The 65,888-nt window shown below is 44.3% G+C and overlaps 1 protein-coding gene across 1 annotated transcript; it reads right to left on the reverse strand.

Annotated features, from left to right (window-relative positions):
* Positions 1 to 28,498: 28,498 nt before the first annotated feature.
* KCNK9 (potassium two pore domain channel subfamily K member 9) lies at positions 28,499 to 60,533 on the reverse strand (the record flags this gene model as incomplete). Its single annotated transcript, XM_080938899.1, has 2 exons — positions 60,245 to 60,533; positions 28,499 to 29,400 (listed from the first exon to the last, which is right to left on the reverse strand). Exons 1-2 carry the CDS (start codon positions 60,525 to 60,527, stop codon positions 28,499 to 28,501), a joined length of 1,185 nt encoding a protein of 394 aa, XP_080795025.1. The 5' UTR covers positions 60,528 to 60,533.
* Positions 60,534 to 65,888: the final 5,355 nt, after the last annotated feature.

The following is a 65,888-nucleotide window of genomic DNA, read 5'->3' on the forward strand; positions in this document are numbered from 1 at the left end:
AGTTTATGTAGGTCTAGGATTTTCCATCAGTTTGAGAGAGAAACCATCCCCGAAAACAATCTTGCATATGTTTTATAGAGCACAATATGGTGTGGTGCGAAGGGTGCCTCAGCAGGCCCATTCTGAGGCAACCCTTCTCCCTAAGGTACTAGCCATACTATGGGTCTAGTAAATAGAGTTTATTTAAGGACATGGGAAGGGAAGTTGAGAATGGAGTAGAGGCAGAGAAAGAAAGGAGACAGAGAAGGACAGAGAACCACTGTATGTGAGCATCAGTTATGAAGATTAGTAGTTGGGGAATTTGTAAATCTGAGAATATGTTGTAGGAGAATATCTTAGGGTTATGGTTATCATCGCTGTGATGAAACATCATTTCTAAAGCAGCCTGGAGAGAAAAGGGTTCATTTGGCTTATTCTTCCACATCACTGTTCATCACTGAAGGAAGTCAGAACAGAAACTCTAACAGGGCAGCAAACTGGAGGCAGGATCTGACACAGTGACCATGATTGAGTGTTGTTTATTGGCTTGCTCAGCCTACTTTTTTATATGACCAAGGACTACCATCTCAGGTATAACACCATGGATTGGACATTCCCTCATCAATCATTAATTAAGAAAATGTTCTACATACTTACCTAGAAACCATCTTCTCAACTGAGGCTTCCTCTCTTCTGACTCTAACTTATGTCAAATTGACATAGAAGTAGCCAGCACAGAAAGCTAAAGAATATCATCTGAAAGATGGCTTCTGTCTAGGGTTCTAGAGACATAAGAAACATTGGAGGCAGAAAAGGGAACTTTAATCCATTTGTTCTTAAAAGAGGGTACGAGATCTTCCAAAAGGACACAGGAATAGATGGAATTACCTATAGGGTAATTTTTTTCAGGGGTGACTCTGGGCTTTAGATCAAGAATTGAGTTGTTTCTGGTTCAACAAAAGGATTGTGCTGTCCTTGTAAACTCAAGGCCAATCTCAATCTAGAAAAATAAATCCAAGAACTGAGGCCTAATACTGTGATGACAGTAGGCATGATAATGGGAATCAAATGAGGTTGGAGTCATGAAGACAGGAAAAAAATGAACCCCAATGATTTTTAAAAATAGGCCTAGTGTACAGGATAATCTGGGCAGGATGGTGAATCAGGAGGCTTTTTCCTGATGCAGAAAGGCTGAGAAAGGCTTAGCTAGAGTAAGCTCCATCATGCAAAGAAATGTTATCTAAAAAGTAAGCAAGCCTTTATGCAGAGATCTAATATAATAAGGGGCACTCCAAGAAAAAGTATGACCCAGAACAGGGTGTGCCTCAGAATGTCCTGATGAGTCACCACTTGATGAATTACCGCTCATCTGTTGGAGTGTCTTCTGAAGAATTTTATATCTTTTACTGATTCGGAGAAGTATTTTGACTAAGAGAAGCTTCTAGACTCTTTCAGAGCAGAATTCTGTCATAAAATGCCAGATCACAAACAAATCAGGGGGGAGCAGAAACAACTGTTTAAAAAACTTTTATACCCGAGACAAATTAGCTTTGGGTCTGTAACATTTGGATACTCCACAGTCATGGCAATGTTTATCAACCTTGGCTATTAAATTCTGGTGTGGCTTTTATGGGGAACTTTCGGTTCACAGCACCTGTGTTGACCAAGCATCACATGTTATGTGGAAGCTGTAGACACTGACCTAATGGCATGACTATTCCATGAGGTGGTTAAAGGGGAAGAAGAACAAGTAGCTGTGAGGGGAGAAACCTGTGAGTGGGAGGAAGTTTAGGGTAGGATAGGGGGTGAGAAGAACTTTGAAATGTAGAACAGATACTTGTAATACTGAAGGAGCCTGGTATCACATGTAGCCATATGTCCCTTCTCTTCATGTAAACAACAGACCTCATAAGTTTTTGAGGAATTTTGGCTTTATCTAACTTTTAATTTAACCAGAAATCCTCTTATAGTTCAGTCTGAGCCATTTTGGGATATCTGCAGTGCTCTTTGGAGTATGGGAAATTGGGGTTACCTTTGTACCTGACAGAAGCCAAATATTCTATGTCATCTTTTGTTATAAACTCAATCTTTATAATCTGATAAAAAGAAATCTTCCTGAGAAAGAAGGCAATCTGAGGGGGGGAGAGAGAGAGAGACAAAGAAAGAGAGAGAGAGAGAGACAGAGACAGAGACAGAAACAGACAGAGAGAGACAGACAGAGACAGAGAGAGAGAGAAGGAGAAGGAGGAGGATGAGGAGGAGGAGGGAAGGAAGGAAAGAAGGAAGTAAGGAAGGAAAAAAGGAAGGAAGGAAGGAAGGAAGGAAGGAAGGAAGAAGGAAGAAGGAAGGAAGGAGAAGAAGTTAATAATACCACTGAGGAAGAAATTCTGGGGCAATATAAAATCTACTCTGTTTGCCATTATGACTCAGTTCTGACTTATTTTTACCTGTGCCTCTGTATTTGGCACACCACTTACATAATGAAATAATGTGAGTATTATATTTAAAGCTAAAATAAGGAAGATTACTATGTGGCTGAAGAAGTAAAGGCAACTTATACAACTGATTCTATGTTCACTCAAGCACTAGTCCTATATCAGGGTATTGACTTTTCACCTTGGGAATGTTAATAAGTCTTAATTAGAGTCAACTTTCTTATACCTAGATTATCTAAGTTTTAAATTCCATAATACTTTTACAAATAAATTTAATATTTTGGTGGTGTTCTTGTTTGTCTTTTCCCATGTTGTAGCAATCTTAGAGAAAAATCTTACCACATAAAAATTATTTGCTTTCTCTTTAATCTTTATCAAAAGCATATTTTATACCTATAAGTTTATATTCTAATTTAATGTCTCCCTCTGCTTTTAAATTTTTACACACACACACACACACACACACACACACACACACGTGTGTAACCGTATCCACCCACTATTTTTGCCTCTCCATCTCTTCCAAAATTTTTCTCCAACCCACCCTCTTCCAATCTTATGTCTTCCTTCCTTTCTTAATAACCCACTAAGTCTCAGTTACTGCTGAACACATGTGGATGGCTATGAGAACCATTTACTGTCTTATTTTTGTTTACAAGATCCCAAAAATACTTTTACTTTGAATAAAACAATTTTATTTAAACGAAAGTCTGTGAAGCTGGGACTGAAATTTGGAAGCATAGACATCATATTCCAAATAGCTAACATTCATAAACACAGGAAAAATAGATTATATCTGAAGGCACACACAGTTAAGTCAGTATAAAAGAGGAAATATATTGAGAACATAAAGAGGCCCATTAGCATCATCAGTAACCCTCCAGATAGTTTTATATGTCTTTAAGAGTGAAGTAGGTTTTTATATTTTGGGGGGCAGGCAGATGAAGTAGGGTCTATCTACATCAACCTGTCTGTCCTGAACCTCACCATGTAGGTCTGCCTCTGTTGCCAAAATGGGAAAACTAGGATATGTGTGCCACCATGCCCAGTGTGCTATTGGTTTTTGATGACCATTTTTCCAGATTTTAAAGTTGTATCATATCTTGACTTGATAAAGGTAATGATCCTGAAAAATCTGTTGTTAGCAGCTAAAAGTTACCTTAGAAGGCTAGACTGGTGGTTCCTTGGCTTAGAGAACTTTCTTTTCTTGCAAAGGAATCAGGTTTGATTTAAAGACCCACATGGGTTGCAAGCTAATACAACCACTCTGGAAATCTGTCTGGCGATACCTCAGAAAATTGGATATAGTACTACCTGAAGACCCAGCTATTCCACTTCTGGGCATATACCCCAGAGACACTTTAATACACAACAAAGATATATGCACCACAATGTTCATAGCGGCTCTATTTATAATAGCCAGAAGCTGGAAGGAACCCAGATGTCCTTCAGTAGATGAATAGATACAAAAATTGTGGTACATATACACAATGGAATACTACTCAGCCACCAGAAACAATGACTTAACCAAATTCTTAAGAAAATGGCTGCATCTAGAGAATATCATCCTGAGTGAGATAACCCAGTCACAAAAGAACAGACATAATATACAGTCACTGATAGTGGGATGCTAACCCCAGAGGCTTGCACTCCCCCAGAAACAACTCACAGACTATATGAAGTCCAAGAAATAAAGAAAACAAAACAAAACAAAAAAATATTTACAAAACAAGAAAACTTTAACTATTTCCATGTTACATTTTGTTTTACATGTACTTTAGCTCACTGTAACTATTAAGTTTTCAAGGCATACAATCAAACCTTGAAAAAAATCAAGTACTGACTAAAAAAATGTATTCATATAGTTTTATGTAAAAATTATGTTAAAATCTGAAAAAAAAGTACTGACAAAAAATGTATAATTTTAAGCAAAAAATGTTTAAAATCTGTACATTTATCTTTGTTTTGTAAAATAAAGTTGTTTTATAAAAAAATTACAATATAAAAACACAAGCTACTAATATAAAATTTAAAATTAAAGCAACAAATAGTACTTTGAGAGGAAAATGACACTGAGTTCAACTAGAAATGTTCAAAAATAATAATGTATGTGTTTGTATCTGTATGTTGTGGTTGTAATATGAAGCTCAAATAAGATTTAGCAACTATTATTCTGGTAAAATTTATGAGACTCTTCATCTAGAGTAAAATATATGTTCACATAATTCATTGACCTTATTGTAATAAAAGTATGGTGTATGATAAAAAAAAAAAAAGACCCACATGGTGGCTCACAACTCTCGGTAAGTCCAGTTTCAGGGGATTCAACACCTTGTTATTGTTCCATGGGCACCAGGCATGTACATGGATCACATATATACATGCTGACATATAATATAACATATAATATATAACATATTATATATTATATTTTATATATATTTAATTTTTAACTATTTATAAATGTATATAGAAGCATAAACCCATACATTCACATATCTTAAAATTAAGCATATACCAAGACTAGTGCTAAATAACTTTAAAAGATGTTTAAATGAAGTAGACACAAATTTTGTTATTCAGTTTTTGTTACGCTATAAAACAAAAAGTTACATGAAAACCATTATTACAAACACACCCGAGCCCACCAGCATGTGGATGAGCTTATAAACATTTGTGAGTAGTAAAATATGAAACTCAAAAAACCCCACCTAACAGCATCACATTTCATCACTGTTCCATTAATAAAAATAAGCTACAAGATATCTATCTAAAGGGCACAGAGCTTGACCCAGAATTTGAGAGGGGCCCAGTGAGAACAAGATATAGAAAGCAAAGTTTGCTGTGGAGCTTAGGTAAGAGGAGTGAGAAAAGTTCTCACTTTCACAAAGAGGGAGGCAGAAACAAGAAGGGGTTGCTTTTATATGTCTACAGGGGAACAGTCTTACTACTTCAGATGGCGTTTCTGTAGAGAGGTATGACATTGTTAAGCTGGAGGCATTTCTTTAAGTCATCGAGAAGCTATCTGGGACTTTTCAATTCATCTGAGGTCAGTTTTCAGGATGTTTGCCAGCACCATTAGGAAGCAGGGCTTGCAAACTGTAATCAGACATCAATAAGCTATGAGAGAGAATAGAACCTGCTACTCTGGAGAGTCCTAAAACGTGGGTCCATGAACTGATCAAGCAGGAAGTCTGACTGGAAAAATGATACGTATGAATGCTGCCAACCATACACCTCACCCTCTCCCTCCCACCACAAAAGAATTCTCGACACCAACTGATAAATGCCAAGCCAGAAAAGATAGGAGACCTGAGAGAGTGTTTCCATAAGGCAGAAACTGAGTCCTTTCTTCCTAAACAAGGGCCAAATAGAACTTGGTTTTACCCTCCTTTCTTAGGTAGCCAAGGAAACAAAAAAAGGAAGCTTGATAAGATGATCATTATCTACTGCATAATCAATTAAAAAGGGATACATCCTTAGACACACAAAGTTAGTATCCAGATAGTAGAGACTCCTAATAGTGGCTATCTACTAGGGTTAGACAAAATCCAGTAGACTGGAAAGAAAAAGAAGGGAGCAACCATCCTGATAACCTTAAGAGTTCTCCACTAAAAGTGTAGTCACAACACAGTGACCAAACTCACACTCCAAGCATCTCAGGTATCTTATGTTCTGGGCAAGGCTTACACAGGCCACTGACTCAGTGCTAGTTGTGAGCAGTGTTATGGAAAGAGGTGTTTTTGTGGGACTTAGGAGACTCATCAAGTCTCTGGACGTGTACTGGAGAGTACAACAGACTTAATAAATACATTAAAAGATGGATACTAAGGACCAGCCTTGGCTCGGAGAGGGAGTCCTGAGAAAGAGGTGTTTGGAAGTGGAAGAAGTTATTCAAAGTCAGTGATAGGTTCAAGCTGACAGCTATGTAGTCTGCTCAAGGTAGCTCCTTAGACAGCTCTATAGAGAGCTCTTTGGCTCTGTAGTCTTCTCAAGATAGCTCTCTGCTCCAGACAGCTCTCTCTACTACTTAGATAGCTCTTTAAATTTTTGGAATAAAAGTCTAAAAGATCTTTAATAGCTCTCTAGAATAGCTTTTGGTTTTTTTTTTTTTTTTTTACCAAAGTCAGAAAACCCACTGGAAAAATTCTAAAAGAACAAAGCTAACTCTCCAAACAGCTCTCTCTAGGTAGCTCTCTTTTGCAGACCAAAGCCTGGTCTTTTATTTCCGTATCAACTCAGGCATATACCACAGATTCCCTTTTGATTTCCCCACAAATCAACATTTTATGACCTTAGCCACTTGATTCATAGAAAAAGACAACAAGAACATTTTTAAAGACATAGCAAATGAACACAGAGTTCTGCCTGTCTTTGTAATCACAAACAGTAAGCTTAACTGGGTGGGTCCCTACTCTGAAATCATCACTCCCCCCATGCCTGGACCTAAACTCATTCTGTCCCAAGCTGACCTTTAACTCAGAAATCAGCCTGCCTTTGTAAACAACTCCTTCAGTTCCTGGTGCCCTTTTAATACTTGAACCATGAGCCTTTTGTTGTTGTTGTTGTTGTTGTTTTTAACTATCCATTTCCCTTTATTGATTTATTAGTGCAGCTGCCTCTGTTCTTTCAGATCCATGAAGCCCCTCATACAATTAATATTGTATTATTCTAATATTTTGCAAAGTTGAGAAATTCTTTTTATCTATTTTTGAACTCATGTTTTCAGAGTTCTTTCCAAAATCCTTAAGGGCTCTCCTGAAAGTCACAGTGTTTACCAACTTGCTGAGGAACACTGGACACACCCTTACCTCCCTGACACATGCTGTTTCTAATTATCATGGAGTCATTAACCTTGGCAGAAAGAACATACCCTGATAACATTTCCCAGAGAAGGAATATGAAGTAGAATATATGCCTTATTATACAAAGGAGACTTAAACCTAGCCACCATCAACACTCATGAATGTTCACACCCTTCTAGCTGTGCTCCAGGCATAGGAACTCTGTCATGATAACCCTTCCACAGTCCGATAGGACTAGGCAAAGGGATTATTTAATCAACCTATGCAATTTTTCTGAAAAAGTCCAGCAGGAGCTATCATGAGCCTAAAAAGCTAAGATTCAGTAATTGCTCAGTCTATGAGGCTAGGTACTGCAGAAGTTCTGATATAATACCAAAGACCTGTAGAGTTCCTGGATACTATTGGTCCTCAGTCCATGGTAGAATCCCAGAAAAGATTGTTCTACCATCATTAAAGGAATTAACAGTGGCAGCAACAGGTAAAGTGACTTGGTGGGTAGAAAATCAAGCAAGTGAAGGGCAATCTTAGTCCTTCTTCCACAAACTTTTTTTTAAATCTAGGCTGTTGCTACCCACAGGTACCACCTATATTTGGAGGTGTGTCTTTCCTCATTAATTAAGCCAACCAAGACGATTATTGACAGAAGCACTCATAGGCCAAGCTGGTGTATACAGTCCAATTTTAGTTCCCTGCTAAGTGACTCTTAATTGTGGCAAGATGAAATTAGAAATCAATATATAATATCTATCAATATATAATAATCATTTCACTAAATCCAACATACTACATGTTTTAAATGCAATCAATAAATTAAAAATACAATCCAAGACCAACAAGTGAAAAGGTGTTATATCTCAATGCATTAACAAACTATTCAGATGAAATTAAACACCTACAATACTACCCAAAAGAACAAAATTCTTAGTAACTTAACTAAGAGAAAGATCTGTACACTTAATATCTATGAAAGAAAATGAAGAACCAGACAAAGACCCTAAATGTTCAACTGATTGGTAGATACAGAAAATATTAAATAATAGTTGATTGTGCATTAGCATTTTAATATTCTGATGTAAGAGTCTATCCTGTTAAAATAATTCCAAGAGAATGAGTAACATGTATAATTGCTGTATAATATTCCCTTATTATAATACATTGAAGTGTCCTATTAATATAATTATTCATATGTATACATATACACACAAAAATGTTATTCATCCTTAATCACTCTACCCTTTGCAGCAGTGCAGAGAACTTAAAGAACATTGCACTTGGTGACATAAAATCTTAGAAGCATAAGCATGAATGTGGGTGTAAAGAAAGCATTTTAACTCATCAAATCAGAGTAGAATGGTAGGTACTGGAAGATGAGAGGTCAGATATACAGCTAAATAAGTTTCAGAGAACTAACCTTTGCCATGGAGATTCTAATTAACACTGTGTTGTATGCTTGAAATCAGTTAAGAGGTGGGCAGGTTTTAAGAATGATGAAGAAAGTGTGTGGAATGATGGGTATGTTAATCAGCTTCATTGTGGTAATGTATTTTTATAAAGCCATGTGGTTTTTGTGTGTGTTTTCTTTTGTCAAGTGTGCCTCAATAAAACTGGGCCCACGTTAGCATACAGGCATTATTGTGTTTTGAGCTACTTTTTGAAAACTTAACAAGAGTTTTATTTCTGGCCTTTTAGGATCTGTGATGCTTAGCAGATGTGTGCAGCAGAACCAGATAAACCATGGCTGGAGACCTGCTGGGTCTTAGAACCCCAGGCGTTTATCAGTTCACGTGGGTATATACAAAGCCATAAAAACTACTTTTAATGTCTATGCATACTAACTTTGAATTTGGCATTTGAGTTCAGTCTTTTGAGTTATTATTCTTGTTAGTGGCATCTATGCCTGAGATGCCAGCACTGGGGGTTGCTGCAAAAAGCTGAACTGACAGAGAATTCAGCTCCATAATCTTTCTGTGTGTCTGCTTTGGATTTTGTGAACAATTTTGTGCCAGCCAGGACAGTGAGTAGGGCTCTACTGTGTAGACTTCTGGATATTTCTGTTTGCCCTTGAATCATGGCTGACATTGTAAACTCAACCCTTTGCTTTTTCCCTACAAACAGCCAGATCTGTAATTCAGAATATCCTTTAACTCTGATTACATAAGCAAGCAAAGTTCTGTGTCCAGATGGGATTAATAAATTAGATTACAGTGCCTCTTGAAGTCAATGAGTTCTCTTCTAATTGGCTTATAGAGATAAAGAAGCACTCATATGAATAGACTATCCTTCAAAATATTCCAGGAAAACTAGAAAATTGAAATGTAATACTTTTAATGTACTCAGAACAAAAGGTATACCTACAGAGGCCAGCTCAAAGAAAGTAAAAAGACAACTGGAAGCTTTGGAGAAACCTGCAAACAACATGTCCAACAAGGGAGCATATGCCCCAAGTCTGTGAAGGCCTCTTACAACTCAGCAAAGAAGAAACAAGTCAATTTAAATATAGGCCAAGGACTTCCACATTTCTTCCAGCTGTTGTTTTTCATTGTTCACATAACCAATAAACACATTGAGAGATGATCAAAATCAGTCATCAGAGACACGCAGATTAATATCACAAGGAAGTAACTGGACATCCACCAGTAGCTGATACCAATAATAGGGAGAGAGTATGAAATGTCATGTGGGCCATATTAGAAGGAAAGTTAACCTGTTCTTCAAATCTTAATCTGTGTCACTTATGACTCAGCAATGTTCCTGGATGTTGCCTAAAAGAAATAGAATGGCATTTGTATGCACACTCTGCACTGGTGTTCATAGCAGCCTTGTTCATACAGCTACAAGGGGGAAATGGCTCAGGTGTTCATCCACTAATGAATACAGATGCCAAGTACGTATGCACAAGAATGCTTTTAAACAATAAGAAGGCTATAATACCAGCTTTAGTGCACAGAACCTTAAGGAATCTTGGACCTAGACAGATGGCTCAGCAGTTAAGAGCACTGGCTGCTCTCCCAAAAGTTGGTTTGTTTCGTTTGATTCCCAGCACTCATATGGTGGCTCATACCCACCTGAAAGTCCAGCTTCAGAGCATCAGACGGCCCTCTCTGGCTTCTGAAGGTACTACATGCATATGATACCTGGGTATGCATGAAAGCAAAATAACAATACACAGAAAATAAAAATAAAATCGGTATTAAAAGGGACAGACTCAGATGTGTATATATAAGAAACGTAAGTGTCAGTGAAATTAGAAATGAGTTTAGGGGTTGCTCAGAGTTGCAGGTGGGTATAGAGTTTCCTTAAGGTCGCAAGATGTTACAAAGTTACATTGTGGCCATTTGTATACCACTATATGAATATAACAAAACATTAATTACACACTTTATATCTAAACCAGTAACTCTTTGTGTTATATTTTAAAATACTAAAAATATTTTAAATTAATTTAAATAGGTTAACATTTCGGTAAATACTACCCATTGAAACTAATTTTATCTTAATAGGAATAAGTTTTATATTTTCATTTATCAATATTTGGTAAAATTAAAATATATTTTTATTCTACTTGGAATATGTTCTTCCTACACAAATATAGGTCTATTGACCAAAGAATTGACATTCCTGTCTATGACAACACCTAAATCAGTGTAGAGCTTGCCTGGATGGTTTAACATAGCTGGTTCTAAACTTATTTTATAGCCAAGGATGTCCCCAAACTTCTGATCTTCTTGTTCCTAACTTCCAAGTATTAGGGCTGCAAGTTATGCCACAACACCAGTCTCAAATCTGTGTTTGAATTAAGCCATTACAATTATGAAATTCTATTATTTGGCCTTATGTTATACTTTGCTGGTTTGATGGTAAGTTCTGAGCTCTTCAGTTTACTGAACTAAGCTGAGTAAACTAATGGATATTCATTGGGCTGTCTGCATTATTCCTAAATGAAATAGAAATATTCAAATGCAGCATGACTTAGCATTACTTTGAACTTGAAATTTTGTTCCTGTTCGTTTGTTTGTTTGATTTTCAAGACAGGGTTTCTCTATGTATCACTGACTGTCCTGGAATTCTTTATGTTGTCCAGGCTTTCCTGGAACTCACAGAGATCTGCTTGACTCTACCTCCCATAAGCTGGAGTTAAAAGCACATTCTACCACTGTACAGCAAGCTTTTGCTTCTTAAACTACTCAAAGAACCACTCTTTCCATAGTATATAAAATCATTTGGGGGCCTTAAATATGTAAGAGATGCATATGCTTCCTGTTCCAAACCCAGAGTTTAAGGGTAGATGTGGCTGGGTAGCAAGGTTGAATAGTGGACAATCCCAATGGTCCAGCACACAGACATGGTCGGCAAACATTCTTGTTCTCAGAAGAGTGATTCTTGTCCTGGAACAGTGTGTTCGGGTTATTTTTGTTCTCCAAACTTCTTTGTAACCTTCAGATTCTTCTTCTGTTTTCCTATGCCTATATGTGTTTTATACACATTTTGCACGTGTGCAGGGGTTAATGGGGGGTGTCAGGAGTCAACCTCAATCCCTTTCCCAACGTGTTCACCCAGCCAATGTCTCTCAATCAAACGCAGAGCTGGGATATCACCCACCTCGGTTTTACAAAACTGGACTTACAAATAAGCTGAGATACACATTCTTCCCCTGAACACACTGTGTAGCCAAGGATGACATGGATTCTAGGAATTCAAATCCAAGTTCTCAGACTTGCAGCAAGTGAGTCATATCCCTAGTATCTAGCCTGCTTAAACGGTTTCTAAAGAAGCATTTGTTTATTGTGTGTGTGTGTGCGTGTGTGTGTGTGTGTGTGTGTGTGTGTGTGTGCGTGCCTTGGTGTATGTGTGTGCACCATGTATGTGCAGGTGCCCACTGAGCACCAGAAGAGGGCATTAGATCACCTGGAACTGGAGTTATATAGCTAATTGTGAGCCTCCTGGTGTTGGTGCTGAGAACTGACCCTTGATCTTCTGCAGTAATAAGTATTCCTAACCCCTGAGTCTTTTCTCCAGCCCTGTTCTTCACATTCTCGATAATTGCCTTATTAAAAGTCTGATCTGTGAGTCTTTGGGAAATTATCTGACAAAACTTGTGGTTGATTAGGCAAATAAAATGTCTTTTTCTCCCTGTGGGTGTTGCCAAGTCAACAGGACCAGCCTTTTCCTGAAATTAGAGTAATATTTTGTTGGAGATAATTCATTGAAAGCAGAGTGTTGCTGGGATTCCAAACATTCCTCCAAAGGCTAGTATGCTAAAGAAACAGTCCCTCGTGTTACTGGAAGATAGTGGAAACTTTAGCAGGTGCATATATTTGGAAGAAACAAACCATTGGACATGTGCCTTTGAAGGGTCCCTGATTTGTTCCCCCACCCTTGTATGCTTTTTGGCCACCATGAGGAAACAGATATTCCACCTTTCATTCCTACCATGACATTCTACTCAGTTCTATCCTGAAAGATGGAAGTCAGTGGCCATAAGCTGAACCCTCCGAAACCATGAGTCATAATAAACTTTTCCTTCTTTAACTTGACTTTCTTGGAAAGCCTGTCACAATAATGAAAAGCTCACAGTGGGAGGTGGTCAGGAAAACTGCTTTGTAAGAAACCTGTAGGAAAGAGTCTTAGACACTCCCTTATGAGTTGCATTCTGATTTCATAAAACAACTTCAAAACTCTGTTGGTGCTGGCTAACTGGTCGCAAGGCTGGTGTGCAGAGGTGTAGGCCAACCTCCAGCACTTGGCTCTCCGGAATACAGAATTAACAACTGAAAATACTGAGAAACACCTTAGTGCAATGTGAAGAAAGTCACCCCAACACTCTGTAATCTTTGCTGTCCTGAAACTCACTCTGTAGACCAGGCTAGCCTCAAACTCCAAAATCTATCTACCTCTGCCTCCTGAGTGCTGGGATTAAGGTGGTGCATACCACCACTGCCAGCTTCCTTTTCCTTTTTCAATTCCTTCCCCCCACAGATCAACCACAGTAGAGTTTATTACTCCAGTGATTCGTACAGCCGGGTTGCAAGTCTAAGGCAGGCTGCCTGCCTTCCTAGAGGCACTTACCCCACTTCTCCCTCTGAGGAAACTCCACTTGGCCATGGACCCTATAAACCTCTGAATGCATTTATTTAGACTTTTGGACACCTGCGTGTTTCCCTCTAAAAATGTTAACAACCATGTCCTGCCCACCCCAGAGCCTGCCAGTCCAGCCTGCAGAGGGCGATTCCCACTGCTTTTTAAATTTCAAAATAAATAGAACTGGTAGCAACTGTGAGCACTAAGTGATGTCAGGGTGGCCCCAGCAGCCTCCAGAAGGGCACTGTGATGACAGTCTCAAGGTGTCTTCTAATGGGCTAGCACTGTGCAGCATGTGGAAGTACCCGGCTGCCTACAGTTTGTCCAGGAAGTTGTCCAGTGCTGGGATTCCCTCCTTCAGGTCTTTGCACTTGCGGGTCTCAGCTACCACTTGGCTGGAACAGCTGCTGTTATAAAGGGGTCCCTAGGCAGGATCTTCCAGTGTTCAAACACACACTGGGGGAAGGCCTGGCCACCAGTGTTGGATCAAAGATCAACAGTGAATCCAAAGGACTCACTGACAGGCAGGTAGGCCTTGACCATGAACTTGGGGGTGCTGGCCACCTAGGACTCCTGAAATATATAGTCACTCTTCCTGTTCAGGACAACATAGATGCCACCCACCACTTGCTCAAGACATTGGATCTCCACCAGATAGATAAGTTCCATGAGGCAGGCCTGTGCAGTCAGCACATTGACATAGAGGCAGTGATGCACTGTGGGGATGATCTGGCCACCTCCCTGATGAATTGCATCAGCATCCAGGGTCATATCATGGACATCACACACCATTCATGTTCTCCTCACAAAGAGCAACCTCCTTAGTGGCCAACTGGAAGCCAGCTACCAAGCTGGTGGAGAAGCTGAGGCAGCTGGCTAAGTCTGACCCTATGAATCATTGAGGAGTCTGGAGCGTGCATCATTGCTGGTACCAGTGAGCTACATCTGGAGATCTGCCTTGAGGACCTGGAGGAGGACCATGCCTGCATCCCAATCAAGAACCGATCACAGGGATCCCAATGGAGGAGTTAGAGGGAGGACTGAAGGAGCTAAAGGGGCCTTATCTGGAATCAATGGGAGGGGGGCCCTTGGACCTGTGAAGGCTTTATGCCCCGGTGTAGAGAGATGCTAGGGAGGTGAGATGGGAGTGAGTGGGTGTGTGGGGGAGCAGCCTCACAGAAGCAGGTAAACAGGGATAGAATAGAGGGTTTGCAGAGAGGAAACCAGGAAAGGGGATAACATTTGAAATGTAAATGAAAATATCCAATTTTTAAAAAGAAAAAAAAGAAATCTGACCCTGTTGTGTCATACTGGGAGACAGTCAGTGAGGAGTTCAATGTGCTGTGTCTGTCCAAGTCCCCAACAAGCACAACTAGATGTACAAGAAGGACAGGCCTGTCCCTGACTGCCTGACAAAGGATATCAATAAGGGGGTGGGGGGGGAGTATCTGTCTGCCAGGAGTTCAAGCGCATGCCTGCTACCTGGCGGGAAAGTGTGAGTAGAATGTTTCTGAAGCTCAAGATCTGGTGCTTTGAACCTGATGGCACCGGCCCCAACATTCTCACCGACATCGCCGAGGGTGTGCAGTACCTGAACGAGATCCTTTTTACTTTTCAAATTAGCAGAATGGGTCACATTTTAGTAATTGGGGTGGGGCAGGAGCACTCTCCCATCGGACAGTGAAGAAGCTAACTCCTACCTTCTCCTTGTGTCCTGTGTCTCAATGGTCTGAACTATTTGGAATTCAGCATTTGGTCAGCTCTGGGCTCACTTACTTGTTTCTGCTCTTAATGGCCCCCATATGGTATTTTACAATTGATCTACTCTGAAAACCAAGGGCTGTGGTATGCATCCAGACATGTTGTATCCTGAATGAGTAAGCTAGATCAAGGCAGTTGAAATGGGGTAGACATTTACCAAGCAATGTTCCTATGACCCAAGGCTATGCCTCTGGGGGAAAAAAGTCTTCATTTTCCATGGGTCCTATGTGCTCACCAGGAACTATACTTAGCAAGCACATTTTATCATACCTATGCAGAATTTCCTTATGCCATGGGCCACCCTGGGAACCAGTCGCACATGTACAAACACAAACTAACTCTGCCTAGTCAAGTTCTCCCTAGGATTCTGAAAATGAGACCTAATGGATATGCTCCCCATCTGAGAGCATCCCTGGCTTAATGTAAGAGGCTTCAGGTATGTGAATCTGAATTGTCCATATGTAGACTTGGCTTCTGGGCTACTGGATCATCCGATGGTAGTCAAGTCTAAATCATATATCACTTCCTGCTTTCTTTCCCCAAGATTCTGCCCAGCTGGAGGGGCATGTAGAATGAGCAGCTATGTATCTGGACATCAGGGGTTTGAAGGTGCTGTGATGTGAAAATGAGCAGCTATAGGAAATGAATCCTACATAATGTAGGCTGGGTTCTGGGTAACAACCAAGTATATTGATATTGATCCCCATAGAGTCTTGTCCCAATGGTGGAGTGATCTCATGGCTTTGTAACCCAAATACATGTCCCAGAATGCCCATCGCTGAACTCTTGACAAACGAAGAGAAAGGGTCCCTTAAGAAATAAAATAGGATCTGGGAGGATGACTCATTTGGCAAAGTGCTTGCTACACAACACAAGAACTTTGACATGGTATGCTGTCCTGCTGTTGGGGAAGCTTGCAGAAACCTGAAAGTAAGGGTCACATTTAAAATGGTAAGGGATGTACATGTCAAAGATTGTTCTAGAGAGGAGGCCTAAAATATGGTGGGCCACTCCAGGACAGTGTTCAATTGTGTTAAATAAACAGGTCTAGGATTTCATGTTGAGGTGACATCGCTGGGCAGACCCCTATTTCATCTACAGATGGCCCCAAGCTAGGCACTGACCTCCTGAGCAATCCACACGCTCAGGAACAAACATGGGTCACTTGTGTCCTTCCAAGACCCCAAAGGCCCAGTGGTTTGAAATTATCATATTCTCTTGCTGTGTATGTCCTTCAATGGCAAAGTCACCTTGCTTCGGGACCCGGGCTTAGGAACCCCTATCTTAAAGCCTTCTTGTCTGTGTAACAAAGAGAAGTTCTGGAAGACTCCATGCTGTTGATACTTAATACTCCATCGAGTACATAATCAGTCACTTCACTTACAACTCATTGGGCAGGGTGAGTCATGTGACTATCCCCACCCAGGGAAACAGGAACCTCTCCCTGGAGGACCTAGGGTTTGATCAATGCAAACCGATCTGTGAAAAATAGAACCGTTTGTCAAGCATAATTGAAGCTTTGAGCTGAGAAAGCTCAGTTTCTTCCAGACAGTGAACTCTGAGAAATCCTATAGTATGGTGGAAGGGGACCTGAAACACTCTCTCCTGTGTGGGTGGCCTTTGGGTTACATGTGCATCTTTCACTGCAGTTGGGGCTGAGATGGGCAGCTTAGAGGGACAGTCCATAGAAAACACTGTCAGAGATCCACATTTTCGCTTGGAAAACACCTATTCCACAACCTGGCATGAGGTCAGTGTCCATGTGCTCACTGAGAACTACTTCTGAGATTACTGACTTACCTAACATTCTTTCTCTTCCCTCCCTCTCCCTTGCCCTTTCCCTCTCAACCTCCCTCCATCCCTTCATCTCTCCCTCCATTCCTCCCTCCCCTCCTCCTTCTCCTCCTCCTCCTTCTCTCTCTCTCTCTCTCCCTCCCTCCCTCCCTCCCTCCCCCTCCCTCCCTCCCTCCCTCTCTCTCTCTCTCTCTCTCTCTCTCTCTCTCTCTCTCTCTCTCTCTCTCTCTCTCTCCCTCTCTCTCTCTCTCTCTGTGTGCATGCTTTCTCTCCCATGACACAACTGCTAAGACAATATGCTGTAACTTTGAGGCTCTCAGGGAGCTAACAGAAAGGAACTAAAAGGTGTCTCTTTTCCCTATAATGTTATGTATGATGGATATCACTTTTAATTGCCCAGAACCTGAAGGACAGATGGATCTAGCCCTTCCTTCAAAGCTACCTATGGTCATGAGCCTAATCACTCTGACAGCTCCTCTGCAGCTTCCCCTCAGCTTCCTGTCTATAAACCATTATATCATTCATTCATCCCCTCATATTTGAGCTTTATTCGATATGATTATCTTTGTGGTTGTATTTAACTCACCATCTTGTTGTAAGCCCCTTCCCTATATGCTGCTGTGAATCCTAGAGCCACCCTAATACCTTAGTCTCTCACTTTTTTAAGATGTATTTATTTATTATGTATAAGTACACTGAGGCTGTCTTCAGACACACCAGAAGAGGGCATCAGATCTCATTATATATGGTCATGAGCCACCATGTGGTTGCTAAGAACTGAACTCAGGACCTCTGAAAGAGTAGTCAGTACTCCTAACCACTGAGCCATTTTTCTAGCCCCACCTTAGTCTCTTATATCCCACAGTATATAAAACTGTTCTCCTCTTTTCAGAACCCCCACTCCCCACAAGGTGAGTAGTGACTATATCTGGGATTATCATCTGCTGGATGTGGTTCTCTAGTTTACTTCAGGCCATCACAACCCTGGTTAAAATATGAACCACAGTAGCCTTGAGAAGAGGCATTGCCTGGTAACCTAGAAACAATATGCTAGGTGATGGGGTGCAAGGATTTCTGTTGCTTATGTCACCTTTGGAGGGGTCAGATTTAGAATGGCAATGGTAAACCAAGAGTCCTCAAGTTCATCCACAGGAGCCACTGAAGAGGGAGTTGCCTTTGATGAGTGGGGAAGTGGGAAAGATTCATTTGTGTGCAAACGGGACTTAAAATGCTAGTTGGAAACCAGGTAGAAATGTGACAAACAGCAGTTAACTGTGTCAAGTGCAGTCCTTAGGAAGGTATGGATGAAAGGAGGAAGACAGAAGTGATCTGCCTGGGTTCACAGCCACCATAGCTCCAAGAAGCTGGGTGCTGAGCCCTCAGGTGGCTGCCATTGCGTGAAGTAAGGGAAGACTGCTTGGTCTCCAAAATATGAACAAAGGAATCTTTGCAGGTTCTGTGCAGTAGGAGAAGTGAGAGCACACATGACTTGTCACCAAGGTGCGCATCCCTGTTCAGCTGCTTAAGAAAGGAAGGAAGGCTAGAATGTAATGGGAACATGCCAGAGACTTTAATTTAAAAAAAATAAAATAAAAAAAGTGCAATAGTTTACAGCGTTACAACAGCAGATGATTTTCCTCTAAAGACATGTAAAATATATACAGCTCATTTATGACATTTTTTACAAAAAGAAAAATTTAAAAAAAGGATGTAGTCCCTGCATCAGGTACATATTTTACATGAGCTAGATGGCTAAGATGTGTAAACATTGGTGATACAGGTACATTGGTTCATTTTTCTCAGGAAAGCTACATGATAAATACATCTGATATTCACTTGATGGTTGTTGTGTTCTAAGGCCATTTGTGAAGGTGCTCTCTCCCGAAGGCTGAGCAGGCAGCGAGGATGAATACAGGACACACACAGGAGTGCAGATGACTCTGTAGTTGGGCAGGGGTCGCTGGTGTTACCTCTGCTGGTGCAGGACTCCGACAAAGGCCTGCTATCTGCGTTGAACCGGTCATGCAAGTGCACCCACCAACCCTAGGACAAAAAGGTAGATAGATACCCACCGGGGCCCAGGGTACACTATAGCATCCTCCTGGAATATGACACTGGCCAGGAAGTACTTTATCCCATTTCCTATGGAAACCCCCAGATCTTCATCGCCTTTTCCATGAAGGCGTTCTAGCCAGCCTTTGGCAGCTTCACGTTAATAAGCAAACCCAGGTACTACACTGTACCATACCACACAAAAACACCCAATAATGCCACTCCCCAAACAACAAAAGAAACAAAGCACATAGATCCAAGGATGCCAAGTGACGATATATATATATATATGCATTCTCTCTCTCTCTCTCTCTCTCTCTCTCTCTCTCTCTCTCTCTCTCTCTCTCTCTCTCTCTCTCTCTCTCTCTCTGCCTTTCTCTCTGTGTCTCTCTCTCCCTTAAACACACACACACACACATGATTACATGAAGGCCCACATTCCCATGTTCCCACCTCCCCACCCCAGACCCTTTAATGATTCCTGTGAATACATGCCAGTTATTTTGACAGAGATGTATTTGACACGAATTCAAATGTCACGTCTATGCCAGGGGTCACAAATGATAGGCATGTTGATTTTTTACTTTTGGCTGGTTTTTCTGTCATGAGGTACACAGATACACACTGGACTGAAGTTACAACTGTGCAGCTATGAGGGGACTGTTCAACCATTTCTTTACCTGCTGGGATAGGCTAATAAGCCACCTTCACCACTGATCAACTGTTTGGTAAAAATTCGGTTCTTCATCTTTGACAACCCTTGTTCCTTGTCTTCTGTGTGTAATTGTTAATCTTTTTATCAATGTATCAGATAACAAAGTAGCCCAGGTGTCTCCCTATAGGCCTGGTCTGACTTCTTACACAAACTCTGCCCAGCAGGATTCTCAGTATCTGCCCTCAGCACAGTGTTCATTTGGTGGAGGTTTCTGATAAGGCAGAAGATGGGGCAGAAATGACCTCAGAAGGGCCTTCCCAACCCAAAAACCAGCTGTCAAAATGCTATTTGTGGCCTGAATAAACAAATGTATAATTAGCCCTTTTCTGGAATATGTTCTTCTCTGAGGAGCCATCAAATTATAGAGAAATCTTGTTAATTGTGGGTTCTGCTTCACTGGGTTCCCGCTCACGACATTTTCCCTGTTACATTTGATTTTTCTACCCAACTTCTAAAGTCCCAGCTTGCAGAAATGAAACAATTGTCAAGGTACGCTATAGTTCCTGTCTCTGCTCCTTAAAGTTACAGCAACCGCTCATACATCTTAGACCTTATTCGGGCCACTGAACCATGGACCAGAGAGGGCATTCCTTGTGGAGTGCCTCTCAATGTAGCTAGAGCTTCTCCACCTGATCTGTGAGGGAGGTGGAACCAGTAGGTGAACATCATTCAGTACTGCACAGAAGTGCCCCCCAGAACTTCAGCTCACATCGGGAACTCTGTCATGCTCTCTAGGTGACTTACAGTAAGGACTCTTTAGGAGAAGATAGGCTTTGGTGACTGTGGTGACTGCTGTATCCACAGTCCTGCCATTGTTTGCAGGTCCAGGGGAAGCACACTGGATGGATTATAACTGGGTACAGACCAGTTTTTCAATAAAAAATTCACAACACAAGTCAACCTAGGAAAGGGTGAGTCCTAGGAAAGCATGATTAGCCTATTCTTAGGAACCTCATCTTGAAATGACTTGACTTTGTCTCTCCTCTGACCTCTACCATCAAAATGTCAGCAAAGAGTCTAGAGTGGGGTGGCATGGGTTTCATCTCTTCTATACCAGTGTGTATCTAAGAGATACCTGCTTCTAACCTGGTTGTTCCATCTTTTATAAAGGAAATGAGAAATTATTTGCCAAGGCCCTGTGACCCAACTGTATAAGGAAGAAGGGAAGGAAGGGCTGGCTCTCAGGAAGATGCCCAGAGGCCCTTCTTCCCACTGCCTAGCAAGCTGCAAAAGGCAAACCAACACTGTTTTCAGAGTCAAAGTTATGCCTGAAGTACATTTTTAGATACCCTCCCTTACCCCACCCCAAACCCCAAATCAAGCATGCTCTCATGATACCAAGTCTCCCCAGAACTAGATTGGAGCCTCCAAAGAGGTCAGGACTCAGGAGCAAATGGGAAGCTATAAAGTGAAATAAACCAAGTTTACTCATGGTCCTTCCTCTTCTCCCAGATCCCTCCAGACCATAAGCTATCCCCTTCTGGCAGAGATCTTCAACATATTAGTTGTCTCCATGTTGATGGTAGGGAAGATCAAACTCACCCCTCCCACTATCCACCTTTGGGTCCCCCCACACAATTTCAGACAAAACAAAGATATCCCTTGAAGTCAGATTCTCAGCCCCATGTTCTAGAAGATCAGTTTCAGCAGCATCTGCAGCATAGAGCTCTACCCCAATCCTTCCAAAGCCATCCTTGTCTGGGATGACAGAATTTAGCATTTCTATGCTCTAAGTCATTCTCAGGTCTACCTCTCAAGAAGGATCACCTGTCAGGGTTATACAGTGTTACTGGAGGGGTCCAGCAGAAACCCTTTGTCTTGTGCAGGTGGAAGCCACTCTGTGCCATATGCATGGGCCTCCTGGTCACCTTTCATGCCAGAGAACTCACTACCGTTGGTCCTGGGTGTGTCCTCTGGGATCCACAGGTACAAAGATGATGCCTGAAGATAAATGTCTACAAAGTTAATAATGACAATTGCAGGCTTAAACAGTATATGGTTTCCATCTTAGTGCTGATATCAATACAGGGAAAGGAGCTGGCGCATCCACCAGGTACATTCCTGGAAGTTTCTTCCCTTCATCAGGAATCCATGCAAAGCCTTCTCCCCAATGTGAGCCCCACCCATGTGGTTTCCTCTGCCTCTCCCAACCCCTCCCGCCTCTCCTGAAGGCATGCCCTTGTACCATTTTCTGTGTTTGAGACTTCCATCCCACCCCACCCATATGCTTCAGTACCAGCCCTCTGGGATCCTCGGACACCTGTGGCTTGGAGATCCAGTCTTGCAGCTTTTCTGAACCTTGTCAGCCACCTGCTGAACAGAAGTGCTCGGGCTACCCTCCTGCCCACCAGCAGCAGAGCTTGAACGTACAAGACTTGCTTGATGTTTCATCTGTACACTGCTGTACCAGAACAGCTCTGGAGTTACAGTTACAGATACAGTTTGGTTCCCCACAAAGCAACAACCAGTTTAGGTCAAGGGAGCCCTCACCCCCCTGTGCTGGGCCAAGTGGACATACTTTCCCTGGAGTAAAGCAGGTGCTCTGTAAACAGTCACATGTAGTTCTCAAAAGCACCGTGTGCAGTAAGAACTACTTAGAACCTCCAATGTAAGAGTGTGAAAACAGACGTGGAAATGGAGGGGTAAATCCACCACCCACTTGTCAAGGACAGAGTTTTGTCCCAAGTGTGTAAAATACCAGCCCCAAACATTTTGGGACACTCTCAGATGCTCTGGGCATGGGAGAGGAGCAAGAAGTAGGTGTTCTTGTCTCTCCCAGACTCCAGAGGTACACGGTCTTGTGTCATTGTGCATGATCCCCCCAGCCACCCTACCTCCCTCAAGAAAATGACACTGCCCCACCTGATTCTTCTGTGATTTTCCCATCACCAGACCCCACCTACTATAGGGAGAAATATCCCAGCATGCTTTTATCATCTGAAGATGTTCCCACCCTCCGACACTGAAGTGCCTTGCTGTGTGGATTGCTCGGGGGCCTATTGCTATTGCCCACTCCCCCCCAATTCCCAAGGCACGTGCAATTGAACAGCAAGCAATGCAATGCAAACCAGGATTTGGGTTGTTTCCAGGGATTTGCATTGGAATACTCCATGTCTACTTCAGCCAGATAACTCATGCTTGAACCTGCTTTATTCTGGGGCCTCCCTCCCCTCCGTGGGCACTTCCTAATTCTCTGCACATAAGGTTGGCCCATCAGGGGTTTGCTTCTCGGTATATTTACCCATGAGAAGCAAACACAAAGGAACACAGAGGAAATTGCTATGTCCACAGGGGGGTCAAAAGCTTTGAAGGAAAAACTAAGGTATTTCATCTCTACCTCCAAGAGGGCAAGCAAAGGTCACATAGCCATAGCAGGTATGGGTATGTGTCATGAGTTGGAAAGGAAAGGAATGTGCTCTAGAATATGCCAGAGCAAACATCTCAAAGACAGAGGTATCAAATGATAGTCCCTTGGTGGGCAGGGCAGGCCAGTGACATTACAGTGGGGCATGTCTTCTATTGTGGAAAATGAGGAGATTGTGTGGTGGTCATCGCCACTCATGAGGTTGCTGCTAGGTGGTAAGATGGCCCAACAGACTTGCAGGCAAGGGACTCTACAAGGAGCATGTCTCTGTGCCTTCTGTCTAGGTACTGCTGGACCATTCCCACAGGTATTTAGGGGAAAGGGTGCTGACACTCGCCCCTCGTGGAAGAGGTCCCCGGGAGAGGTCAGAAATCCAAAGCCTGCTTGGGCTTCACAGTGAGACCCAGCATCCATGGACGCTTCTCTTGAAGATGCAGTTAGGTCCCCTAACAGAGGAAAACAACATTTAATATGACTTATTTATTCACAACAAAAGCAGTAACCACAGAGGTCCCCAGAGAGACAAACATCAGGTGCATAAATCAGGGCTACACAACATCAACTACATCATTTTCTTGTCAACAGTTCCTCAAGCCAAGGGAACAAGCAGACGACAGCAGATCATAGGCATTCTACACGACTATAGGCCTGGGGTCCTCAAAAATATCAATTATCAAGAGACACAACACAGTGAGGGAGATGCCCTCAGTTGGGAGGTTGGGGAACAACAAGACAAGCAGGTGTGGGGTGTGATCTTGGATGTCATCTTAGGTTCACAGACAAGTTCAATAGGACTTTTTAGGGACACTTGGGGAATTCTTTATACAGATTACATTATTATATTAGATATTCTTATGCTAAGTTTCTTAGGTATGACAGTACCACTACTATATAAGAGAATGCACTTTTCATGGGAGATATACAATGTCATCTTTGGCTGAACCACCTAAAAGCTGTAGACACCATGATATCTTATCTTCCAACCATCTCCGTGTTGAAGGGGGTACTGAGGCTGGGGCTCTGGGTGAGTGGTCTAGGGAATTCCATGGTGCTAGTCTATCAACTTTTCTGTCACCCTCAGGTTTTTTTTTTCAAAGTTGGCATCAGAGGACTCATGATCATATACTTTTGCTATCCTGAAGCAGCAACCTCTACCAACATGTGGTCAAGATGGGACCACAGAAAGTCAGTCTAACCCTAGCACTTTAAGAAACCCATGGTCTAATGTGCTGTGCTAGCACTTGTATCTCTTCACCCTCCCAGCTCTGCTCATCTTGTGCAAAGTGCCCCAAAATCCCCATCCTTACAGTACCATCAGACTAAAGAGAAAGCTACAGAGGCTCAAGGAGTGAAATGACTTCCAAGAGCTCAGTGAGGCAAGGCAGAAGAACCAGTCCCTGCCCTACCACTTTTCCTCATCTAGGATGCTTTCTGGTTCTAAGAAGACCTTGACTCTGAAGGAAATGCATCTACCACTTTCAGAACTAAGTCACAATTCATAGATGCTAACAAGGTAGGAGCTGGTAGAATGGACATATTCCAGCATACATCTCAGATCTTGCAGCTCTGTAGACATCCTCAAGTGCCTGACTTGGGCTTCATTATTTTAGAAAGACTATATGAAGGTGAAGCTGGAAGCCACAATGATGGCTTTCTTATCACTTTCTGATCTTTCTTTCTTTCAAACCACATAGACAAGGAACATCTCGGAGGAGCCCTTATTCCTCTAGATTTCAGCTGAGATAGTTGGCACCAGGATTCAAGATCTACACAACTTTCCTATCTGGATGAAATTGGTAAAATTTACCTGTCTCAGCTTAACTACTCTCCAGATGTCTCCTTAATCAAGTACACAGAGAACATACTGGTGTGCCCATCTTACTATGGCCATGTTGAAGCCAACACTTCTGTCAGTTAATTACCCATCATGGGCTCAGATCTTAGAGACTACTGCCATGGCCTAAGACTGAGTGAGGGCAACCAGGAAGAACAGAGTTGGCTCCAGTTCGGGCACTAACAGAGAATCTCAAAACTCAGAGAGACAAGTTCTTTTGATGTTCAAGGTCTAACAGGCAAATGGGTGAGACAGCACCTTCGTCCTGGGATGAGTACCTTTAAAGGTCCAAATGAGATGAACACTAGAAATCAGCAAGCCCAGAGCTCTGGGTTACTCCGTATCATTGCCTACTTCTTACTGTCCTCAATGAAGTAAAGATGGAGATCACTTAGTGAAGAGTTCAAGTGAATCAGATATCTTATTAAGTATATATATATACAAGGCAAATTAACTTCCAGGAACTGGACAGCAAGCCAGCCTCCAGTTCCTGAGACTGAATCCCTTCTGCAAACAACCGGGCATGAGGTCTGTTGAAGGGGTTTGGTTAACTGGAGGGAAGGGTACAACAATCACTTGGCTGAAAGGAGCTGCCAAGTACATGAGAAAGGGAGAGAGGTCTGAACAAGAGACACAATAAAGTCCAGTAATAGGGAATCTTTGGAATGCTGTGCAAAACATCAACAAAGCAGCTAGGACAACAGCAAAAGGAGGTGTGAAGACCTATATATTCTTTACACATGACCTCACATATGTTGACCCTTCTGAATCTCACTCTCTTCCTCTGAAAATGAGGGAGCCAGAGGAGCCCCCCCCCCGCTTGGAACCCCTTCAACTCTACTGGTGGACTCTTCACAGAAATGGCTCACTCTCATCTTGTAAAAAGACATCCCTTAAAACTTTGACTCCTCCTTGCTCTCACCTCAAGAGAGCACATCACTCACTGGATGTGCCCAGAAAACAATCTCATCAGGTCCTATGCTAAGGAACCTACTGGCCATTGGAGAAGATCCACTTATAGGGAGATAAGCCAAGACTCACTCCCTCCCTCAATGCTCTTTCATTGAACGTTGAAGAGACAATTTGGTGCCCTACCTTCCAAAGCCGAACAGGCAATAAATAGCCGAAGATGTAGGAGAGTTACAAGGATGATAACCTAGTACAAGTTGCTTCATTACTTCCATCAGTGGCTATCACATGAAGAGGAAAGAGAATTCACTCTACAGCCCTTTGCCTTGCAGAAGGAGGGGGGTCAGCTCTGTGAGAATATAGGAGGTGGTATCTATATTTCTCTGGGAAGAAGGGATGTACCTGTCATTCAATCCTTTCCACACAATGGTCACTGTGTGACCACTTTACACAGATCCTTAAATAGGAAGCCAGCTCTAAAGACAGGCTGAACCTATGTCCCTCTGGCTTGACCCCTGGGCCTAATGCTTGGCCCTGTGAAGATACCGAGCAGGGATCCTTCCTCCATTGTAGGGCTGAGTCAGGACACCTTGGTGTCGGGAAGTCCACCTTCTGGACCCTTCCGGACCATTCTGGGTAGGACTGAGAGTGGATCCTTGGTTCTCTCAGTGCCATGTACAGATCAGAGGTGATCACACATACCTACCCACCATTTGAGAACAAATCTTACAACAGTTTCAGGGGAATTCCTACATATGTTCCAGGAAACCTCCTCCGAGGCATAAAGTACTCTGCATATAGGCATCAGGATTGTCACATTTGTGACCCGAAAGAGCCAACAATCTCTTTGCAGAGCAAAAAAACATTCAAGAAGAGTGATTGCTTCTATTCTCTGGACAGACTTGAGAGCCCTGTGCAGGGCATTCCACATAACAAAATCTCAAACAAGTAAACTGATAAAGACCTCGAAGTTGGAATATGTCAACTTTGGCCAAGAGAGTCTAAGGTTCACAGACTCCTTTTGAAGGTCCCGTGTCCTAGACGAAGGGAATATTTCAACACGGGGTGTAGCATAAAGTGCATGCATTGACTTTCCAGAGGAGTCTTGGATGCTCCTGGTTTCAGCCCAATGGCACACATGCTTGGGACTGGTGGCATTTGGATGCTGTGTCCTTTAAGGAATCTTGAAGACCAGTAAGTGCGCTCCTTGTGCGTGCGTAGTGTAGCCAAAGCCCATTTCCATCCAAAAGCCAGGAACTTCCAGTGTACGAAGAAGGAGTTGGGAGGATGAGTGAATGGGGTGACTTTTAGAGATGGCAGGGATGGCGATGAGAGAAATTAGAGTCCCTCAGTGAATATGGAGGCCAAGCTTCCCTTGGACTCCTGTGATTGAAAGGGCCTACATATGATGTGCCATATTCTCTAGCCTACAGGGTCATACTTTATTGAGAATGGGAAGGAATTTCTCAGGTACCTAGACAAAGCATCTTCTGAGCTTGACAAGTTCCCAGTAGGCCAAGATACAGCCTCTAAAACTCTTCCTGAGACCAACGTGAACTTCTCCCTATTTACAGATCAAATGCATTTAGAGATACTCTTTCCTGAAATATATACCTCTCTATATAGATTTAAACAAGGAATGCCCTGTCGTTTCCTTATTAGGAAAAGAAATCACATCGTCATTCTGATACCCATTCTCATCCAAGCATTCCAAAACTGGGACTCTAATCCATGCAGGTAGAAACTTCACAAAGCTCATCACCATAGTCATCATTGTTAGGAAGAGGGAAATAATAAAATAGATACTCTTGGGTCCCAACCATTTTCATGTTTACCCTGACAACTCCAGCTGCAGGGAAACTGTTGGAACTAGAAATGCCAACGTTCAACATGTCTTCAGAAAGTTGACACTCTTGGCTTTGGACTACTCCTTTGCAACCTCTGCTTTCTTGTGTCAGTCATGCATACCAGTTCACAAAGAGCACGATTCTTAAGATTTAATTTTAAACTGGTAAGGTAACCTGATCCCTGTGGCCTTCGCCTACCTACACCCTGAAGAGAAGGGAGTGAGATTTAGAAGCTATGGCCATCTGATACGTCTTGAGTTAAAAGTGCTTTGTGGGATGTGCTCAATTTGGCAAGGTGATAACTCAGACCTTGCAGGGCTTCGTTTGTTTGGAAGCAGCCAGCCTCAAGGAGACTGTTAATGTGATTGTATGAGTGAGAAGGGTGTGAATGCCTGATACTTTCCACCTTGTCGAACAACACACCTGCACACAGAAGCACACACACTCATATTGCACATGCGTACACACAGCCACCCAGTCCTTGGGAGAAGAAGAGAGGAGTTAGGTCGGAGACATCACTATGGGTAGGCAGTCAAAGGCTTCGGTTGAGCATCCTCTCAGCTCTGTCTCGGTGCCCATGTTCTCACACCTGTCCTAGGAAAGCCGCCCCAAAGAGAGGAGGCAGGGTGGGGAGAAATGTAAGGCATAACTCTGGTGGGGAGAAAGGAAGGAATCCATGCTTCATGCTTAGGTGCGAGCTTCAGAGAGGATGGGCCTCTATTTTCCCTTTGGACAGCTCTGCCTGCCTGGAAAGGCCGGAAAGAAATGAAACCAGGAAAGGAGGGAGGAAGAGAGAAAGGAATGGTGATGACCGTAAGCACAAAAAAAGAGAATAATAATAAATAAGGAGGAAAGAGGAGTTGGGAGGTAATGAAACTTACATCTGCATGACAAATGATTCTTCCGCGTACTTCCCTCCCCACACTTAGATGGACTTGCGACGGATGTGCAGCCTATGGTTGTTCCCGCAGGTATGCATTCCAGGAGGGATGGCACCGATTGGAGGCCGGAAGTAGGTGTTCCTCAGCACGCTGGGAGGGATCTCTTCAACCCTGCAGGAAACAGAGTGGACGGTAGCCCGGACACTTCTGTTACTGGCACCAGCAGCAACGGCAGCAGGAACAGGTTCAGTAACTACAACGTTTTCGACGACGTCGTCATCATCATCATCATCATCATCTTTGCCCCAGTTGGCACCGGGGAAGCAGAGATAGCACAGGGTTCTGCCGTATTTCCGGAGGAAGTACATGGGGTGGAGCCTCTTGCGGCTGCGGCTCTGAGACACACCACGGACAGCCGACCTCCTTGGATTTCCAGCAAGGATCTGCGCGACTTCTCCCTCCAGAAGCTCCTCATCGGTATTCATTGTCAGGAATCGCAGGACTACGAGGTTGAGGAAGGCACCGATGACGGTCAGGCCCACCAGGATATACATGAAGCTGAAGGCCACATAGAATGGCTTCCTCTGCAGGGCACCCTTGGCCTGCAGGGCCACAAAGTCGCCGAACCCTATGGTAGTCAGTGTAATGAAGCAGTAGTAGTAGGCATGGAAGAAGCTCCAATCTTCGCACTGGGAAAAGGCAGCCGCCCCCAGGCACAGAGTGCCCATGCAGGAAAAGAAGCCGACGGTCACCATGTTCTCCATAGAAACTTCAGTGTTACGCATGCCACAGCACTTCTTGATACGTTTCAGCAGGTAGCGCACGAAGGTGTTCATGCGCTCGCCCAGGCTCTGGAACATAACCAGCGTCAGGGGGATACCCAGCACGGCGTAGAACATACAGAAGGCCTTGCCAGCGTCGGTCCCAGGAGCAGCGTGTCCATATCCTGTGGGAAAGAGAAGAAGGGTGGGGACAATAGTTAGGAAAGGTTCTGTGGGGATCAAAAATAGATGTAGAAACAGCAGGCATCTCTAACAGACAGAAGATCGAAGCGTAGAAAGATAAAGAAGAACCATTTCAAGAGTCACAGGAGCGCTGGCGCGGGGGGGGGGGGGGGGGGAGTTTGGGGGCGGGTCCGGGGAAACGTCGCTACAAAGGGATTCAGCGTATAGATGAAGCACCTCGAATCTCAAAATGTAAAATCAAAAGGACTACAAAACCCAACACTTTTTGTTTTGTTTTTGTGCCGGGGTCTGATGTAGTTCAAGTTAACCTCAAACTCTATTATCGAAGCTGGCTCGGGACTCCTGATCGCCAACCTCCACTTCCGAGTGCTAGAATCGTAGACATATGCCCTCAAGACATCATTAGTATCAACATTATGCCGAGAGAAGAAATTTCCATACAGTGAAACTTTGTTTGATTAAAAAAAACAAAACAAACAAACAAAAAAAAAAAAAAACTCCTTAAGCTACTTATTAAGTGTGACTTGCAAACGGAGCTTGCCTTTACCCTGGGGTCACTTCCCTAAAAGATCTCATTATAGAGATACAAAATTCCCCAAATCTGAAAAGATCCCAAATCTCAAGCACACAAAGATGAGCTGAAGCATTTTGGATTAGGGGTGCTCATCAGCCTAAACTCCCACCTAAAAGGCAAAAAAAAGACACATTTGAGAAGAATCCCTCATGATAGTTTGATATCTGATAGACTGAGGCATGTTGGTGTTCTTAGAGTAACAGCATATTTACTACTAAGTACAGAAACCCAGGAGAGAAAATGGAATTTCCCTCCCACAGATCCACAGAAAGAGCAGATAATAAAAGAACAGATACTGTGGGCCAGCAGGAGACTGACTCCTCATATGCCATCTTTGCCTAAAACTGTATAATGACCCTAAGCAAATGGAATAACCACTCCAAGCCTACAAACAAGCCTAAGCCAGTACGTGACTTAGCAGGTAACGAATCTGACATCTTCAAAGCTGGAGCTGGAGCCTGGTATTTTTAATCCACCAGGAATGAGGCTAAAAGCAAGAGTTTAGATGCAGAGAAGCAGTGACAGAGCAGGAGGAACATCTGTCGTTCACTGGGTTCGGTGATATATTCCTGAGCCTAGGCAGTGTCTGTCTCTAAAGTAGAAACTTGGTCCGGTAATAGAATTTAACCTTGTATCAAAAACCACCTTAATAGAGAACGCACAGCCCTCAAAGACCTCAGAACCAACTCATTCTAGTCTGAGTTGTGAAATAAATACTGCCCGGAAAAAATAGGAAAAAAAAAAAAAAATACATCATGGAGAATGTTTGGGCTGGGAATTTGGAGGCTAGAACTCATCTTCAAATCCTGCTCCATCAAGGAAGGTGACATTTTTGTTTCCCAGGTAGCATGCTCATGGTCACATACCACCTTTACTATGTTATATCCCAGAGAGTCTCTGTCCACTGACATTTGGAACAATGATGTCTCTAGGTAGATTGTGGGGCAAATCTTCTGAGACTAGAGACCTAATAGAACCTGCCTAACTCAAGTCTCCCTCCCACTCTGGTTCCTATTCTACCCACATTCCTCTGCTGTAGTTTGTGATATCTCCAGAAGAGGTGGCCTCATTCTCTCTAGCCCCCAAACCTTCCACCCCATCCATCACTGAACTCTGTTGCCTCAGATGCCCTTCATCCACTACCAAGGAAGATAAATGGCCTGACGCAAAGTTGGATCCAGGCCAGAGAAGAAAGGCAGAAAAGTAGAGAAAAACCTCAATGTATATTTTGATACAATCACCCAGTGCTAAGAATGAAAAGAGAAAAGAATTGAAAAAAAAAAAAAAAAGACACAAATCCCTAGGGCCAGGAAGATATTAAGAGATAGTCTTGAAGGGAATATAAAAGGAAAATGAGGAAAAATAGTGACTTTAAATCAACCACATTTGGTAAAAGACAAAAGTGACAGATTCAGTAAACAGATTCAGTTTAATTCAGTAAATTTAAGTAGTATAAATTTAAAGAAAACCACACACCAATGAAGTTAAAAGAAAGCTAAAGAGAGACCTTCTAGAAAGGCAGACAGGAAAAAAAAAAATGGCACAACTGATTCTACAAAGCCAACACCTATTAGACTACTGACATCTAATCATAAGCAACAAAGGCCAAGAAGCAATTGGAGCCACGTCAGTACAGAGTCAGGGGGAAAACCATGAACCCAGTATCTCATGTCTAAAGGAAATAACCTGCATGTTCAGCTTTTCAAAAATGGAGGGTGCAGCACCATCAGATTGGCACAGCACACCTACTGGAGGAGGAGGAGGCTCTTCCCCAAAGAAGACACCAGATGAAGATTTAGGACTTCAGGAAAGAATGAATCACGTGGTGAGGAATATAAAATGCACAGATGTTATTTCTTCTCCCTCTGCACAAAGCTCACCTGCAGAGCAGACATCAAAGCCAGATGGAGTAGAGTCAGTCAGCACTAAACAGTTCTCCCTGGGATATATTTAATGCAAGAAATAAACACAGGATCATATGACTCAAATGCTGAGTACTGGGTCCCCTTATCTGTCATTCACATTCTTCAAGTTTAGTTCAAAGACTGCTCCCCCAAACTACAAACAGAAGCTGTTTTGCTGATTCATCTTTTTAAAAATGTTAACAAGCCCTCACTCTCTAGTATGGTGTGGCCTGGAACCCAGTATGTAGCCTCCCTTGAATTGACAGAAATCTTCCTGTCTCAGCCTCCCAAGTGCTTGGATAACAAGCACATGTTCCCACTCCAGGCTTTCAGAAGCCATCTTTGAGTTCACCCTACCATGCAGCCTTGCCCAGTAGTCAAGGTCAGTCCCTGCCACAGGCCAATTGACTGGAAGCAGATTGACCCCTTAGGGAGAACTTTCAGTATCCTCTGATCCCCAGACTCATCTTTATTCTTGCTATGTTTACTGTGACTGCCCAGGGTCTGAGGCCAGCTGAGGCGCACAATGCTGTCTCCTCCAACTGCCCAGAGAGAGTAAAGGTGGTGTTGGGGAATTTGCTACTCGAGAGGAATAAAGATTTAAAAAATGACAGAAGGGGGTTTTGATAGTAGGGATTAAAGCAGGCATAAATACCAATAAAGAATGATTCAGGGTAGCTTTTAGAAGAGACATGCTGAGGGTGGTAGCTAACCTTGTCCCCTTATGCTTCTGAGATGCTTCCTACTTCAGCCCGTAATGCAGCTAGCCTCCCATTTATCCTCTGACAGCTTCCTAAATTCTAAACCTTCCTTCCCTCTTCTGTAAAGAGGACACGAAGTGAGGTAATCTCCTGAAGTCATCTAGCATTTTATAGTGTACCTCCCTGCATTTAGTCCTTCCTCCGATAGGAGGTATCACGTTCCTGCCATTCCATGCTAAGCCACTGCTTATTCACAGCGCCCTCTGTGTTCTGAAGAGGGAAACCTGGTAGATTGTTTTATATAATGAAAAAGCGCACATCCTTCATATACTTCACTGATTCCCAGGAGGAACTAGGCTTCCTGGTCAACTTTGTTTAACTTTGTATCTTAAGAGAGCAAAGGAACCCCAAATATGTATTTTTTTTAACATGTAAGTGTGCCAAGCATGAATTTCTCATAGAAAGTGGGAAAAGGGAAAGGCTGAAATGCCTTCCATCTGTACAGGGGCCACAAAAGCTTGTATCATGGGTCAATGTTGTACTACTAAGCGGTCTGTCAGTGCCAAGACTGTGATGTGAGCCCAAGCTAGACATAAAGTTGCCTGGGGTGGGACACATTTCAGCCCCCATGTACCTCAGGCTTGGATCCACACCATCCTCATGCTTTTAAGAAAATCTGGAGCTCCCTATCTTCCTCCACACAGGCTTGGATTCACAGCCTCTCACCTTGTTTTGAAGAAAACCTGGCCCTCTCCTCCTTACAAGCTTGCTTTTAGAAGCTGCTGAGGAGATGCTGTCCACAAAGAGCCCACAGGGCGGCAGGATGGTAGAAGCCTTGGCCTGTGGTCGTCCTCAGCCTGCCACCAGAGGTGCAAGGGCGCCCTCTGGCGGGTAATCTGTCATTGCAGAACATAAATGCAAGCATAGGTCCCATACCTGCCCAGGTTCCCTCCTGACATGTGTCCAAGATTCACAAGGAAAAGTCACTAAAGTTTTTTACTGGCAAAACTTCTGTTACCTGACGTATTTTTCTCTTATAAAGTACCATCAATCAATGGAATTTTGGAATAGATATAAAATAAAACTAGTAATTATCAGTGTTTACTGATAGCACATGATACCACGAACTAAGCTAAACCCTTGTTTACACCCAATAACTTATGTCCTGGGAAAAAAGAGGGTGCCATTTTCAGGTCACCAGTATTCTCCACGTGAATATGGAGTGTCTGTGATCCTGGGCTTAGCATGATGACTTTCTAAGCTCCCATTTCAGGCTGATCCAGGCCTTGCTCCTACATTAGCCCTGTTGTCAGCCATATCCATAGTGCAAAAGAGGTATCTACATTGTCCTCTTGGTCAGGAAATAGAAATTTTACTGGCCTTCCTGTTACAGTCACACAAAACCTTGCCTTTCTGCCAAGCTTTCCTGCATTCTCCACCATCCAAAAATCGCGACAAGAAAATGTGGAGAGACAAATCAAATACGCACAAGGGGGAAAAGGAATAAAAATCTGGTTTATGTTTGAAAAGTCTGTGGCAGAACAAGGAAATCAGTAATACTTGGAAGCCATCAGACCTTGGGTTGGGATGGGTCAGCAGGAAGACGTACATTCCCTTCCTCAACTAATAGTGTTAGGCTCAGATAGTTTCAGATCACTCTAGCAAGACCTGTGGGTGATCAGAGGTAAGCAAAGCTCTGACCTTGAAACAGGGAAAGCCTAATATATTTGAGGGAGCACTTCCACATTTCACAATATCTCTGTTGGCCTCTCCAACAATCCATTCTACAACCTGGCCTGTATTATTTGCACTGACCTCTGTCTTGATGCTGTGTCCCACTTTACAGAGCCTTGAGAGTACTGGATTTCCAAACCCCTAAGTGAAGACTTAAGTTGACAGCCTTACTATAAATGCTGGGTTTATGGTGTAGTGTCTCTTTGTAAGCTGCGGTAAGACAAGAAGTTGAATAGATTCCCAGGAAGGTGGCAAAAAGGTACCCAAAGATAAGCATCTACCTATTTAAGCTTCCTGGTTGAAGCTTCACAGAAAGAAAACCATGCTCAAGTGAAACATTGTCCTTGATATCCTTCCCAAAAAAGCAAGGATGACAGTTGCTGGGGTGGACACTTGTGCATCTGTCACAGCTAATTCCCATCAACCAGCATCATGAGACACCACGAGCAAAGGGTACAAGCAGGCATTGCCAGGGGATACATGATCACCATAATTGCTGCATGATAGCAGTTGGAGATGGGCAACCCTAGTCCTAATGAACTTTCTTCATGTCTCAGCTTCATAACCTGGGCAAGTCATCTAACCATGTAGAGATGGAGACATTGAAACCCAAGCAAGAAAAGAGGTGAAAATATCTCCACCCACCCAATACTGATCATCTCCTAGACTTCCAATTATTTTAGTGTCCTTTCTGTGTCATAAACTTTCCCACTTTGAAAGTTACTGGCTATAGAACTAAAAATTCACATAATAGAAAGAAACTAGAAAAAGAGGGATAAAAACTTAGGAGTCTAGTCCCCATCTTTCTGGGAACATTTTCTTTTAGTTTCCCAAATTCTATTCCTAAATATGTTTTCCATGGCTGAGAGAAAACTGCACACAAGTAATTATGAGAAAATGCCAACATTAGTCTACTGCCAATAGCATTCTTCATAAGCAGCATTTAAAATTCATCAGTTCCGAGTACAGGTGCCACAATTTCTTCACCTAAGTAGACTAATGGTGGAATGTGTTGGGCTCTAATTTGCTTCTGTAGCTAACAGCCATATGTGTTTTAGCCAAAAGCACAGTGGGCCTGGCCTCGAAGGTTTTATTCAAAAAGCAAAGAAGAGAAACCAAGTAAGTACCAGTAAATGAGCTGGACTAGGTCCTAACACCAGTGACCTAACCCAAAGTTGTAAGGACATCATTTCTACTTCCTAGAGGAAGAAGTACTTGGGAAAGTCGATAATTTGCCCTGCTCAAATAAATTATAATCAGTGAAACTAAGATGGCTCCGTGGGTTCTTGTCTCAGGGTGTTAGATGCATGGATAAGTAGATGAAAACAAAACTATTCAAATCCATAGGTGTGCAAAACATTCCCTGGGAGGAAAAAACTGAAAGGAATGGTGAACATGCCTTGGAGATTCACAATGTTCCACACTCAATGGAGATTTGGAGGAGGAGTAAAAATGGCAGAAAGAAGAATATCTAAAGAAATAATAAACAAAGCTTTTCAAACTTTAATGAAAATATTAATCTGAACATCTGAGAAGCTTAACAAATGCCAAGAAGGATGAATGCCTAGATGCATCACATTTAAACTACTTTACATGCTAGAAGACAATGACACCAGGTTAAAATGAACAAGAGAAAAGTAACTCATTGTTAGGACTCCTCAATAAGGCCCATGAATGACTTTTATTCCAAAGCAGAGTCCAGAAGACAATGGGATAACTTGATTGAGAGGCTGAAAGAAAGTGTTGACCAAGAATTTTGCATTCATTTAAACTATTCTTCAAATTCAAGTAAAATTAGGGTGTTCTCAAACAGTGAAATGACATGGTCAAGGAGCTGAATTAAAATAGATGTCAATCAAAAATTTTATATCCAACTAAACTATCCTTCTTTTAAAAAAACAGACATTAAGACATTTCTACATTTTAAAAAAAAAAAGTATTTTTGCTAGAAAACTTTCATTGCAATGAATATTTTAAAAGTCTTATGAATGAAAGAACCATAGAAAGTAGTACAAATTCATAAAAAGAATGAAAGGGTGACAGTAAAGGCAACTACATGTGTAAATATACAAAAGTATCAGATGTTTTATTCACAACCTTTCTCCTTCTGTGTAAAAGGCAACCACTTAACTTATAAAGCAGTGTTGAAGGCAGAGACTTAATTATAAAGCACTGATAGATAGGTACATAAATATTTCATTTGTACAACAATAATGAAAAAAGAAATGGATCTATGTTAGGAAATATTAAACTTCTGTAAACCACCGAGGTTTTAAGATACTATCATCTTTAACTAGCTGGTTTTTAAGAGGCCCATTGTTATTTCCAGAGAAGTTACTAAGGAGCTAATTCTAAACACAAAAGAAGCAACAGGAGAATGGAAATGACACACTTTCCAGTCTAGTTATCACAAAAGAAACCAGTAATGGAGAAATAAAAGAACAAAGGAACACAGAACACAAGCAGCATAATGGAAGATTTAACACCTTCCAGATCAGTAAGTACATTAAGTGTAAATTAACTACACACTCCAATCAGCAGTTGAAGGTTGGCAGATAGACAAAAACAAAACAAAAGCTATAACCCAAGTGCCATGACCCAATGCTGCAGTCTATAAAAGATATACCTAAGATTAAAAAAGCATGAGCAAATTTAAATAAAAAGATAGACACTAGGCATGCCCTGCAAACTAACCCCCCAAAACACAGGCATGTCTATAATGGCACTAGATAAGGAACTGGGTCCAAAATGAATACTATAACCCAAGACTGAATAAAAATATTATTGAATCTTTGAAGTGCTCCAAGAGTTGGTGTTTCATAAAGTGCCACAATCATAAATGTGTGTATCCCAAACAGAATGTTCTGATACAATGTCTACCTAAACCTTGTTCCAATCTTAGCCAGCAACCACACCATTGAGATTGCCCTTCCCATTGTCCTTTGAGGAAATCTGCAAGTCTATAATTTTTTTTATTCCCTCTTCAAGGTCCTGAATGGAACATGAATCTAGCAAGTACTTCCCATGCTAGACAGAAGCCACAAAGAAGTCAACTGTGGACCTTTGGCCACTGTGTCCATGACAAGCAAAATGCCTAGTGACTAAAAAACCTGATTTCTCTCCCCTTATTCTCCAGGGCCCAGAATGGGTGCTATATTTAGTACATGGTGGAATGAGGCCATCACAGATCAGTTGCCCTGAAGTGAAACCTAGATCCTCTTCATTCTTTAGGGCAGCCATGGGATTCCTTTGGTTTAAGTTACCAGAAAGCCTGGTTCCATTTTTTTCTCTTTTGGGGTCATGGTTGGCCAAGCCAATACAATAACTTTTCCAGTCTCATTCCACTATCCTTATATCTTTTCTGCACTCCAGTCTTGGGGTTCCCATTGCACTTCTTCCCCCTCTGGAGCAGGTTACTAGGGAATATGAAGGTTGGCACTATGGCAGATAAGAAAAATCCAAACTCAAAATTGCCATGAAACCCAGCCACACCAGTTGTAGGAGCATAACCAAAAGAAGCAGACAGCAGGAATCCTGGTGATAAGTATACAAACCTAAACAAAGACACATTCCTGCCTAGAGCTAGAAACCTCCAACCTCTTCAAAACCAGAAACATACAAACAAAATGTGGCATACTTCGATAGAATAGCATCGTGATGTAAAACAGAGAGAGGAGCTGATGCTCACTACATATGTGAGTCCCCCCCCTCAAAAAAATACCCTGTTAGTAAAGAGGTCAGACTTAAAAGACCAAGTACCACAGAATACTATTTATAAAACTGAGCCCCACAGAGACAGAAGATGAATTCCCAGTTGTAGGGATAGAAAAAGAGACAACAGAATGTGGTGACTGATAATGAGGCATTGCTTTAAGTGTTGAAATGCATAGAATTAGACAAAGGTGATTGTTGCTCAATGTTGAAAGTTGAATACCACTGAATTCAACTGAATGTTTCCCAATAGTTCTATTTTGTTTTTGTTTTTCCCTCAATTCAACAGGGACAGGATAATTAAACATTTGATGGAATGTTAACACAGTTGGGAACAAGAAAGACTATCCCTGAAGAAGTCCCATATTGTGCCAAGCCACTTGTTGGTTCAGGACTTGACACATAGACTTACTTGACCCGATCTCTGAAATCCATTGTTTCTGTCTCCAAACCCAAGCTCGCTCCTCAGCCTCCTGTCATACCACCAAGATTTTGTTCTCTGTCGAATACAGATACCCTAAAAATGATGGGATTGTCACCAAATAAGCCTAGTATGAATCAAACATAGTGAAAGTCAAAAGTGTAATGACTATCTATACCTACTCAGAACATCACACCACAGTGTCTTTGGTCTCCCTTTGTTGTTATGTACACTGGCATCTGTATCTTATACTCCTTAGATTATAAACAGAATACAACCCACAGATCACTACCTCAGAGATCAGAATTCCTCCTTGTGCTCACATGGCAAGTGGGAGCTGTAGAATCTTCCACTATCTAGACTATAGACAGATTACCACCCCAAAGAACAGTAGTCTAGAGACCAGAATTTCTCTGTGTTCACATGGTAAGTGGGAGCTATATCATCTTCCACTCTTTAGATTATAGACAGGATACCAACCCACAAAGCAATAGTCTAGAGATCAGAATTCCTCCTTGTGCTCACATAGCAAGTGGGAGCTGTAGAATCTTCCACTATCTAGACTATAGACAGATTACCACCCCAAAGAACAGTAGTCTAGAGATCAGAATTTCTCCCTGTGTTCACATGGTAAGTGGGAGCTATAGCATCTTCCACTCTTTAGATTATAGACAGGATACCACCCCACAGATCAATAGTCTAGAGATCAGAATTTCTCCTTATGCTCACATGGCAAGTGGGAGCTGTAGAATCTTCCACTATCTAGACTATAGACAGATTACCACCCCAAAGAGCATTATCCTGAGAAAAGACAGAAATGTGGGATTTAAATTGTTTTTTGCCAAACATATATTGCTATTTATTTATGATAAAGTTGAACCATCATAAGTTGGGACTGTCTATATGGCTAAGAAAGAATACATATGTGTAAAAACAAACTCTCCTGCTCTGTCCTTGATAATTTTTTATGCCTAACCTTGAAACCCCATTCCTGCATCATAGAAAGAGACTCTACTAATGCTATCTGCCCTAATGTTCTTCAAGGGAACCTCATGCTGAGGGCTGGGGATGGGGTTGAGGATAACTAAATGCCAATTTGTCTATCTTTCAAATGGAAAAATATGGACTTATTGCTCTTTGAAGGTTATAAATAAATAAATCAATACATAAATACATAAATAAATACATAAATAAATAAAAATAAAAGCACTGATACTGCCAAATGTTACTACTAGTGCCCAGGTGATCCTGTCTGTATATGGTACTGAGGCTTGTCCAGACCCAGCTGTCCAAACCTCAGTGGTCACCTGAGGTTCTCTAAGTCTGATGCTACCAAGATTACAGAGCCTGGTCTGGGCTCTTACACTAGTTTCCTGTTAGCATCTGAACTTGATATGTCAAGATCTGAGGATGAAGTCAGTTGCCCACACGCATGTATGCCCTGTGAACATGGATTACTGCTGTATCTCATGAATGTAGGCTCTCCATCTGTTATCTCCATAAAAGCACTCCTCGGCTACTCACAGGTATACATGTAATGCTATGCAGAAGCAGTGGTCTGCTCCTCTATCACCAAGCCCAACACATACCAACTATTAGTGTATTAGTGAGTCACAACTATAAGTCCTGTCGTTTCCAAAGGGGCAGAGGTCATTGTCTTAAAATGTATTGTATCTTAAGTTTACAACTTGGAATGGTAAATACAATGAACATATTTTGTATTTATTTTTATCATAACAAAGTAAGGAGAAAACAGAAAATATTTTATGTCCTTCTGCTGTATCTTCTTTAAGTCTAAAAAAATTGAGGTTGCCTCTCCAATCCCAGGCCCTAGACTAGTCTTAATTTGCCCACTAAAGGCAAACTCTTACTTATTCAACACTCAACATTCAAATCAGAATACTTATGAGGACATATCTTCAAAACCTATAAACCACTCTACAAATACAAAACAGCATCATTAGCTCAAGTAAAATTCATCTTCTACAGCACACAGAGACCTATGCTGAGTACACACTCCCTTGTGCTAGCCAGCCTCACTCTCAGGTAACAGACTCCTGAAATTTTCTGTTCCGTGTTGTGTGAGGACTCATCTAGTGCCCAAGCTCTAGAACCTCAGAACACAAAAAGACGGACTAAAATCCCAAGTATTACCCATGGGTAGTGGGGGCTCAGAATTGGTAAGACAATGGTGTAGAGGCCACATGACAAGCTAAACAGAAAGCTAAGATGTGCCTATCCCAGTGTCCCCCAACCTGTGAGAGGTGAGGATGCTGTCACTGAAGAAAATGAAACCACCTAGTTGGAGCTAGTTAAGACTGACTCAAATTTCAACAGGGGAGCTGAGAGTATTTCTATTATTTACATGAAAGGTGTAAGCCATCAAACCCTTGGTGCCCAAGGTCCATAGCACTGAGCTCCCATCTCTGCAGCTGTCAGGGAACAGAACTTCTAGAAAAGAAGCCAGCCTCAGATTACATCCAAATCATTCCAGAAGTCTGAGTCATTGCCTGTGTTCAATAGACAGACACATTCAATGGACAGATAGACAGACATTTTCCTATCCCTTGGCATGACATTGTCTAGCTCCCTGTATCTCTTCCTCCTTTTTTCCAATTGTCTTGTTCCTTACCCCTGAATTTCTAAATGGTCCCTATAAGACCATAGGGTCCTTTCCCACTCAGGCCATGCCCCAAAGCTCTTCCCTTAGCTACAGTTACAGCAGAGAACAGAAAGACTTCTAAGTGGTCCTCAAGCTGAAAATGGATCTTCTCCTTGAGTCTATTGTTCAGGTGTCTATTTGATCCCTGTCATCTCTTGTCACAGCACCCTACTCAAATATTTACAAGCTTCTAGGAATGTTATGAGATTAACACAGTTGACTGTAGATGCCAAATTCATTGTCAGTGATGGACTCTAGTACAGAAATTAGATTATCGGTGTATCTTGTGTACTATCGACTTTGGGACTCAGTACAACAAGAAGCACAGCTTACAGAATTGGGTGCAAAAGGGAAGATAGATAAGGGGTGAAAGAATGGCTGCTTGGAAGTTGATTGATGGTCCAGTAGATGGGGAAATGGTGAATGGGTGATACATCAAAGGTTAATTGATAATGGATGGATGATGTTTGGAATATGAATGGTACAATGGATAGAGGGGATTGATGGATAGGTCAAAGTTTGATGGAAAATGGGGAGTGGATAGATAGATGAATGGATACATGGATGGATGGATAATAGATGAACAGGTAAATGTATAGAATATAAATGTGAGAGAATTAATGGGTGGAGTGATTGACAGTTATGAGATGTATGGATGAAAGGTAGATGAAAAGTGGACAATAGATGGATAGACAATGAGTGAAAAGATGAATGAGTGGATGAACAAATAATGAAAAGATGGATAGATGTATGTTATATGGATGGAGGATGGATGTATAGATGCATGGTACCAAGCTAGAAAATGGGTAGATGAATAAGGAATGGACAAATGAATAGATGGGTAGTGGATAATGAAGAGGTAAGTGGATTTGTACATGGGATGTGGATGGAAAATAGATAGGCAGATGGGTAGATAGAGAGATGGTTAGCTAAATAGTTTAAATGGGCAAATGAATGAAAAGGATAAAATGAGTAAGCAAGTAAGTAGGTGGGACAAAGGTTTGCTGGGAATCGCCCCAGAGGCACATGAAGTCAGGTGGAAGATATGGAAATAAACCTACCATGTCAGAATCAGAATTTATTTCCCTCTTCTCTTTTCCTCTCTCAGATATTGCTGGTGAGTAAGCTGACAGTGATAAGGGGTGCAGGTTTGACTCACGTGGCCTCTGGCTGTCATGCAGTAAACCAGTCCATCTCCTTCCCCACTCAATCCCTGGCATGAAGCTGACTAGTTGTCCAGGACAGAAGTGCAGGGCTCTACCACCTCTGGTGGTCACAAGGAGCAAACAAAACAAAGCACTCCTTCCCTGACTTGCTCCCAAAATAGCCTCTCACCACCCAGACACAGGCTGGCTGGCTCTCCCCCACTCTAACCTGACTCTGCAGATTTCCCAAGCCTTGAGCAGGCTGGGGGACAAATGAGGTATAAGGTTCTGCCACTCCCAGCATGTCCTGGTGAAAGAATACCAGGGATGTCATGGCCTTGAGAGAGACAGAAGGAGTCAAGAGATACCAAACCCTATGTTGTTGATTTTATGATCAAAAATCCTATGACAATATCCCACATTCTCATGTACATAAATTTAAAGAGAAATTTCTGAAGAAAAGGTTATATAGGCTAGAATGTAGGCAAATGCAGTCAACCCCAACAGTTCACTTGCAGCTAGAGAACCATCCTCACATCCCAAGGCTCTGCTAGTGAGAACAGCCACCCAGGGTCACCAATGAGAATTTCCCTAAGGAGAGGACAGAATTCAGAGAACAAATTCTGCCTACAGCAAGTGAAAGATAAATCAATGACACAAAACCTTGGAAAGGTCTCTGGAGCCCTTTGAGCCTTGGTATGCTCACCTATGGGATGAAAACAGGAGGGGGAAAGGCAGGCAAATAAAGTTGGAATCAGAGCTTGGCTTTGGCCTCGGTCCCCCAGGCTACTCTGTGTCATACTTCTCAAGAGGATGGCCAAGGAGGTTGGGTGTAGTTGAATTAGCCTCAGCTAGTGCCTAGGAGTGAGCTGAGCAGATAAGAAAAGCAAATAGGACATAGAAAGGGTCTTTATTTAGAGCCTATCCACCCCCACCTATGAGCCTCCACCTCCTTGCTTCCTCTGAACTAACCCCTACTCTCAGATGTCACCAGCACCTCCATTTCTGGCCATTGCCAGGCTATCCTTTCTGCTGAAGGGCCCCTCCCCCTCTCTTCTGAGGCATCTACTGTTCCCTTGCCATCTGTAGACAGGACCAGCCAGCAGCAGTCAGCTGAGTGAGCAGCTAGGAGTGCTGAATCTTGGCTGAGGACACCTCCTGCAGGAAGTTATTCTCCACCTCACCATATCCTGGTCATAAGGATACTTGTGGACCACTAGCAGGTAGATACTGGTCAGACTAGATGCTAATCCCCTGTCTGTCACATCAAGGAGTAGTATCTCTGTAAGAAAAACATTCCAAACTCTCTAGCTAGTCATTGGACAAGCAGTGAAACCAACAGGCAGCCCAGACAGAACTAAAAATCACACTCTAACATGATCTCAAAATAGATTCCAGCTCACAATCCCCATGGCAACGCCCTGGGTCTGAGGACTGTCTCTAAGGAAGGAGGACAGAAGGGTGGGACAGGGGTGTCCCAGACTCTGAATATGCCATGTAAGGGTCCCATTGTCCACAGCAGGCACACAGAGAGGGGCTGTGGGGTCTGGAGCTCCACTGAATATCCAGGCAATTGGAGCAAGAGTGGAGGAAAAGCTTGGTGAGTGACTGGAGAACCCCCTGGGTTGTAAGAGACATAACACTGGGAAGAGATTCAGACTGTAGCATCTAGATTTTCCCTGCCACAACTGGACCTTCCTCAGTTTTAGGGTATCCACAATGCTGTGCTTAACCAATCCCATTCTAACCCACTCACCACTAGCTAAATATTTTCAGACTAGGATGATGCCAGAAAGTCCTCTTAGGCACTTAGGTTTGAAGACATAATTGTCCACCCAGCACAGGTTCAAAGCATCACCTGGCAGACAGAAGACAGCTTTGGTCTTGCTTATAGTGCCTTTGGGAGGCGAGATATTCAACTCTGTCTTTGTCTCTAACTTGACCTTGGCCTTCTAGACTCCAGAATTACAGTAAATAAATTGTTATTTATAACTGGTTACTATAGTTTGAACTAAGCTCCCTACACTGAGACTTCACCTTCCGTAGTTTACCACTGCTTGAAGGCATAAGTCTCTCCCACACCCATTTCCTGGCCTTTCTAATAACTAACTACCTTATAATGTCACAACTGGGTGGAAAAGTGAATGCCATCATTTGCTAACACCAGACCATACCAGACACAGACCCTACCCCATAAGCCCCTTCCTTCAAGCCACCTGGTTTCATCCCATTACTACAGGGACCTGGGAGTTGTGCCTGAGACTGACAGGAACTGGCAGCCTCTCTTCCTGCTGGCAGTACCTCTGCCTAGACCAGCCAAGAACTCAGGCGCAGCCTTGGACAGTAGTGGTGGGAAGCAGGGGCCTGAAGTTGCAACGCCTGTGTGCTTAGTGTGGCAAAGAGTCAGGTAGCCTAGCTGTGGTCAAGAGCCCATCTCCTGCTCGACTTCCCGTTGCCCTGATGTAGCAGGTAGCAGTTCTGAAGGCTTGTAAGTCCTATGCCACACCTTGGAGGGGACTCAAGAGACAGACCTGTGCTGAAAGAGAGGCAGCAGGACAAAGCCTCCATCTCCCCAAGCGTAGTCTGACACTCGTGGCTATTTTAGAGCTGCAGCATGCACCACTGCAGGCAATGATGTGAATACTAAAGAGCCATGTCATCTGGGACAGGTAGTCTGTACCTGCCACAAGTTTGGACCTGCCTCTGCAGATTTCCTTGTGGCCTTGAACATTTATTTGGGACAGAAGCCAAGGCTACTGGTGAAGGAAGCTTTTTCCCAAGCAGAGGGCACATGATACAGATCAGCTGCCTTCTGCACTCAGATCCCTTGTTAGGGATCTCTAAGAACCCCACCGAGTCAACAGCCCATGGTGATGAAGTCCCCAGCAATGTAAAGTGCTGTACTACCTGTCTAGATTTCTCCTACTTGGTAAAGATGTCAGCACACTGACCCCAGGACTGAACTGACAGATGGACAGCTAAGACTGGGACAGTTAGGCAGCACTGTGCCAAAAGCTCAGAAATAGAAGCCTTATTGGGGGGAGGGGGATCCTTTCCTAAGGCTTCTCCTGAAAGTTCCAACAGAACCTGGAAAGCCAGCAGGCACCTTGGACCATAGTCAGAGGGGCACAGGATGAACTCAGTCCTCTTGTGAAACAGGCAGCCTCCTGTTAGACCACCCACCACTTCTTGCAAACACCTGCTGTTCAGATTCGTGGGCTGCTGTTTTTCAAGATTTGCTTTTTTTGAAAGACCCAGAGAATATTCTCGAACAGTTAAATATAGCTCTCGTGAAAGCTGTCCCATTTACATGCCTATGTTCATTCAACAAACATTCTCTGAGGGCCTGCTTAGTGCTAGACACTGGTGGGTGGACAACTCAGCCACTGGCAGGTAACAACATAGTCCCTGGCCAGAGGTGCTGGGGGTAGTGCACAAGTCTGGCTTAGGAAAAGCTGATATGACACAGGTTGACAGGTGCTTAGCTGGCAGGAGCCCTGAGGCTACAAAGACATGAGAGGCATCTAAAAGCCAGAGAAGGATGCACAAAGAAGGGGTGTTGAGTGTTGAGGGAGTCCACCATAGCCCCTGACTCAGTCTGTATGCAGCAAGGGGCGGGGGAAATGAGAGTCAAGGCTGCATGTCAGCAAAAGTTTGGACTTCAAAGTCCATGGTAATCATTTATGTGGTTCACAAAAAGGCATTGATAGCTCTCAAGCAGAGTAGTGACTTAATGTATATTAATACCAGCCTTGAGCCACCACAAATGCATGCAACTGGGAGGAGGCCAGGTGTGGAACATCACCAGAGTACAGTGTTGCATAATGCCTATGTCCCTCCTCCCCCGCCAGCCCTTTAAAACAAATGCTTAGATCATCCCCCAAAGGAAGCCAAAAACCAGACAGGGGACTTACATATGCCCAGAATGGATCTAGGCTGAGCTGGAGAGCAAAATGCAGAGCAGGAGAGAAGAGGAGGGGGAGGGAGAGGGAAGGAAAGGAAAGGGGAGGGAGGCAGGGAGAGAAGGAGACAGAGCAAGAAAAGAAGAGAAAGAGAGAGAAATAGGGAGGGAGAGAGGGAGGAAGGGGAAGGGGGGAGAGAAGGAGGAAGGAAGGGAGAGAGTGAGCAGTCCCAATGACTGGGTCTCCTGAGTGTAGGAAAAGGGAAGACTTCAGCCAGGAACATCAGGGACCAAAGGGAGCACAACAGCTCCCTTCTTATGTATGGAAAGGGTAAAATCCTGGTGCTAACGGCAATTGCCACCTGTAGAAAGTAAAAGCATTTGAAGGCAAATGGGTGCTTAGCACCCTGCTTTATAACGAAATACTGCTGGGATCAGAGTAGATGCTTAAGAGAATGGAAACAATAATATCCTGCTCGGTTTTGAGTCCTTTCCTGAGGGACGAGGTACAAAACAGATGTCTAGAGAACAGGAGGAAAGGAAATCAGCCAGAAAGAGGCTCACCCACCCCTCGCCTTCCCTCTTCTACTCTCAAGTACTCTCTGCCACCAGCTTCCTTCTGATCACCTTCCTCCCCTCTGCTCCAAGAAGTCCTCTGATGCCAGCTTCCTCTTTCTCACACCTTCTCCCCTCCACTCTCATGGGTGCTCCCCTGCCAGCACCTATTTTGGCTTCATCATTTATCCTCACTTTTATGGGGCCCCTGAGGATATCCTGAGATAGCAAAACAGCAGCTGGTGACTTTTGCCTTAAGGAGCAAGACCTAGGACTTCATCATCAGTCATCACATTTAACAGCCAAACCTGGGTCCAAACCTATTTCATAATCAGAGTCTAAAGATCAAAGTGAGAAGGTATATGTGACCAAGTGACCCACTTCTAACCTATGGGATAGAGAAAAGATGCTGGGTAGGAGTTCTAGAAAGGTGTTAGGATAATCTTGGCTAAAATAACCCTTCTGACATCTCCCATCCTTCCTGCCTTGAATAACAATGTGCGTGGCACAGGAACATGTCAGGGAAGATGAAGTAGAAAAATCAAAGGATCTTAAGCCCCAAATAATCCTGAGCAGTAGGATCTGAAGATTGATATGACCATCACTCACCTGGGTACTCCAAGGCAAGGCGTCAGCTGCTTCTGCATAGCCTAAGCTCAGCATGATCCTCATCCATGTTGCGCGTATGAATGCAATGGTATTCAGTGAAGCCAGAAGATTACATACCTGTGCAGCTCAGCTCCATTTGTTCCAAATAATGATACCTAGAGCATTTGTTTCTTCTTTGCCCCTTCTAAGAAAATGTGAAATCCTATCACATCCCTACAGGAGTGAGTATACATGGAGCCCCAGATTTTCACACTGACTTTTCACCTATATTTCTATCCTTTGTTACAAGCCATGTCAAAATCCTAGAAGAAAAAGTGTAAAAATAAGCTAAAAACATTAACATTTATATAACAAGTGCTAATGAAAGAAAGCAGACTCCAGAATCATTAGGATAGAAAGGGAGGTTCAGACAAAAAGCATCACACAATAAAGAATCTTGTCTCTATCAAGAAAAAAAAAATCACAAACATGAACCTATATGTATCTAACCACATAGCTTCAAAGCACAAAATGCAAAGTTTGCCTGATTCATGGAGACAGTGATAAACCTCAGTAACAAAGCATTCCAATGGAGTATCCTCAAGAGCCAAGCAGACCTAATAACAGCACTAAACAAACTATATATAATAGGCAGTGAAGTATCCAAGGAGCTAAGTGACTGGGGTATGTGAGTAATGGGGCCTAAAGTGCAGTGGTCCTGGGACAGAAGTGAACCTAGAGAGCACATGAACCCATTAGGCATACAAGTTAGCATAAGGATAGCCTGAGAAACTATGCTAAACTCAGTGTATGAAAGTCAATAATCTTTTCCAACTCTTGAGATAAAAAACATACATGAGTCGAATTAATAGAAATGTCTAGAACTTTACATAAAAAAGAGAGATAGATGTTCTTTTTAAATCGTTGTAGGACTCAGCAAAAAGTAAATTTTTAGCAACAAAGAAAGGCTCCCCTAAAATTTAAAATAAAGAAATTTTGAATTTGAAATATGCTTATAGACTATGATATACAGTGTGTGTTAGCTGTTTTAAATGTTTGGAATGCAATAAAAAATAAATCCAATTATCCCAAAAACTTTGTCAGCCATTTCTGTAATTATTACTCTCTGTATTATACAAATGGCAAAGGCTAAAGTGCAGAGAAGTCAAATCTTATGCCCAAGGTTGCTCAACAAGCAACAGCCTATGGATATATGCTTCAAAGCTCATGATTCTAATCTCTCTGCTAGCAAGCTTTCATGTGCATGCCTATTGTATGACTTTAAAACTCACACACTTAACTCTTGAATTAAAAATACAAGCTCATAAAGAATTTATAAATAATTGATTATAAGAATGAAAAGCTCATTTGAAAATTATCTGCAGATCATTGGTTATAAGAAAAGCACTCATTTTCAAATTCTTTTAAAATAGTTGATGATAGGATGCAGCCAAAGTGGCAAACAGAGGACAACACATAGCCTTTTGTATTTTAAGGGAAAGAGAAAGGCTTAGACTTGAAGCTAGGGTGGGGAATAAAATTAAATAAAGTAAAATAAGAATTTATAAATAGGAAAGCAAGTATCAAGGTAGCCTACTATAATAAAATCAATAGATATTGTTAACTAATACTTTATTTTTTGAACAATGCAAGAGCCAAATAAAACACATATGTCAATCAAAGCTTTTGAGCTAGATAGCTGAGCTAGATAGCTGAGCTAGAAATATGAACTGAATCTCTGCAGGTATCTGCTTACCCAGGCTTCCTAATTTACAAAGGCAACTACTATTTTCTCAACTCAGTTTCTTTGCTATAAGTAGTTCTATAAGGGTACTATGCTATAAGTAGAAGTGTACAATTGCTGGATGATTCTAGAAGCGCACATAGATAATACCAAGAAGGTAAATGTGGAGAGGTGAGGGTGTTTTTGTATATTCTGTAAACCTTCTCTACCATCACTTGCTACTTCTCCTTCCCAATGATGAGATGTTCATTTTGTAACTCAATACTCAATACAAAAGAAAAGTTTCCATTTCTTTTGTCTTTAGGGTCCCCTAGCCTGAACGTGTCCCCAACAAACACCTTCTCAGCTGCCAGAATTCCTCATCCATGTCTTGTCAGAAAAGTGCTTATCTCCAGTACCTCCCACCATGGATGTCTCTTTAAACCAGCCTCCTGATCTCCATTACATCCTTACACGAGAACCCCATGCTTTCCCTGCCCTGCCTGCATTAGCTGCCATTATATCCTACCCAAAATCAACTATAAGCAAGTGACCCAAATACGTGAGAAAGATTGCCTAGGTACATCATGGACTTACTAAGAAGTGAATGAAAGCATCAGAGTGGAGAGAGTAATCCAATGGTAATAGAGGAATGAATACATGAAGAGCTAAATGATACCGAAGAGTCTATTAGATGAGTGACAGGTACCCAAAGACATGGTACCATAGTAAATGGGGGAGGAATGACATGAAAGAACTTAGTAATTTTGTGGCAAATAAGGAAGTAGATGAGGGTAGAGTAGACCTTAAATACAAGGGAGATTTGGGGAAGACATGGCAGATATTTTAATAACAGAATAATGCAAGGGCAGATAAATGAAAGGTACAATTATACAATGGCCAGTGCAAGTGAGGAGTGAGTAACATAATAGTAGAGGGTGGATAAAGATGAGGTGGCACAAAGATGCATAGGGAAACAAATGGCAGGGTTGAGGGGGAATGAGAAGAACACCAGACTGGAGAATTAGTGGTACATGTATTAAGGAAAGAAAGACTGGAAGATGGGAGGATGAATACATTTACAAACACAGCAGCAGATGTGGAAATGAGAGGGGTGAAGACAGTGACAGATAGTGTCAGATGATCGAGCTAATGACAGGTGACTAGAAAGCTGAATGCCAGTGCAATGGTGGAATAAAAAGGGGGTGACAGGTGCACTGACAACCAAGTGATAAATTGGCAGGGGGGAAATGAATGGCAAGGGTAGAGAAGACTGGGTGATGCTGGGTAGATGATGGATGGGTGGTAGGTACAGGAAGACTTAGAGGTCCACTGAAAGGTGGGGAGTAGGGGCAGATGTTGAGAGTGTGGAGGACTGTAATATGCAATGTCAGAGAGGAGAATGAGCCACAGATTTAAGGACTAAGTGAAACAAGGCACAAGGGAGAACAAATGGTGGGTGTTTAAAGAATTGAGTGACACTGGGCCCATTGGGGAAATGAATAGCACATGCAAGAAGAAATGAATGAGACAAAGTCAGAGAGGAGAATAAAAGACTAGCATGTGCATTGTGGAGTGCTACTGTGGATGGAATGGTGAATGGGCAGTGCACAGAAGACTGATATAACAGGAAGGACTCACTTACAGGTGCATCTAGGATCAAGTGAGGCCCTAACATATGGAGAAGTGAAGATATAGTGGAAGGTTGGAGAAGGGATGCTGTGCCCAGACAGTGATGACACAAGTAGATGAGAAAAGTCTGACTGATATAGAGATACAGGTTAAATCTGCAGAAATGGGGATGAATGGTAAAATCATAGGCGGAAGAATAAATAGCAAATGCATGTGAAATTGAGCAACAATCTGGCAGTGATAATTCATGCCTTTAATCCCAGCATTTGGAAGAAAGAGGCAGGTGAATCTCCGTGAGTTTGAGGTCAGCCTGGTCTACAGAATGAGTTCCAGGACAGCCAAGGCTACACAGAGAAATCCTGTCTCCAAAAAAAAAGTTGACTGACATTCTAAAACATGATAAATTATAACATGTGTATTGAGCATAGTATGATACAAGGACTAGTGGGGAAACTGTGACAATTACATGTAAGAGTTAGCGACACTAACAAACGAAGAAAAGGTGGTAAGCAAGTGCATGGCTGAATAATGCAACGGCTGATGGGTAATGAGTTATGGTTACACAAAGAACCGTGTAACAAAAATGTCCATAAGAGAATGAATGGCAGGTGCACAGAGAATTGAATGACGTAATGATGTATGGAGGGATGATTGACAGGAGCATGGAGGATGGAGTGAAATCATTGGTTCTTAGAATGAGTGACAGATTCATGGAGAACTCTTTGACACAGTGATATATAGGGGGATGAACAACAGGCACACGAAGGAAGGAGTGGCAAGCACACAGAAAACTAACGAGATGCTGGAGGGGATGATAAACAATGGAGGCAGGAGTGAGTGAATAGTGTGATGTATATGGGAAATGAAGAGATGGCGAATGGAGGACCGGCTGGTGTCATGGTGTATAAGATAATTTCTGATAGCTGTGTGGAGGATTGAACATGGTTGTGATGTTTGGAGTGAGGGATGTCACAGCATATCCGGGGATAGAAGATGGGTACAATGAGGACTGAGTGATGCAATAGTTCTAGTGACAGAACAGGGGACACCAGGCGATGCCATGGTCCATAGGGAAATGAGTGGCAGGTGTGTGTAGGACTAAAAGATCCAATGGTTTTCAAGAGGAATGAAGGACAGTTGTCAGGACTGAATAAAGAAGGACTGCAGGATGCGATGATGCATAGGGTGAATGACAGGTGGACTGAGGGATTGATGGTACGTAGTGGAATGAACGCTCTGTGCACTGTAGAGTGAGTGATGTGGTGCATCTGGGAGCAGATGAGAGGTACGCAAGGGATTAAATGACGTAATAGTGCATAGCCGGTGCTCCCAGGAGTGGATGATACATTAGCTGATAGCAGAAGGACAGGATGTGTGTGGGTGATTAAAGGAAACTAGGAAGGGTAGAGGAGTGAATGGTAGGGAGCTGAACAACTGTGTGACACAATGGGGGATGGTGGATAGGGGGACAGGTTTGGGTGACAAAATGGCAGGAAGGGAGTGAATATGGGAGTGTGAAAGCTCAGTGGCACTGTGGTGGACAGGAAGCAAGTAGTGGGTATAGAAAAAACCGGATGGGACAGTTGAGAATGGATGGGGGAAACAGACAGGTGGGAAGAGGAACGACCTGGGCCCTGGCAGATGGAGAATGAATGACAAATACTTGAAGAAGGGAGCCAGATACTGGCAAGAGAGAGAATCACTGTCAGGTGGCAAGAACTGAGCAATCCACGTGGGATGAGGGACTGAATGGTGGGCTTAGAGAGATGGTGACACGGGTAAGACAGTAGGGTGAAGGGGAAACCCATGTAGGTTGGAGGGGCCAAGGGCAATGGGAATGAATAACAGGGGGTTGGAGAGCTGAGAGTTACAGTGGCAAATGGGGGCTGAGTGACAGGTAGCTGAAAGTTCAAGTGACACAATAAAAGAGGAGAAGATGGATAAGCAGTCTGTAGGTGACTGAGAGGATGGTGGGTAAGGAAATGGGTAATATGTGTGAAGAAGTATGTTACAGCGGTAAGTGGGAGTATGGATGCTTCCCAGACGTGTGAGTGGTGATTTCTCAGAGGGAAACTATATGAGAATATGAAAAGCTAAGACATGGTAGATAGGGGTATGTGGAGAACTTAGTCCTACCAAGACAGGATGGAGGATGAGTGACAGGTGGGTAGAGAACTAAAGGACAAGATGGCAGCTGGATGTTTGAGTGACAATTGTGGGGAAGAATGTGCAAAGTAAATATTCAAGAAGGCGATAGTTGAATAGATTGTGGTAGGGAGGAAGGGGAATGGAAAGTTGATAGAGATGAAGAAGTAGATGGCAGGTACAGGGAGCACCAAGTGATGAGCAGTACATGGTGTGTGGGTGAAGGGAGCAAGTGCTCCAACAATGAGACAAGAGTGAATGGAATTTCTGTGGAAGACCACATGACATGATCGTAATGTAGAGGAACGGACAGGAGGCTCCCAGGACCTGTGCAATAGCTACAGCGTCAGGTGCAGGACTAAATGACAGAGGAATGGAGGCTCCAGTGACACAGTGACAGATGTGTGAAGGAATCGTATGTGGTAGAAAACTGGACGATGCCATGGTTAATGAAGGGGGAGGATGGCAGATGTGCAACAGACTGAACAATGCAAGGGTGACAGCTGATGACAGGGTATGCAGGACAAAGTAACACCTCATGTCAGACAGAGGAGTTTCATGGAAGAATGGTGACATGGGAGTGGGTGGGACAGTGGAGCAGTGAGTCTTCACTGGTAGCTAATGAGAAATAAAGGGCTGAGCGGTACTGTGGCTAGTGGGGAGATGAATGACATGTTCACAGAAGAGGAGTGACACGATGTCTGATGCTGACCAGTGCGTGCAAAGACCATATTGTGCATCTGTCGAAGACTTTGAATGGAAGGTGAGTGGTGTAATGTTGGTTGATAGAATGACTGCCCGGGTGCCTGGAGAACTGGGTGATGACTGGCTAATGAAGAGTGAATGGTGTGTGGGTAGGGATGAAAGTGTTGGGTGGGAAAGGCAATGGATGACGAGGCACACAGAAGATTAAACAATACAACGGTAGGTGGCAGGATGCGTGAGGTCACAAAATAAATGAGTGTGTGTGTGTGTACATAGGTAGAGGTGGATAGAAGTGTCCATGGTAAGTACATGGACAACCATTACTAGGATACCTACCATGGGACATCCATCTCCTGCTTCTATTCTTCCTTCTCTGATCTTCCTAGGTTAGATGATCCAGAACAGAGCATATGAATGTGGCAGGTGCCTGGGGGTCCTTGCCTCTCATCCCGTTCTTGTTTCAGAGCCCCGGGGTGTCTCTGCACAGCTAGGGAAAAGTGTCTGTGCTGCTACCCCAAACCAATTTTCCTATTCCCTGTTTCCTCCATGACACCTGTACGGAAGATGTTTGCTAAAAAGCCTTGAGCTGACTGAGGATGGCCGGGGCTAGGACTGGGAAAGCAGAGATGTCTTTCTGCATCTTCTGCATCCTCCGCATGATAGCTGACAGCACCTAGATACGGAGAACTCAGAATCCCCTTGCTCCCAGAGCTACTCGTCACCTGTGTTTGGCTGAGCAGGCTCCCTAAATAGTGAGGTGGCGCACACAAGCCCACCACGTCCCTTGGGATGACTTCCCAACTCCAGCCTGCAGTAAAGAAACCCTATTTGCATTATGGTCTTCTATGCCTTCTCATTTGCTGTCTATTGTTTTATCTGCCTCAGTTTCATCATCTGTCAAGCGGAGCCGTGTTCTCACCAGCTCATAGGTAGATGGATGGAGAGGAGTGTCAAGTTGCATGATTCCTCGGGCATCAGCCTGTCCCACTGGTCTTTGTTCATTTTTGCAGTACTTTGTGGGATACCTACTCTACGCCAAGTTTAATGCCAGACACTATAGGCTCAGGGAACAAAGGCAGTTCAGACCTGAGGTAGAATGAACAGAATCCACAAGGCTGAGATTGACTGGAGAAGAGGAAGGTAAGGGTGGGGCTTGAAGAGCTGGGGTAGATAAGGATGTTGTGTGTGTGTGTGTGTGTGTGTGTGTGTAAGGATGCTGTGTGTAAGAGAATGTGCATGTGTGTAAGGATGCTGTGCATGGTGTGTGTGCATGTGTGTATAAGGATGCTGTATTTGAGGGTACATGTGTGAAAGGATTCTGTGTATATGTGCATGAGTGTGAGTGTGCATGTGTGTATGCACGCATGTATGTAAGATGCTATACTTGTGTGTGTATGAATGTGTGAAAGAATGCTATGCATATGTGTAAGCATGCTGTGTGTGTGTATTGTGAGCATCTGTATTTAAGGATGTATGAGTAAGTGTGCATGTGTGTATGTGTGCACAAGTACATACATGTGTGTAAGGATACTGTATTTATGTGTGAGTTTGCATGTGTGTGTAAGGATTCTATGAATGCATCAATGAGTGTTTGTGTTTGTGTAAGTGCACAAGAGCATGCACACATGTGTGTAAGATGTTGGTGTTTGTGTGTGAGTGTGTATGTATGTGTGAAAGGATATGTGTGTGTGTATGTGAGCATGGTGTATGAGTGAGTGTACATGTGTGCATGTGTGCACAAGTACATACATATATGTGTATGAGGCTGCTGTGCTTGTGTGTATGTGTGTGAAATGATGCTGTGCATGTGTGTACATATGTGTAAGAATGCTGTTTGTGAGTGTGCATGTGTGTGTAAGGATTCTGTGAATACATCCTTGAATATTCATGTGTATATGAGTGCAAAGAGCATGAACACATGTGTGTAAGATGTTGTGCTTCTGTGTGTGAATGTACATGTATATGAGTAAAGGATGATGTGTGTGTGTGTGTAAGGATTCTGTGTAAGTGTGCATGTGTGAATAAATGTGCATTTGTGCATGTGCACACAAGTACATGCATACATGTGTGAAAGGATGCTGTGCATTTGTGTGCATGTGTGCAAGAATGCTGTGTGTGAGTGTGCATATGTGTGTAACAAATCTGTGAATGCATCCATGAGTGTGTATGTGTGTATGAGTGCACAGGTGCATACACACATGTGCAAAAGAATGCTGTGCTTGTATGTGTGTATATGAAAGGCTGCTGTGAATGTGTGTGTGTAAGAATGTTATGTGTGAATGTGCATGTGTGCATAAGAATACTTGTGTGAGTGAGTGTGCATGTGTGTGTATGGTTACACAAGTGAATGCACACATGTATGTAAGGGTGCTGTGCTTGTGTGTGAATGTGTATGTGTGTGTGTGTAAATAATGCTGTGCATGGGTGTGTGTACATGTGTGTGCAAAGATGCTATGTATGAGTAAGTATGCATGTATGTGTAAGGATTCTGGTTATGTGTGCATGAGTGTCCATTTGCATGTGTGTATGAGTGCACAAGTGCATGCACACACATGTATGTAAGGATGTTATTTGTGTGTGTGTGTGTGGATTGTATGTGAAAGGGTGCTGTGCATGCATGTATGGGCATGTGTAAGGACGCTGTGTGCCTGTATGTGCTTGTATGCTTATGTGTGCAACGGGTGAGCATATGTGTGTGACTTGTGTGCCCTGTGTGAGTGGGGGGGTAGTTAGCCTGGTGGATGGCACGGGACAGGTAAAGGTTCTCACCAAGCTTAGCTGTGCCTGATTCACACTGGACTAAAACCAACTCTCTGGGCTCCCATCACCTTCTGCAAAGGCCAGACTTTATCTTGTCATCTATACTGTCCCCAAGTGTAGCACAAGCAAGTCATGTCAGGGGCTTAACATGAACGTGGGTCATGACCACCTGTGACAAATGCTGTCCATTTTGTGAAAAGGGTTTAATAATCTGCTTCTGACGCGGGAACGGAGGAGTTTGGTGTCTGTCTAGAACAGGGCAGGACCCCAGCGATCCTCAGCAGACCCCACCTCTGTCTGCACACCCCAGTACTAAACCATTCCTATGACAGCAACCTCGGTTTCAGATGGACTCAGAATTGGGAAAGTGTGTGCTTCTTCCCTGCTCCTCAAAACTGTAGACAGAAAGAAAAATCCACAAGCCCACCCTCCTTCCTCACAGTAAACCAGCCTTTAAATTGTCCTCCACAGCTTGGCAGATGGCATCTGGTGTCTTCCTTTTTAATGAACCTAAAGGTAACCAACCTAGAGCACAGATGTTAGACAGTAAAAAACAGTGTGATGGAAATCCCATCTCTGGTACATTTTGCAAAGAGGCTGACTGTGAGACAGTTTTATCTTGAGCCACCCACTGTGGGAGGCGATAAATTTATACCAGTCATATATTATGCAAGCTCTAAGACCTCATCTCTAAGCAGAAAAAAAATGTCTAATAAATCCCTGTACCCATGAGACTTCACTCAGCCCTGCCTACTTTCCCCACTTGCCTAGATTCCCACTGCACATCCAATCAGATCAGTGGGCTACAAGAAAGGGGTCTCATCCAAGTTCAAAACCAACCAGTAAAACTCCATTCAGGAGACCTGCAAGCAACGACAGCAGAGCACAAAACTCCCAGAGAGCTAGGCATAAAAGCACTTTCCTTTGTGCTTACATTTTAAAAAGAAAAGAAACAATATTAATTGTAAAGGTGTTTTATTTCCTATAGATCTGAGCGCTTCTGCTGAACAGTTTTCTAAAGACACCATGAGACTCCATCAGCCCAAACCAGGAGTATAGATTTGACATCTACTAAGTGCTTCAGTGTGCAGGGCTGTGAAGCAATCCTGCATGCCCATGGCTAAGGATAAAAGACAGCCTGTCAAGTGGTTATTATATAGTAGGCCTTCTACAGGTGGGGAAACTGAGGCTGGAAATTAGAAAATCACATCACTGTAGTCTTCCTGTGTGGAAGGCTCCAGATTCCAGTCTTCCCACTCAAGCTCAGCTGCCTTAGGACAAGTGTGTGTGTGTGTGTGTGTGTGTGTGTGTGTGTATGTGTGTGCATGTATGTGTGTATGTGTGCTGGCATATGTGCATTAAAGTGTGTGTATGTGTGCATCTGTGTGTGTTCCTATGCATGTATATGTGTATGCATATGAATGTATATATGAGTATGTATGTATGAACATGTGTATGTCTACATGTGCATGCCTGCATTGTGTAAATGTGAATACAAGTGGGTATGAGTATGTAGATACGTGTACATGTATGAAAATGCTTGTGTATTTGCATGCATATGAGTGTATATGTGAATGTATATGTATATGAATGTATGCTTGTATGTCTGTTTACACATGTGTAAATGTGCATGCAAGTGGGTATGTGTATGTATATACGTATGTATGTTTCTTTGTATACCTAATCATGTGTATCTGCATGCATATGACTGTATATATGAGTGTATATGTATGACTGTGTGTCTGCCTACATGTACCTGCATGTGTAAATGTGCATGAAAGTAGGTATGTTTATGTATGTGTGTATGTGTACATATGAATATTTGCATGCATATGTGTGCATGTGTGTATATATGTGAATGTGTATATATGTGTGCATGTATGTGAGAGTGTACATCTGTGTATGTGTGTAAATGTAGGTATGTACGCATATGAATATGCATGAGAATGTGAGTGTATGTATGTATGTATGTGCATGTGTGTGCGTTTTCAACCTCTCCAAAAAATCTGTAGTAAGCGCAATAAAAGAAATTAGAAGAATCATCATTGTCCTCCGTACTGATGACAGCATCCTTTTCCAGGGGCTAAAACAGTGCATTTGCTCCTCTTCCGCTGACACCATTTTCTTTGGAGTTTCAAACATTAGAAGCTTATGTCCAGAACTGCCAATCATATCGATGAAGGAAGTGTGCCTCAGTGAAAGCTCTCTCAAGCTCAGTCCTTTTTTTTTTTTTTTTTTTTTTTTTTTGAAGAGGTGCCGCAACATGACTCTGCTTGTTCTAACCCTAGCCCTCTCGGTTTCACCCACCTCTTCTGAGTAGTCAACAGTTTTCTGTGCTGATTTCTGTACTATAGAGAACTAGACCGAAAACCCAAGTCCCCGTTTCAGAGCTAGATCACAAAAGGCGCTTGTGAGGGGACCGTGAGACTTCATTCCCTCTCTGTGTGTCACAGGCAATATTCTTGCCTTCCAGAATACACCCCTGTCCTCAGAGCACACCCATACATCACCACCACAGTTCAGAGAGAAATGATGCAGTGACCACCGGCCTCTCCTCCAGCCTGGAAATGCCACAGGCGTGGAGGCTTTGGGACCAGCAGGAACAACGTGTCCTTTATGTTATCTGAATAACCCAGAGGTGTTTTCTCTCCCCAGACATGAAAGCTTACCCTGACTTAGTGATATTTAAATAAAACAACTCTCAAAAAGTCTTCTCAAACAAGAAGGAAAGATAGGCTGTCCCCGGCTGGTACTTCCTGTTGCATATGGCAGGCGCCCTCAAATCCCGTGTATCCCCCCGCCGCCCCCGCCCAACATCCCGTGTACTCCCCCCCCCCCCCGCCCAACAGCGCAGAGCTTTTCAAACCAAAAAAAAAAGTTTTAAATATTTTATTAAAAATGCATGGGAAAATTAGAGGGGAGGTCCAAGAGAGGAAACACCTGAAGAGGGTCTCTTGCTGATCCTCCCAGGTCCAAAGAGATGGACCAAGGCATTGTGCCATGACAGGGCAAGTGTCCAGCCAGAGACAACCATTCTGCCTCCTGCCAGAAGGGCATCTACCACATCCCCTGGGAAAATGTCTGGCATTCCCATTCCCACAGGTTCCCATGTGCAAATCCAGGGGGTGTCTCTCCCAATCACCAGCTCCAGTGGTTTTGCAGTCTAAGGGATCCACAAAGACTGATCTGCAGACAGTGACCTGTGGGGGTGGGGGGAATCTACATACAGGCAACCCCATCTTGTTCTAGATGGGCTCTTTGCCAGAATGGCTTAAACGCCCCCAGTTTTCAAACAACATCCAGACTCCTCTGGTCCACAGTCGCAGCCCACAAGGGCAAACAAGCACTGCCCTTATCCAACCCGCCAGGACCCAGGACCGCATTGCAGGTCACCTGCTGCTGCTCCCATCCCAACCAGAGAAGAGAAAACTCTTCTCCCATGATCCAACACTCTCCACAACCCAAATGAAGGAAATGGGTGCTGAAATCTTGGTTCTCAAAAGGTCCCCAGATGAGGAAGGATCAGTACCAACCCCTCCTATCGCTCCATAAGCTGCTTCCTGTCACCTTGATGCCCACCCCCCAGCTTTGTCCCAAATTCCCCAAGAGATAGTAAATTTAAGGCTTGGAACCCACTCAGGGAAGCGCAGCCAGCACAGGGGCGTTAAGTGGGTGGGTGTTCGGCTGTGGGATTATTCTTAGCGCTTCACTCTTCGCAAAAGTGGCGCCTCCACCCTCAAGACAAGAGCACTGACTCTGGGAGTTCACAAGCCTGGCCCAAACTCCAGAGCAGTGTGGGGCACCAGATCAGATCTCCTGGAAGAGTCAGGTCGCGCCCCTGAGGGATGAGATACTTGAACCTGGGGAGCCCCCGCCCCCACCCCAGCCTTGCTCCTGGTGATATCTCTCCTGGAACCCTTCGAGTGTCTCCAACAAGACAGGTGACGACACACCCACTCCTTACCTATAGTTGTGATGACAGTGATGGCGAAGTAGAAGGAACCGGCGAATTTCCACTGGACACCAGCGCGGTGGGGCTCAGACTGCAGGATTACCAGCTCCAGCTGCTGGTAGTCATCGGAGCTGATGTTGTACTTGCCTCTGAGACGGACCTCTTCAGCTTTAAGTTTCTCCTCCTCGCGCATCTCGTGGTCGGACTCGAGGGCGTCGAACACCGCGGCACCCACCAGCAGGTAGGTGAAGGTACAGGCGATCAAGGACAGGGTACGCACGTTCTGCCGCTTCATGGCCGCGAAGAAGGAGATGCTAAAAGGGAGATGCACCAGACCTCGAGAATCCCAGTGCAGCGCCGCGCGGACCATGCTTCCTCTACGATGGAGTCGAAGTTGCAAGCGGTGGTAGCAGCAGATGCCACAGCTGATGTTGGAAATTTCGGTCTCTTCTTGGCTGTCATCACTTTCACGAACTTCACCACTTGAAGGTTGAGGGCCCTCCGCGGGTGCCTCGGGCTCTGGGCACTCGACGATCTCAGCGGACTCCCTGGAATCTGCGGATACCGCGGGACCAATGGGCACCCCGGGCTCGGCAGGCTCGGCTGACTTTGCGGGCGCAGCGGGTTTCACGGGCGCAGCGGCTTCGGCGGGCGCAGCGGCTTCGGCGGGCGCAGCGGCTTCAGCGGGCGCAGCGGGTTCCGCGGGCGCAGCGGCTTCGGCGGGCGCAGCGGGTTCCGGGGGCGCAGCGGGTTCCGCGGGCGCAGCGGGTTCCGGGGGCGCAGCGGGTTCCGCGGGAGCAGCGGGCTCTTCAGGAGCACCCAGTGCAACGGATTCCGCGTACACCGGGGGGTCCGCGGGCGTGGTGATCACCACCGGGGTGCGCGAGATGGTGGGCATGTTGATGGCATCGCTATGGCGCGGAGGCCAGCGATCCTGGACCCGGGACACCCTATGCCAGGCCTGGGTCAATCGGTTTGCCCCAGTGCGGATGGTTGAGCGGATGGATGGCCCAAGCTCGTTCCGCGCGGGCTGCCTGGTTCTCGGCACCTCGCCCCTCGAGCCTCGGGTCTCGGCTGGGGCAGGATCGGTAGCCGGGACAGAGGGAGACCCGGGGAGGGGTTCCCCATCCCTCTGGATGCGTTCCCCGGCTAGCGGGGCCCAGCTAATCGCCTCCAGTGTGGCGGTTGCCCCGCGGGGACCTGCTTCTCCCTCTAGCTTTCTTCACCCCCTTGGGTTAGGGGAAATAGAAAGTTTGCTAAGTGAAGGAGTCTCTAGAATCCCTGCAAGCAGGAAGAAAGTCTATCTAGCAGGGGCAACGGGCTAGGAAACCCGATGCCCCAAGATGCGAACGCCCCGTGCCCACCTGGGCGCGCGGGGCACGCGGGGTGCCCGCCGCGCGAGAGTCGATCTGTGAAGTTTGTTCCGCTCAGCCTCTGAAGCTCAGGAACACGACGAAGCACAAGACAGGAGCCGCGACGGAGCTACCTCGGGGGCGAAGAGGGAACTACGCGGCGGCGGCGGCCGGCCAGCCAGCTCCTCGCCGGGCGGCGGGAGGGTGGCGGCGGCTGCGGGAGAGGTCCCGCAGCCCTGGAGGAACTGAAGGATAGGGATGGGGACAGGCAAAGGCGCATCAGCTGCCCGAGGATCCTGAGACTCTGGCGTCCAGGAGTCCGGAGAGGCAGCCGCCGCTCAGGTCTGCCTGAGGCGCTGTGCGTGCGCGCCGGAGGGAGCCCGAGTGTATGTATTCGCGGGTGTGCGTGCGCGCGTGTTTGCGTTTGACGGCCCCGCTCCGGCGGGAGGGACGGGGGGGGGGCAGGCTACTCCGAGGACCGGCTTCCCTCCCTCCTCTCTTCTCTTCCTCCCTCCCTCCCTCCTGCAGCCTCTGGGTCGCGCCACCTCCCGCCTGGTCCCCAGCCAGCTGGCGAGGTGGCAGTGGCAGCTCCTGCAGCAGACCTGGTGCTTCGCAGGGTGCACACGAAGGAGCCCAGGAGTGATGGCCAGGGAGAGAGAGGGAGAGGGGTATAACCAGGTGCCGCCAGGGTGCAGGGATGGAAGCCCTCTAGAGGGTTTGGGATGGGGATAGGGATGAGGATGGGGAGGCTTCCTTCTGAAAAAGTACTGCTCCCTAAGAGCGCACACAACCTTGGCAAAGTAGAGTTTGAGGGTTTGAGGGTCCTGAATTCGGCCTCTTATCAGAAAAAAAAAAAACAAAAACAACAACAAAAAATACGGGAGAGTTGGGAATAGAAGGGGAAGGGGACATGAGTACTAGAGAGTGCAACAGCGTGGCCACACTCTCCCCCTCCTAACACACACACACACACACACACACACACACACACACACACACACACACACACACACAGCTGCAGCAGCCACCTGGCTCAGCAGCACCCTACTGGCTGAGACACCGCCTTCTAGAGTGTTGGGGTTTTGACAGCCTCCTTAGTTCCGATAGTGGTTTGGGTCCCCGGTGGTCCTGCACCGGCTAACCTACTTTTCCCTAGAGCTCTGGCGAATAGCGCAGACCACCACTCTTCAGAGTTACCCCTCAAGAAAGGAGGGACGGGAATTCTCATTTCCCGTCTCCAGAGGTACTCGCCCTGCCGCCGCCGCCGCCGCCGAACACCCCCCAACACCTCCCCCCCAGCTTCTCTGTTCATTTCTTACTTCCTCTGCTGAGGACCAGAGCGTGGGGACGACACCGCCCCACCCCCACCCCCGCCGGCGAACCACCGGGAGGCACCCTCCAAATTCAGGTTTGGAGATGGAACAGGAGGATCTGTCCAAGGTACAGCTAGTCTTTGCGTATAAGGAAGAATCTGTTTCGACCTTCTGGGTTTCCCCACCCAGCCATCTCTCTTTAGGTTGCTTAGAGGTTTTCTCACTCACAAAGCTCCCCTAGAGCAGTGCTCTTGAGGACTGGGACACAGAACCAAGCTTTGAGACTCCGGGGTTTGGTTTCCTTGGCCAGGCTATCTTCTCTGTTCCTAGCCAAGGATGCAGATGGAGAGATCTGGTGACCACCACACAACAGCTAAGAGGCCAGAGCTGTCTGTGGAGACAGGAGCAGCCCGTGAATCTGCCCCGGCTGAGTTCGGAGATTTAGAAACCCGGTGTGTTTCAGCCTCCTGGACCATGCCTCCGCCTCTGTCTATCATAGCCTGGTAGACTAGGTAGGGACTTTATGTAGGTTCCCAGGTAAAAAGCTTTCCACCCAAATTCAAAGAATCCGGGTGCACCACAGGGCAGGGGTGTCGGCGCTGTGAGCTATGCCTGAACACTCGGGTCTCCGTGTGGTCTTCCCGGTACCCGGATGGGGAGCTCCACCGGAGCAGGTGCACTCCCCAAAATTCATTTTGGAAGCCAACACCCCCCCCCACACACACACACAGTGCTTTGCAAGGGAGCCTGGCTGCAGGGTGAGTCACCACAAGCGAGCGACAAAGCTTCCCAGCAGCTGGTAATTAATTGAGTCGTGGCTCAGCCCACGACGGAACCCCAGTTAGGCCTCCCGCTGCTCTGGCAGCGGTGGCACCCTGAGTCACGGTCTGACCGTCGGGCCAGCAAGAGGTCCGATAGGGGTTGTGTGTCTCGGCGCCACCAGGCGGCGCTGGACTCCGACCCACAGATCTGCCCACGTTTGAGCCAACCAGACTGCAGCGAAGTCCAAGCAGTCCCCAAAGGCGAGTGCGGGAGAGGGGGATGGGCTGAGCTATGGTGACTGGATTGCAGACTTTGCGCAGAGATGCTCCAGTTCCATGCAGCATTTTGGAAAGATGAAAAGGAACTTCAGCTTGCTTTATAGGTGAAGGAAAGGCCTGCTGTCCAAGACCACAGAATTACTCCCATCTAGAACCATTTGTCCCCAAGCTTCTTTCCAGAGTTTCCTCCAGAATCCCAGTTATTTTGCAGTCCCAGGCTTCCTGTCCACATCCCACAACCCAGTTTTTTAATGTCTTTTGGCTGAAGGTGGAGCTGAAACTCCTTGGGGAGGAACCTGGGTCCTGACTACAACCCTAGTACCCATTCTCAGCTTCCACTCCAGGTTGATGTTCTGTGAGTGCTAGAATGGTGACAACACACACACACACACACACACACACACCAGAGGTGGTTCTGGGAGTCTCACCTCCCAGAGTTGGGTGCTGAACCCAAAGAATTTTTTTATATTCAAAATATAATGGTGTCTTTGTTGGATAATTGCCAATTAAGCTCAGAAATTCTTTCTTCCCGTGTCTGTTATTTGGAATGGGCTCCCCTGTCCACCTTTGAGTCAATGACAGCTTTCCTCCCCCAGCAGGGCTGCATGTTCATGGGTGTAACCCTGGGGCATCTTGACTAGACTTGGGCATGAGTAAGTGGTTCAGGGAAGAACTGAGACATGGAGAGAAGGGTTTTGAGGACTTCAATACAGGACCAGTGAGTGGGCTCGCAGCCTCTCTGTGCCCCTTCAGGAGTCAGTTCCTAGACCTCCTTCCACTTTAATAAAAGCAGATGCATCTTATTAGCTAATAAAACACATCCTGGTTTTATAACTCTGCCGCCTACTTGTTTGTTCTGTTCTGTACACACGTCTGCAGCCCTTTTACAAGAGAGGGCATATCTTAGCCTCGCAATGAAGGAGGACAGAACTCCCAAGCCAGTACTTCTTCACACCCCCACTGTCTGACCACCACAGGGGGGTGCTGCTGAAGGGCGAGAAGGAGGGAGGGAGAGAGGGAGGAAGCTAGAGAGGGAAGTGTAACACTCTATGCCAAGTATCTCAGGCCTATGCCACTGCTAGCCCAGGGCAATTTCTTTTGGCTGAGAAGAAGCCAGCACTGTCAATGACTCCCTGGACATCATGAATCATTGGGAGTGCCAAGTGCACTGTCACAATCATATCTCCATCTTTGAATGCAGGCAGAGGTTACGGAACTATCCCCACTTTCTGCAGGTGATGGTGAGTTCTCTCATAGCTCTGGCAGGAAGCAACAGGAAAAGTAACAAAAATAAGCCCCCAAACAGGATTCATTTCAGCCTTCCAGCAGTGTCAGATTCCAGAGAAAAGCACCCCCATGTGGGGCAGAAAGCTTACCCAGCATTTTCCAAACCATGTTTTATATGTGAGCAAGTGTGTTCTGTGGGTACCCCATTTCACCAACACTAAATTAAGCAGAGAACATGGGTCTTCTCAAAGGCTTTGGTCTGCTAACAAGGATAGTCCTTCCACATAGGTAGTACTGTTATTGGAGATTCCCAAACTCACTCAAGGATGAAACTACCTATGAGTGAAGCACCATCCATTCCCAGAAAGCCATTTGAGAAGCCGCTGCCCTAGACTAAAGAGCTGCATGCAAAGAAATGAGCAGTCTTGGTTCTGGAGACTAACTTAGACTTGAAATCTCTTTATTTGAAGCAGCCTAGGGCATCTATCGAGTACAAGGGTCTGTTAGAGTCCCTCTCCCTGGGTTCCCGCCTGTAGCTTAGCATTTCCCCCTCTCTGTCAGGAAGCTAGAGCTCTCTGTTAACCAGACTGACCTTGCATGTCCATGTTGAAAGTCTGCCAGCAAGGCTGACCCCTTTTCGTCATTCCTAGCCTCAAATCCAGGCTCCAGTGGTCACTCTTGTCCGAGCTGCTGTTCTTTGCCTCCCAAGAACCCACTCTGGTGT

This window comes from Micromys minutus (assembly GCF_963924665.1).
Source record: "Micromys minutus genome assembly, chromosome: 27".
Taxonomy (NCBI): Eukaryota; Metazoa; Chordata; class Mammalia; order Rodentia; family Muridae; genus Micromys; species Micromys minutus.